General features: G+C 30.7%; 5 protein-coding genes across 8 annotated transcripts; 1 reads left to right on the forward strand and 4 right to left on the reverse strand.

Annotated features, from left to right (window-relative positions):
- Window positions 1–598: 598 nt before the first annotated feature.
- Window positions 599–5,834, forward strand: LOC106779199. 2 transcript variants are annotated; one of them, XM_014667265.2, is made up of 5 exons: window positions 599–769; window positions 1,271–1,303; window positions 2,531–2,607; window positions 4,122–5,332; window positions 5,478–5,834. In XM_014667265.2, exons 4-5 carry the CDS (start codon window positions 4,142–4,144, stop codon window positions 5,613–5,615), a joined length of 1,329 nt encoding a protein of 442 aa, XP_014522751.1. In that variant the 5' UTR covers window positions 599–769; window positions 1,271–1,303; window positions 2,531–2,607; window positions 4,122–4,141; the 3' UTR covers window positions 5,616–5,834. The 2 variants fall into 2 exon arrangements, with proteins under 2 accessions (XP_014522751.1, XP_014522750.1); XM_014667264.2 differs by lacking the exon at window positions 2,531–2,607.
- A 4,692-nt stretch (window positions 5,835–10,526) lies between these two features.
- LOC106779195 (ataxin-2 homolog) lies at window positions 10,527–21,932 on the reverse strand. 2 transcript variants are annotated; one of them, XM_022776477.1, is made up of 11 exons: window positions 21,500–21,932; window positions 20,633–20,754; window positions 20,390–20,541; window positions 18,707–18,788; window positions 18,584–18,620; window positions 13,416–13,660; window positions 12,702–12,944; window positions 12,442–12,543; window positions 12,256–12,306; window positions 11,937–12,021; window positions 10,527–10,998 (listed from the first exon to the last, which is right to left on the reverse strand). In XM_022776477.1, exons 1-11 carry the CDS (start codon window positions 21,678–21,680, stop codon window positions 10,829–10,831), a joined length of 1,470 nt encoding a protein of 489 aa, XP_022632198.1. In that variant the 5' UTR covers window positions 21,681–21,932; the 3' UTR covers window positions 10,527–10,828. The 2 variants fall into 2 exon arrangements, with proteins under 2 accessions (XP_022632198.1, XP_022632197.1); XM_022776476.1 differs by having other exon boundaries at window positions 13,416–13,675.
- Window positions 21,933–27,045: 5,113 nt separating this feature from the next.
- LOC111240775 lies at window positions 27,046–34,373 on the reverse strand. The gene is made up of 7 exons (XM_022776485.1): window positions 34,336–34,373; window positions 32,759–32,822; window positions 32,119–32,403; window positions 30,750–32,030; window positions 29,414–29,514; window positions 29,187–29,274; window positions 27,046–27,123 (listed from the first exon to the last, which is right to left on the reverse strand). The coding sequence occupies exons 1-6, from the start codon at window positions 34,353–34,355 to the stop codon at window positions 29,265–29,267; spliced, it is 1,761 nt and encodes a 586-aa protein (XP_022632206.1). The 5' UTR covers window positions 34,356–34,373; the 3' UTR covers window positions 27,046–27,123; window positions 29,187–29,264.
- Window positions 34,374–39,800: 5,427 nt separating this feature from the next.
- LOC106779186 lies at window positions 39,801–44,347 on the reverse strand. The gene is made up of 6 exons (XM_022776484.1): window positions 44,275–44,347; window positions 42,389–42,473; window positions 41,787–42,074; window positions 41,591–41,700; window positions 40,412–40,464; window positions 39,801–40,222 (listed from the first exon to the last, which is right to left on the reverse strand). Exons 1-6 carry the CDS (start codon window positions 44,328–44,330, stop codon window positions 40,131–40,133), a joined length of 684 nt encoding a protein of 227 aa, XP_022632205.1. The 5' UTR covers window positions 44,331–44,347; the 3' UTR covers window positions 39,801–40,130.
- Window positions 44,348–61,994: 17,647 nt separating this feature from the next.
- LOC106779187 (disease resistance protein RPS2-like) lies at window positions 61,995–67,548 on the reverse strand. Of its 2 annotated transcripts, XM_022776483.1 has the most exons (6): window positions 67,517–67,548; window positions 65,881–65,944; window positions 65,287–65,571; window positions 62,977–63,736; window positions 62,554–62,627; window positions 61,995–62,411 (listed from the first exon to the last, which is right to left on the reverse strand). In XM_022776483.1, the coding sequence occupies exons 1-5, from the start codon at window positions 67,525–67,527 to the stop codon at window positions 62,617–62,619; spliced, it is 1,131 nt and encodes a 376-aa protein (XP_022632204.1). In that variant the 5' UTR covers window positions 67,528–67,548; the 3' UTR covers window positions 61,995–62,411; window positions 62,554–62,616. The 2 variants fall into 2 exon arrangements, with proteins under 2 accessions (XP_022632204.1, XP_022632203.1); XM_022776482.1 differs by lacking the exons at window positions 65,287–65,571; window positions 65,881–65,944; window positions 67,517–67,548 and adding an exon at window positions 63,923–64,734 and having other exon boundaries at window positions 62,561–62,627.
- Window positions 67,549–72,089: the final 4,541 nt, after the last annotated feature.

Here is a 72,089-nt window from a genome sequence, read left to right on the forward strand (position 1 = left end):
CTCAATAAATATTCTTTTCATTAAGTAGTTTAGTTTTTTTTTATCACAACTAATTAAACAAATAATCTGAAATTGAACCTAAATTCAATGTGAACAAATCCATAAATTTGAATAAGTCTTTATGTATATTTTTTGTTACAATTAATTTTCAATATTTTCTTCTTCCTTAGATGCCTCCTCAGCTCGAATTAGTATACTGCTAGTGCTTACTTTTATTTTGAATTTACAATAAGGAAAAAATTATTTTTATTCCTTCTTGAATCGATAATTTTGAAAAATCATTAATGACTTATTTTTTATTTGGTAAAATTTTATTAACTTATATATTTAATAGAATCTCATTTATTATTTAATAGAAATTCAAACTAATTTTGTTTAATAATAGAAAAAAGAAAATATTAAAGCATTGTATTTTGTTTTTTTTGTCTATGTTTTTCAGTTATTATTATAGCATCAAATTCGTCACCCGGCGGTGACACTGGACGAGGAAAGTCTACACGCATAGGATTAAAAAAATACTAGAGACACATATTTTACACGTTTCATACTGTTACTGTACCGTGACGAGACATTCAATAACAGCCAGATATGGTAGCACCCCGTGTGCGTGCGTTCGTGTGTGACTGTGCACTTTCTTACACTGCACCACCTCGCTCTCTCCGTCTAAATAGCTTCCACTTTCACGTTCTTCTTCTTGTGCGCCTTCTGCACAATTGAATCTAAACTCTCTGAATCTGAATCTTAATGCAACCTTGTTGTTCCCAACACGGTAATCTCTTCCTTTCCCTTTCTGTCTCAAAATTTCATCAATTTAGCTATTGCATGTTGGTTTTTCACTTTTTTCTGTGTGTGTTTTGGATCGAACCCATGCCAGGGATTTTTCAGGGGTCTGTTTTTTTACTTCTGATTTTGGAAATTGAAGAAAAATATGAAATGGGGGTATGAAAAAATTGATTTTGTTTCCCTGGGGAGAGGTTAAACCCTTGGATTGTGGTGTAACCGTGTAAGGGTAATGAGATTCATGTTTTTATTTTTTGTTTTTCGATCAAATTCATGTTTTTATTTTTTGTTTTATTTTGTTTTCCTGAGCTGAAGTTTTGATTGGTTTCCGGAAGGAAAAGATGAAGTGGGAAAGGGAAAAAAATGTTATGTTTTTGAAAATCCTATTCTTCGGGTTGTTGCATTGTTTTTGTATATTTTATTTTTTAATCAGTATGTTTTAGAGTTAATGGGCCTATGTTTCATGGTTATAAGGATGTCTTTTTTGCAGGTGCGGTTTTGCTGCCAAGGTTACTGAAAAGAGGTTCGATGCTGGAAACTTTTTCCCTTGTAATTTGATTTATTTTTTCTAATGAATGAGCGTTTATGTGCTTTTTGCGGCTTTGCTGTTGTTGATTCCTGTAATCCATGTTTTCTTTTGCTTGAATTACTTATAATTTAATACCTTAACTTTTCTCTTTTAATGTTTCATGCCATCATATCGTGTTGATTTTCATTTGGGCTATGTTGTATCCCCAATCACTTTTATTGCCAGGCTTCCTCTTGTAAAAATTGCCTGTTTATTGTGTGTACTATTCCATTGGTTGAAGCTTGTCTTTTTGTTATGTTTTGTGGGGAAACGGAGAGGTGCTTCTCTATTTGAGTAACAATTGAATTTAGAATTTTAACATCCCTAGGAATCTTTGATCTCTAGTCTTTTAGTCATATTTTAGCTGTCTCTGCTAAAGCCTTGTTCAGAAACATACAATTGAAATATGAATTCTATCTGCCTTAGATTAAGTATATTATCATGTACGTTTATGAAACTTCTTTTCACTTTGTTTGGATACTCATTGAAATGGAGAGGAAAGAAATAGAATGGAATCAAATAAAGAGGATAGAATTTGAGATTAATTAGAGAGTAATTTTAAAGTTGTTTGGATTGATGGAATTAGGAAGGAATGACAGGAAATGATTTCTTTCTAATTATTTGGTTTGATAGAAAAGTAAATAAAATTAAATATTAAATGTTAGTACATTGTACTTAAACACAGTGAGTTCAAAATTTTCACTGGATCTGTATAGGTATCTAAAATTTGTAGGTAGAATATGGTTTTGCACATTCTGTCACTGGGTTTACTGAGAACAAGGATCAAGAATATTACCATCCTTTTCTGTGGCTCGACCATTATGTATTAGAAATTTCTGCTACAATATTATGATTTAAAAATCAGTTTTAATCATTAAGTTCCTGTTAAGTTTCCTTTAAGTTCTGCTGTCATTGACATCTCATGAGAGAGATAATGAGATAATAAATATCTGAAAATTTTCTCTTTACATGTGTGGCATCATGACTAACTTCGTTTAGCTATGATGTTTGCTTTCAAAATTCATTCCACATTAGTAAAGTTTCATCGGGAATTTTTCTATTATTTTTAACCTTCTAAAGTGGATCTAAAACAATTATTTTACCTATTCTACTTCTATATTGGTGTATAGATTATTTTTAATTCTCCTCCATTCCTGCTTTTTTAACTTGATTTACTTTCAGATCTCCGTGATCCCTTGACATGCATAAGCAACTTCCACTCTCATGTATCTTAATGAATAGTATGCTAATACGCAAAAGTAAGAGCTTTTTCTCAATGCAATGTTTTATTTGCGAAGTAACTGCATAACCTACTACCTTTGAAGGTTTCAGTTTTATGCATTATGGAAGAATTTCTACTATCACCCTTTAGAAACTGTGGGCATAATTCTATGGTCTATTTGGGTGAGGTAATAGAGAGTTAAGAGTATTTGTCAATTTGGGATTGAAGAAATTAAAAATTTTGACATTGCTGAGTTGCATTTTAGGAAGGAATTTTGAGGTATTCAGTTTTGCCATATATATGAAATGAACAGACAAACCCTTTCTGCATTGTACAACCCTATGCCTCCTGTATGTGAACCAGTGGCCAGCATGAGGTGGCTCCCTGTGAGCCTAGTGTCTGTTGTTTACCCCCTCCCTACTTCTCCTCTGTTTCTTTTCTTACTCACTGTCTAGAAACTGCAAAAAATATCTTTAAAAGGAGGAGCTAGTTTGATGCACTGTCATAGTTTTCTTTTTCAAGGGCTTCATTTTCTTTTGTACATGGATTTCTTTTTAAAGTTTATATGAGGGAATTTTCCTAAATTTAGGTATAGCCTGCTGCTAATATCAGGTGATTAGGGTGCATATAAATTATTGACTAGGAATGTGATCACTTCACTTAAATTAATACAAATAAAATGTCCACTTAATTCCATGTAACCAAAGTTCAAAATGAATTTAATGTTATAATCGTCATTGTTGGCAGTATAGGATTTGAGAGGGATAATACGAGAAAGGAGTGGGATTAAAAGAAATAGTACGCCAAGATGAATGAGTTGGTCCACAGGATCGGACAAGAAAAGAAATAATTATTATTGAATAGATATTGGTGTTATATCTACAGAGGAAAAGATTGTTGAAAATTGATTATGATAGTTGGACCAACCAAGGTTATCAAATTGAGATTCAAATCATGAATCGTGTAGCTAATTTTTAAATCGTGAATCATAATGTGTATTGCATAATATTATTTAGAGAGAAGGAAAAGAATAACTTAAATTGGCAGCGTATTAATTTTAAAATAGAAATAGATAAAACAACTTGACCATAATTCTTCAAATAAAATTGTAAGTTATATCTAGTATTATCAGATGGAAGTGCCATGGTAAATAAATAACGAAAATTTAACTGATCACCATTATGGTGTGGTGGATTTCAAATGATGGCCATCATACGTGATCTATTGGTGGCCATGGTGCGCCCATGGAGGAAATTAGAGAAAATTAAAAAATATAATTTGAACAATGCGGCTTGACACAATAAAAATTTGAACACTATTTGAATGGAAATCTCTATTTGATGTCGTGTCCGGTATTCATGTTTGTGTTTGTGCTACATATCATACTAGTTTTATGATGCAAGTGTTTTGGGGAGGCAGGTTAATCACTGTCAAGAAGCAGACATAAAATTATTTTAGTTATTGAGAAAATTAAATTTGTATAATGCTGACTGTTTCTGCTTTTGTTTTGGTAGCTTATACAATTTTTTTTAATCTTTGCATGGACACCAGAGTAACAGAAATTACCAAAGATGGATCAACAAAACCAAAATAACACTCCAGATGGCTCAGGAGATGTGCCTTTGAAGCGCAAGCGTGGTCGTCCAAGGAAATACCCGAAGCCAGATTCAGAGGAGAGTTCCTATATCCTAGTTAGTCAAAATAAAAGGCAGAATCCTGTTCGTGCAGAACAAACGCCTGTGCCTCCTGGCTTTGAAACAGTTAATGGAAGTCAACAATTTCAAAGGGGTCAAGAGAGTCATTTAAATAATGCAATGGTGGGCCAACTAGTTTCTGGTGTAATTGAGGCTGTATTTGATGCTGGATATTTGCTCAGTGTTAGAGTTGGTGATTCTGATACTACTTTGAGGGGGTTGGTCTTCAAGCCTGGACGATACGTTCCTGTCTCGCCTGATAATGATGTTGCTCCGAGTGTTCCAATGATCCAAAGAAATGAGGTTTCTTTCCCTTCAAGAGCAGCACAGTTTCAAACTCCTCTCCCAAAGGAGAGGAATGAACAGCCAGTGAATGTTCATAGAGTTGAAACTCTTGCAATGAATGGCTCACCGTCTGTCCCTCAGATACCTAGAGGAGCTGTTAGTTCTAGTAACTTGGTTGCCTCTTCTGGAAAGAATGTGCCTTCTGTGCCAGGCCAGATCACTCATCAACTACCCAGAGGTAATGTGGTGCCTGTAATGCTCCAACCTAATAATTTTGCAAATGGGGTGCCAGTTTCTAATCAACCATCACAAGTCAACACCCAAGTTTCTCTAGGGAGTGGAGTGATATCTTCCAAAGAAATTCCTGTAGATGGAAACCCTTCTCTTGTATCTCACACTCAAACTATCTCACACTCAACCGGCATGCAAAGTGAAGATGCTCAACCACATAATCAATCTTCATCTCATGTGGTGAATGAAGATGAAGCCAAATCTATCAGAATGCCTAGCATGCCTTTTGAGCATCTGGTTACTGAAGTTGTCAAGAGGATCCAAGATCCATCAGAGGCCATGGATAATGAGACTACTGACAACTGCAAGTCAGGTGATAATATGGTAGAGAAGGATCCAAGTGGTACTCAGGAAGACAAAGTTAATGATGTAGATCAACCCATCTTGATTAAGCCACTGCAAGCTGTACAGTCTTGTCCTCCGGAAATCTCAACATCTGCTCCCAAGCCTTCAGACTACACCGAAACTGGCAGAATGACTGAGCTTTTGCAGGTAAAACAAAAGATTTAACCTATTTGTATTTCTTAGGCTTTTGAGTGTGAACTAGGGGTGATGGAAGAAACCGAGACTTTGTTACCCTTTAGTTGCTATGTACCTAAATTGGGACATATGTATTAATGCGCTCTAATTTATCAAGGTTTTTCAACATAACAATACGGAGAACCAGGCATCCAAAGCAGCAGAGCTAGAATCTGGAAACAAGTTGGATGATATAAGGATTTTAGGAACTGGACTTGAAGATGGTGGAACTATTCAATCAACAAAGCCGTTCTGAGCATTGAATCTGGTTTATATATGTCATCCTTAGTGGCTATTGTGCCACCAGGTTTATCTGTCATAAGTAGGTAACATATCTGTCATAGTGAATATTCAGCTTTTAGTTCTAATCTCAATGATGTTAAACATTTTCAAACGTGCAAGCCTCATTAAATTTGGTGAAGATAGCTTGTTATAGCTATAATTAATTGTTTTATATTAGAGACCATTCCTTCAAGTCGGATGTTAATTACTTTCTTAGCAAATCAAATATTGTCCAAAACTTCAATTAAATGTTTCAAGCCATTTTATGAGGCAGTCAATTGTACCTTGTGCTTGTTATTCACTGTTGTCTTTGTTGCACATCTAGTTTTTGCTTTGAAACAGCATTGGCCTATTCTGTGATAGTTTTGTTCTTTGAGTTCCATGATACAGTGCTGGATAGTTCCAGAAAAAAATAACTCTTGTTTTCACTGTTATGTCCATCTGGTTGATGAATTAAATGGATGTTTAGATTCCAGTTGAGGAAGCTCAAACGTAATTTTACTCCTAAAGCAATAAATTTTTACTCCATTTTTGCTTTGGAATATGAGAATGTGCATTACAATTTCCAGAATCACATTTGCAACTTTTGTCCAAACATAGCCTAAAGGAGATTGTCACTATGTCTTGATTGGGTTAGAGGGAGCCTTTGGTGATGCATACATATATATATTTATGCACTATTGATATTAGAGTCTTCTCTTTTTAAACCATTGAGTTTTACATTGTTTTTATTTTTCACGTATATCCCAATCTAAAATATGGAAAATGGTAATAATTGTTCCAACACATTTGATTAAGGAATAACAAGTAAAAATGTAATATCCTTTCTTCTATGATTTCTAATGCAACTTGAATAATAATTTTATTTATTGATTCAATTCCTTAATAAGTTTTTTAAAGGAAGTGGTAAGTAAGACTTTTTAAATAACTAAATTGAGCTTTTTGATAAGTATTATACGTGCAACCCATTTAAAAAAGACATTTAAGCAAATAAAAAAAGTCTAATAAATCCAAATCAACCAGTCTGTAAAAATGACGAAAGTCAGATTTGGTGAAGTTAATTTCTACTTTATTCCCTAAATCTTAATATATTTTTAAGGAGTAATTTCAATCTAATTGTTTTGGAAAATAAACTACAACTTCACACAAATAATTGTAACCATGATTTCGTTTGATTCCAGCTTACATCAATAAATCACAGGTGTGAAATGGTGAAATCAATCATTTTATTATTTAATTCCACTTTCCAAAATTATTCTTTCAAGTTTCACATAACTTGTTCTCTATTCGTAATCCGATTTTAGTTTTTTAACCTAAAAAAGTTTGTGTTAAAATTTTAATATAATAAAAATTAACTTTTTTGGTTACAGTTATTCTTTAATTAGAATGAATATTATATATGTAGTTTTTATAACCTACACTTTCATTCAAATCAATACAAATATATTCATTTTTTTTATCTGTTGAAATAGTATAATTTTCAACAATTTCTGTTTTTATTTATTTATTTCTAATGCAAAAAAGAAAAATTAAAAAAAAAAATATTTTTGATATGACTTTTTAAATATATTAATAAGCATATTATCTTAAAATATTAATATTAATACTGTATATTAAAATTAGTATTAGGATTAAATATGTTTTTAGTCTATGTACTATTAAGAGATTTTAGTTTTAATCTCTTTTTTAAAATAAGATTCGTTAAGGTTCCTTGGTGGTTGTTGTTAGAAATTTGAGTAACGCCAATGAAGATGCTGGTGTGGACTGCCATGGAGTCGCGATGGCCGACATTGGATGGAAGATAGAAGGAAGAGACGAGGGTAAAAACTGAGAAACACTGGTGTTAGTCTACCGTTAATTATGTTAATTTTGGAAGACTAAAATCAAAATTTCACTAAAACCAAAAGAAACTAAAAACATATTTAACTTTTAATATTATTACATAAACAAGACAATTAAATTTAAACTTTTCAATGTCTCACTAAATATTTTTTTTATTCATTAAGTAGTTTAATCTGAAATATCAACAACTAATTAAATAAATAATCTGAAATCGGACCTAAATTCAATGTGAGTAAATCCATAAATCTGAATAAGTCTTTATATATTTTTTTTGTTACAAATTTTCAATGTTTTATTCTTCCTTAGATCCCTCCTCAACTCGAATTAATAAACTGCTAGGACATATTTTTGTATATTTTATTTTTAATCAGTATGTTTTAGAGTCAATGGCTTGTGATTTATGGTATGGATAATAATATTTAGAAAACATTTTTTTAATAACATTTGAACATTGATTACATGTCATCATGTGATTGGTATGGATAATAATATTTAACCATTTTTTTCACTGTTGCTTCCTTTTGCTGGCAAGGTTACTGAAAGAGTTTCCATGTCAGAAATTTTTTATCTTACCGTTCGAATTTTTTTTTTCTAGTTACCCATGTTCGGTTCAATAAATATTTTAAGGATATATTTGTTGTCACGATAAAATAATATATAATTAAATCTCAATAATTTTATTGTATTTTATATAATTTTTAATATTATATATATTAAATTTGATTGGTTTGATTAATATTATTTTTATATTTTTTTTTATTAATATTAATTACAAAATATATGATAGCTTTTTATTATCTTTTATTTTATAAATTGAATTTTTGAAGGTTTAGAAATGTTATAAATATATATTGTTGTTTTAAGGAATGACATATTTTCCCATACTTATTCATAGATTTATTTAGATCTAACCTCTCTTCTTTTCTCGTGTTCCGGTTTCAATAAGAACATTAATGAATGTAATTTATATTTATTTTTTTTGGTGTCATTGATTTATTTAATTCATATATTTTCTTTTACTTGAATTATCTTAACTTTTTTTATTTAAGTTGTGTTCTCTTACAAGAAAGGATTCGAAGAAGATGAAAAAGATAAATTTGGATAGATTTAAAGGTGAAGTTTGGGTTATTTTTATAAGATATTTGAAGGCTAGAATGAATTTGAGAATAGAGATTATAAAAGTTTGGAAAGAATTTGAGTGAAGTGATAGATTAATTTTTTTAATAAATTAAAAAAAAATAAGATTATCAGATTGTCCTTGATATTAAAAATAATATAAAATGATATTTAGGTAAATTAGAATTATTTTATAATTTTCTTTTAATGAATAAGTTTTTCTATGAAAAAGTATTAATTGAAATATATAAATAATACAATATATTTTTGGTTTTAAAAAAAAAAATTTTGATTTCCAATATTAAAACATAAAATAATTAAAGATTTATTATCACACACAAAATATGAAGCCACAATCATAATTCTCTATATCAAATCAAAAGCAGATATTGAGATGTAGAGGAATGAAACTTCTTTTCAATTTGTTTGGATTTTGATTGACATGTAGAGGAATGAAATGAAGAGGATAGAAATTGAGATGAATTAGAGTGGATTTTTAAAGTTGTTTGGATTGATGCAATTACGAAGGAATGAGAGGAAATGATTTCTTTTATAATTATTTGGTTAAATTGAAAATTAAATGAATATAAAATATTCAGTTATAGCCAGAATATGTTTTTGCACATTATGTATTAGAAAATTCTGCTACACTATTATGATATAAAAATTAGTTTTAATATACATGTTTAGCTAATTTTCATCTCTACCTGTGTTACTGATTTTTATTTCACAGATAAATGGCTAAAGAAATTATTAAAGATAATTTGGTAAGTATGTTGAAAGGTATGGAGAATTTATTGAATATAGCTCATGAAGATACTGCAGTGCCAAAGTCTAAAAATTCAATTGGCAACAATGACACAAGAACATAGCAAAACATGAAATACCAATGATAGATATTATACGTACAACCCATTTTACAAGGCGTTTCTACAAATAAAAAAAATTAATATATTATATTAGGTTAGCACATTTAATCAAAATAATTTATATCTTATATATTTGATCAGCACATTTTAGATGCTTTCTCCGGATTTAATCTTTAGTAAAAAAATATCTAATATTTATATATATTTGAAATCAGTGTCAAATTATTCAAATATTCAAGTGACATTTTGAGTTCTTATAAGAAGATTTTCCAGTTAGGACAATAAAACTCCATACTTTCTTAAACTATGGAACAAGGTTATAAAAAAAGTAGTCTTTTTTTCTTGCATTTCCACAATTTCTTCACACACCCCCTAATTTTGAAAATGATCATTTACTCTTCATGAAAGTGACTTTTAGATAACTTGTTTTAAAAATTTATCGGAACAAGCTTTCCGAAATTTCTGAAATATGATTTTTGAAACAAAACTTTCAAAATAAGATTTTTAGAATAAGATATTCAGAACGTATATAATACTTTTCAGAACAAATTTTTAGAAATATATGAAACATGTTTTGAAAAAAAAAAGAAATTGAGAACAAACTTTTTTTTCACTGGTCCTCTGATTTTTTTCTACAATGTTTCATGTATTTCTACTGTTATTTATTTGAATGTCTTTATATGCTCAATAATTTTTGATCCAGTTCTATTGAGTTGAGGAATAACAAGCTTACATTATATTCCATAATATATTGCATTCAGAAATACAATTGTAATAATGTTTTTATTAAAACTGAAAAACGAAATTCACAAATACTTTCTGAATTAATTTTAAAATAATTTCAGTTTCGTTTCTATTGAACACAATTAATTTAATTAAATGTATATAAAAATAAAAACCAAAGGCTCAGAATGTCCCCAAAAACTCTTGGTTTATTTAATTTTTAAATTTTGTTACATTCAATGTTTAATGTTTGTAACGAACTCTTTCAAGATTAGTTAGTCAGATAAATAAATAAGAAATAGAGATTTGCATTCAATATGCTTAATTTTATAATGAATTCTTCAAGATCAATTGCCAAACATATAAAATCAACCTTTAAAGGATGAAATATTCCCCAATTCCAATGATAGAATTGAACCTTGAGGACTTCCAAAACTTCTCAAACGTATACTGCTTAAATATCAGGTAATTGTCCAGCTGAAAGTCACTGTACACTCAGTTCTTACAAATAAGAGAGGGCAAAATTTTTATAGCATAATAATAATCTATTAGGGAAAAACAAAGAAAAAGAAAAAGGAAAATGAGCCTTGAATCATTGAAAGGGATATTAACAGCAGAAATGTGAATGAAAATTTCATTAAAATTTAGTACCATAGAAGCCATTTGGTCCTGGGACTGAAATAGGTCGTGTGATAGGAAAGCCAGGTTGCAGAAGTGGAATGTGGCTTTGAAGTGCAAAGGGCTGATGTCCACTGGTTAGGACAGGAGGGGGCACACAAACTGGCATTGCTGGACCAATTGTCCCTCCTGCTTTTGCAAAACAGAACCATTATCATCCTTCTGTCTAAATTCTTCAATTTCAATGCCAATATCAAAGGAAACTATTCACTGGTTTGGAAATTTGTTTTCATAAACGCTTACAAGAGAAGAAAATAAATGAATTTTGCTTCTCCTACAAAATATAAATTCAGTTTATGCACTCTAGTTTTTGGAAGAGTTAAATTGATTTTAATTTATCAGAGAAACTCAATTCATTAAATCTTAATCTTACGTTCTTTTCTTATGAGTTTATAATAGGTGTTTATAGAGAGATTTATACAAACATGACTATATACAGTTCTAGCATAAGCTTAGTTTCATTTACTACTATGGTGTGAAAAAGGAAAATGTTAAGGAGTTTCCTAGAACACTTGTTAAAGATTCAAAAAATGGAAAGTACCAACTTTCCAATATATTAAATGTTGTACTATCCTTTCGGGATAATGATATTTATACAACATTTTTTTGACAACATTTAAACATCATCTACGTGTCATTCTGTGATTGGTCCATTATGTTGTTTATGATAATTATTATTGATTGTGGAGTAATTTTGGACCAATCACAGAATGACACGTAGATGATAGTTAAATGTTGTCAAAAAAATATTGTCTAAGTATCATTATCCTTTCATTAAATGTTTTTGTAAGTATACATAATAAGTTCCCTTTTAGAACCTCATTAGTAAAAATCAACAGAAAAGTTAAGATATTATTGAGTTCATGTCAAAATGTGTAGTTATTCATTCACCGTGTAACTAACGAGTTTATTAAGATGACACAAATAACAATGATAAGTTTGGATCTTTGACCGCATATCTCTACAAGCATAGCTATGAAAGTAATCCTTGACAAGGGCTGGTTATGGACATAACAACTAGATAATGCAATAAACAACCTTTTATTTTTATAAAATTAATATTTTACCTTGCTGCTTTGGAAATGGTACATGATGATTCAACAAAGGGCGAGCCGAGACTGGTGCAATGGTCGGTGTTCCATGAATTAAATCCTTCAATCATAAGTAAACGTGTAAAATGACTAAGCTAATGATGGTCAAAACTGCAATAAACATTTCTAAAGGAAAAAAAAAAAAAATCTACAATTTGATCTGATCGACCATGTAAATATTAAATCCTCAGTGTTTTTTAACATCTTCTATGTAATTAATTTATTCCAATTTTGGGTCAACTTTCTTTAACTTGGACAAATTGAATTCCAAAAGTTACAGAGCAAGCTATCTTACGTGGGAAAGTGACTGAACATATACTAACTGGGGGGAACGTCCAATCATTACCTGCATTCAGAAAAAGGTAAACATATGGTTGATTCTTCAGCATATAAATACTGATTATCTTCTAAACCAATTATAAGAATTTACATAAGAAAACTCAAATTAGATACATGGAATATAAGATCTTTTCGTACTTACAGCAGGAGAGCTTGGTTGCATATAAGCAGGTTCAGACAAAACAGGAGTGTAATGTGTAGGATACCGGAGGGGTTGGTTTCTATGCGGCACATGTCCAATAATCTGTTGTTAAAGAAATTGTCAAATTAACTAGAATGTGTACTGAATAATATATAGTTTTAGATTATTACTGCATTTATGACATTTGCAATCGAATAGACATGCCCATTCAGGCACAGTGCAGATGAGATAAAATATCAGAAAATTTTATTTATACATACAGGTTGTGAAAACTGAGAGCCACTTCCAGCATTTCCCACTGGCAAATTACTATATTGTGCAACCTTTACAGGCACTGAAGGCCGAGAAGCAAAAGTGTTGAATCCAGCTTCTGGTTGAATACTACCAACAGGTACCACAGGAGAGCTATTTTGTACGTATAACAAATTTGCCACAGAAGCTGATGATATAGGATTCACAAAAGATGGAGAGAAGGTTTTGGCGGATGGATTGAGCTTAAATTCCTAAATGATTGTCAAGAAAAAAACAAGTTAAAAGCATAGCAACACCGACTGAAAGAAATTACTCATTATCTTAAACTTGGCACTAGCAATCCTATTACGCTGTTTGCAAAAGAAACTATACTGAAAATTTGAATCAATATACTCTAAGGATTTTAAAATGGTGGATGCATTAGCTAAGGATCAAACCATGAAAAAATAATGGATCACTAATCAAAATGTTTAGAAATAATGTAACTAGCAGAGGACTTGAGAGATGAATTATATGATTTGTGGAAAGTCCGATGGATGATCCATGTCAACAGATAAGATTCCAAAATGAAACCCCACTTAAAATAGATTCATCTAATAAGAAAGAAAAATGCATTTGATATGATTTACAGTGATGTATAAATCCCCAACCAACATCTTTTTCTTTTTATCCGGAGCTGTTTGCCCAAAGCTTTTAATGTTAAGTTAAACTGATTTATTTACCTTAGCATTTCTGGTATAATCTGTACTCCTTGGAACAGATATTTCAATAGGCTCAGCTGGATGTGACTCTGTGATGAGATCCGCACCTTGGGTTGAATTTGTAGAGATAGACTCTGGTGAAACAGACCTTTCACCAAACCAATCATTGGCTTTAACAGATGCAGGAGCACTGCAGCAGAATAATCCGCCATTAGAAGGATTTGATGTCCTATCTGCGCCTCCATGCTCAACAGCTACCTGTTGGCCTATACATGTATCAGCTGTAATGTAAGTACAAGAGAATTGAATAAGTAAACTGTTAGGTTCCTAAATAGTGAATCTAACCAAAACTCTCTCAATAGCACACANAACAACCAAAGATGAAAGAAAGAACTGTATTATTGCTGAAGAATGGATAGTCACTGTACAAAGCATGGATAGTCCAAAATTATATTTCTAGAGCCGCATATAAGTATACCCCAACCATTCGCAACTGCAATAAGTTGTTCTCTATTTCTCTTACCATGAGTCGAAATACACAGGAAAAGGTGTCATATGATCAGCTCCTCCTGAATCAAGGATCCAAATACCTTGGGACACATGACCAACAATATTGAGACAAATCTTACCTTTCATGGACAAACTACATGATCCAGAGGGCTTACTCATTTCAAGCGCTCGAGTTCCTCCTTATAAGCTTTCATATCAAGATCAGGTGATGGTGAAGGACTAGATACATTGGTGCTTCCTGTTTTGAGGTAGTATGATTTACCCATCTTTTAGTAGACCCTTTTGTTGGAATCATTATCTATAGGTGTTATCATTTAGGCTAGTCTGCAGAAGTCTAATGGTTTTTTTACCTAGTTCTGTTCCTAGTAGTCTAGGACAGTCTCTTGACCTTCTATCTCCCTATTGTATCATCTCTTTGTTATTATAAATAGCAGAACATGAGAGGGATAATTAAGCCCTCAAGATTATATTTTTATCAGTTTTAATCTCAAGTCCTTTGTTGTTTCCCATGCGCTCAAGAACATTCTTTCTTCCATGGAGTTTGAAGCATGTTTCCTTGGTGTGTCCAAATCTTTTACAGTATGAACAATAGTCCCCACGAGTACCTTTTTCAAACGACTTTCCTCCAGCATTTGTTCCTTTTTAGTTGTCATAGAAGAGCCTGTCTTGGAGGTCCTCCCATCAAGCATGACTGTTCTCCGAATATGTTCTCCGAATATCTTCTCCTTTTACCATAAAAAAACTTCTGATAGGGATGGTAATTTTTCTCTTCCTAAGATTTGTACCCAGATTGTGGGTTGTACTCATGATTCAGACCATGGAGAAATTTAAAGATTCTTCCTTTTTCCATGACTTCAACAAGTGCGACAACATTTGTTTACACATCTTTATTGTTTGGTACTAATCTAATTGAATCCAAAGTCCATTCAGGATTTCGTGATATTCTGATACGGAAAGGGAGCCTTGTTTTATATTAAATATCCTGCTTTGAATGTCATAAAGCATGCAGCAAAATCCTTTTTTAATGAAAAAGTATTTTGTAAATCATCCCATATTTCTTTGGTAGAAGAATGAAACATATAATGTCTACATACCTCAGGAATCATGGATTGCCACATCCAAGTCATAATTAGTGAATCTTCATTGTCCCAAATTGGAAAATGAGTGTCATTTGGCCGAGTCGTCCTCCATCTATGTGACCTAGTCTTGAACGTCCTTTGAGAATCCTTCGAATATATTGGCTCCATTGTAGGAAATTTCAACCATCCAACCAATAGGCACCCACCATATTAGGTAGACCATTAGGACCCAAAAGAATAATTTTTACTTCAAACATCACGTAGAATGCAATCAAGTGTCGCTGGTGACCTTATTCGAGACGATGACTATGTGTGGATTACACCGGAAAAAGGAGAAAAACTTAAGACTCAGATCTACTTAAATCTGGGTCAAACGGGACGTCACCGACTCATGGAATGGACTCAGGAGGCTCCAGCGACCCTATCTATGATGGCAGAGACGAGTGGGTCTCGCCAAACCTAGGCATGTGGGCTACACGCGTCGGCGACAGTGGCGACGTGTGGCGGCTTCTTTCCCGGAGTGATTTCTGGTGTTGTAATCATTGGAGATGGATGCACCTTTTTTACCTATCAACGACCCCAATCGGCTACAGCGACAACCGCGCTGGTCAGACAACGACAGCAGTGGCTACTGTTGCAACGGAAAAGGATCTCCCAAGATCGGGAGTTCTAATACAAACTTGAAAAAAGAGAATGATTTTATTATTTTCATTCATGGTAATTACATTCTCCTTACCTCTATTTGTAGAGGTCTAATCTTCTAGACAGGGAAATAAGGAAACAAAAATAATCAAGAAGATCATACACATGATTTCTCTAATTAGGAAGATTCTATAGATATTTTCTCTAACCGAGAAGATTCTATAGATATTTCCTCTAATTACAACAATAAGGTTGAGGCTCATGCTACCAACATTGCAGCCCAAATAAATAGGGCACCAAGAGGCCTTCACATTTGAGTGACTACATCTAGAATGTTCTCATAGCATCAGACTCGCACTAATTTGTTACAACTGTGATGCAGTTGCAATCATTCCTTTTGTTATATTCCTTTTTAGTTGCTACAAGTGCAAAGAGTCAATGCTTGTATTGTACAGAACCTATATATTTTTAGCCCGTGATAGCACCGTCTATCGTCGCCACCCTTGCCGGAGTTCCAGTTTCGACTGGCGACCACACGGTTTTAATTTTCTCGGTCAGGCGACTACCATGTTATTAACAACACCTTCATCGAAGCTCCTACACACTCTCGACGCCTTTCGAAATTGTGGATCTACTCCCTTTTTGCCATGCATTGTGACATATCCTGTCTCCTCTCAGGCTGTGGTTCAAAGTATCGAGGTCGCCTTTTATTCCTTTTTCAGGTGTCATGATTGGAGAATCTTAGATTTTTAGGGTTTCTCTTTTCTATCATGGCTTCTTCCACTATTGTCTCTCCTGACCTCTCTTCTATCACCAGTGTACCTGACTCGTCCATATATACTTTTTCTCCAATGACAAAGATGGTTTTTGTTAGTTTATTTATAGCCATGGTGGCTCTTCAACAATGAACTCTTTATCGATTGGAGTTCCTTAATGACGATTTGCATGAAGAGATTTATATGAAACAACCTTCCGAATTTGTTGCTTAGGGGAGTCTTTTGAGTTGGTATGTCGTATTCTATGTCATCTTCACAAATCACTAATGATTTGGGACCACTCGAGTGCAGAAGTAGATATTTACATTAAGTTTTTATTGATTATATTTGTAACAAACTTGGTATATATGTTTGTATGTACTAGCTTTAGGGAAAGTATTAGGTATATTAGATTATTAAATAGATATCTGTTGAGATCTTAAAACAGAGAAATATATTTCTTAAGGGCTTAATAGACCCTTCTCATGTTCTGATATATATATATATATATATATATATATATATATATATATATATATATATATATATATATATATATATATATATATATATATATAGATAAAGAGATGATACAATAGGGAGATGGAAGGTGAAGAGATTATCCTAGACTGCTAGGAACAATCATTATAGATAACCCATCACACTACTCCCTACTTTAATCTTACTGACAACCCTAACATAGGTAGACTTAGTAATTATTCTACCATTAAGATACACATAGCTCACACACAACTCACATACACTAACCAATAATTCTAACAATATCTTTATCTTTTATCTTTAGTTATTTTGTTATTATTCCTTATTTTTATTTTGGGCTTTGCCTTGGGATTAATCTCTCTTATGTTGAATATACACATAGGGTGCTCTATATATAATAAAAGAAATATGGACTAACTCCAAAATACAAATAAGAAATAATAACAAACAAATTAAAGATAATGATAAAGATACCTATATAAGATATTTAATAATATAATATATCTAACATTACCCCTCAAGCTAGTACATACAACAATATATATCAAGCTTGTTACAAATATAATCAATAAAGATTTAATGAAAATATCTGCTTTTGCACTCAAGTGATACTAAATTATTAATGATATGCAAAGACGACATAGAAGATGACATACCAACCCAAGAGACTCTACAAACCTCACCTTACAATCCACTTCTTAACATTGTATCAAAAGCATAGGTTAGAGCCTATCCTAATTTGTGTATATTGGGCATATCATTCCAATCGCTATCAAACCACCCATTAATGTCTAGTCTCACGCACGAGATGTATATACCTCGACGTGAGAAAAGTGTGTTGAAAGTCCCACATTGACTAAATATAAGACTAAAATATATATTTGGGTGCAAACCTCACCTAACTAATCAGTTTTGTGGGTTGACTTAGATTTAAAATCCACTTCTTAACATTATGTAATCAGAGCTTTACATATGCAAAGATAGCAAAAGATGCCAATGCACAAAAAAGTTCGAATTAAGAACAAAGGTGGCTTTTTCAGAAGCAGGTATTCATAAGGTTGAGGCCCATGCTATCAACATTGCAGCCCAAAAAAATAGGGCACCAGGAGGCCTTCACATTTGAGTAACTACCTCTAGAATGTTTCACAGGATAACACTAATTTGTTACAACTGTGATGAAGTTGCAATAATTCCTTTTTCTATATTCCTTTTTAGTTGCTACATGTGCAGAGAGTCAATGCTTGTATTGTACTGAACCTATATAGTCTAAAATGACTGAATGAAAAAGGCATGGAAGAATCAATCTATTAGAATTCATTTTGTTGGTTGTAACTCTAAATCCTTCCTCTAAGCCCACAAATAAATCTTTATATCATGGTCAAGGTTTCAATTTGCAATTGCCGTGTGGTTTTGTCACAATTCTTGACACTGAGGAAAATTGTGGGCAAATGCAGCCAGAATTACAGTTGCAATGTGTCTGCACTAAGCCCAAAATTTTGAAGTTGGGTGAAATCCCATAATTGGAATTCCATTTAAAACAATAATCAGGATAACAAATTTGGTTATGTGCACATCATTTTACATGCAAAATTAGCTAAAGTGCACAACACTAATATCCAGAATCATTATACTTATGCCATCTCAGTATACACTGACTAAGGATAATTTTGCATACAGTAGATTTTGGAGAAATCTAACTCACTTTCATGCCTTGAATTGGGACTTTGAATCTTTTCATCCTGCGGAATATCAAAGCTTTAGAAATAAAAAATTAAAACCATCAAAATTTATGGAAATCCTGCTCAATATGCATTTGTCTACATACATTTTTTTCATTAAAAGCCTCAGAATTCTGTATGTGGTCATGGGCTTTCCCTTCTGAGTTTGACCTTTCATCTCCGACTTGTCTGTAAAATAAAAATTGGCAAAAACACAATGAAATAAAATAATTGCATAAATTTGTAATTTTACAATACCTTTTCTAGCAAATCCAAATTCTCTAGTTAAAAAAATCAGAATCCATTAGGGGCAAGAAAATAATTTTACTCCAGAAAGAAAAATCTTAACAGTTACATGATATATTTATATAAAACAAATACAATTGCAAAAATGTATATTAGCCTATCATAGTTTAAGTTTTTATCATTGAAAGTAGAGTTATCCCCACTCTGTCATAATTTAAGTTTTTAGCTCTGAAAAAGTAGAGTTATCCCCATATTTATGTAACTAAAAGTCCATTTTCTTTTCTTTGTTCTCCTTAAAAGGGACTCAGTTGCAGGGGACATTAAAGAGCATGAAAGGATGGACTCTAGAACATTACTGAAATAAGTCAAGCAAAATGATATTCACAAAAATGTATATCTAGGTTTTGCAAATAAGGACTACTTCAATGTCCATTTCCAAATGAAAACAACAAAGCATAATGCTCCAAATAGGTATACAATGTGGACATGCCATTGACCTATGTAAGATTATAAATTTAGTTTCTACTAAGAAGGGTTTCACACGCAGTAAACTATTGATTCAAGCATGAAGTGTTTTTATGTTAGTGTAGTTTCCTTTGATCTTATCATGAAATACATTATTTAGAGATCTTTCTTCGGAAACAAAAATGGATGACCAACTTAATGTCTCTCCTTCTCACGAAAGTGAAATTTGAAACACGACACATTTCCTATTGTGCTCAATAATTTTAACTCACATATCATGATAAAATATATCTCAATACCATTTTGTAGCACCTCAACTACTAGTTAACAAGGTAGCTTTAACATGTCCAAATCAAAGGGCTAGGAAGCGTAAGACCCCACTACAGGTATGCAAATCTTGATCATGTTATGTATGTAAGGCCAAAGTTGATGAACAACACATATAATCCTGTTGGACACAAGTCACGCCACCTGACACCTGTATTCCTTTTGTAGCCTTTTCCTATATTACTGTTTTTCTAAGATAAGTTGTGAATCCTAAGCTTTCATAATAAAAAATTTAACCAGAACTTTAAATGGGAAAAGCTTCATGATCAACATTTTCATAATGAAGAGGTTACTCGAGGAGAACAAATTTACACAAGAGCCAAAGGAGAAAAAGAAAAATTGATGTTGAACAAAAATTATAGTTATACATATTTTGCTCGATAAATAAGAACATGGATCCTTGAGCAACCAGAAAATTGAAGTTGTGAGAGCATTTAAACACATTAACTTCAGTATCAGCCAATGGAAATTAGCAAATGGCAGGAAAGCACCCACTTATTCAAACGGCAACTTTTGTAGAGAAGACTACTCAACAATGGCATGTCAGGATGTGTGTATAGGGTGTTTGAGGGGACATTTTTGGACATAGAAAAAGTGTAAAACAAAAGATAAGAAGGCAATAAGCAAACAAAGAACATAAAATGAATGCTTCCATAGGATGTCGGTTATAAAACAGTAAAAACTAACTCAAGTATGAATAAAACATATCTCTCCATGCATGTGAACAAATTTGATTGGAGATACCATAGTACCTTGATTGATTAACTTGTTTTGCATCCATTAAGGGCTTTGTATGATTCTCTACCTCACACGTTAGACTCTCAGAAGATACATTATGTGCATCTGCGTCTTCATCATCACCGGTTATGTTTTCACCAACACCATCTGCAGGAAGCATTACTTCCTATGCACAAAGCAATACGTACATTAGTCAATTACACTCCAGTTCGATGTGTTTGAATGCATATGTGGATACATTGCAAGTCGTGCCTTACCTTAGCAACAACTTGCACAAGATCACTGGACACAATCACCAATGTATCCACAAAGCCCTCAATTCCAACATTGGTGTTGCCTTTTCCCTTCTTGGTCATCCTTGCTTTCTTTAAAACAATACCTGATTATGGCATAAAGCAAAGGAATACTGAGTTTTAGTACTGTGAAAGATGTTCACTAAAACTCAAATGAGGCTTTATGCCAAAACTTCATAATTAAAACATTAAAAAAACATCTGACTTTGCTGATAACCCATTTTAATCTGTCTATATAATCGTAAACAAGATGATTTAATGCTCTTCTTACCCCCAACAGCTAATTAAACTTCTCATGTAGACGAGTTCACTCAGTAATCCTAGATCCAATACTAAAACAGCAGTTATATTATTCATTTAGTCTCAGCAGTTATCTCATATTACATTTCAGTTCTTATATTGGAAAGGAACAAGTTTTAATTTTGTAAAAACTTTTATTTTGTAGAGAATGATTACAACCAGAAAAGTTTTTATAACGGTTTTATATCAATAGATTTATATCAATTACTATTGATGGCAACAAAATTTAACTTTTATGCATCATAAGGACTGCCGATTTCTCATCAGGGACTGAAACTTAAAGTCTAAAGCAAATAAATGAATAGTTTAACCTTAGAAGAAATAAATTCGATGACAGAATTTATTCCATATCAATTCCTCATATTTTCTAGGCTAAGAACAAAATAATTGAAGCTAAAAACAATCCAGAATTTCAGGATCTATGATTAATGCTTCAGCAGAAAGAAATGAAAGACAAAGAAAGGCAGTCCAGATGAAAAGCCCAGAAATGGAAGTGTGAAGAAAGGAAAGAGATAGGAAGAAGAAGTGAACCATAATCGGAATGAGCAGAAGCAGTGTGGAAGATTCCAGAATACACAGAACCATCCTTGACATGAACATCTACTGGGAGACCTACGATGAACATGGTGGTAAAAAGTAAGGGCTCGCTCAGCGAATCAAAAGAAGGTGAAGAATGATTATCTGCGAAGAAGTCCCTGTTTCTGCAACCCATTTCCGATTTCTTCTCTTCTCTCCCGCACTCTCTAGAATCTTCTGCTCTTCTGTGTTGCAATTGGATGAAGAGATCTGGCAATTGCGAAAAATGAGTTTGGTTACGAACAAGCACGATGCACACACGTTGTTGTTCTTGTTGTGGTTCCTTATATTATTCATATCATGGTCTCCTTGTCACTTTTCTCTAACCTAAAACTAAGTATCAGGATTATGGTACACTTCGACAACATTGTCACTGTTTGTTTTCTACAGTAATTCCACCATTCTTCCATCGATTTATTATATATATATATTTTAAAAAATAAAATATATTTTATATTGGTCTTATATTTTGTGTTTTTATTTGTGCTGTGAAGTTTTCATGATCAATTGTTTTCTTCTTTGAGGTTTCTGTTCACGTGTGTGAGCTTTTATAATGGTTAAAAAATTTAAATATATTACTGGGATATATAAACTTAAATTTATCAACTTGTAATTTGTTATTTAGATAAAGTATTTTAATTTCTATCATAACATTTTTTGCCTCTTTAATTTTTTTTTCTTTTCTTCTTCAACAATTTTTTTTTCTATCTGGGATCTAATTTTTTTCTTTGATATTCATTTCTTTCTAATAATCTGATTATGCTATTTAGTAATTGAAAAGTTGAATATTATTCCTAATTAATTAGATTTTTAAATTTTTTTTCCTCTAAATATTATGTATTTTCTTCTTCTTTTTTATTTTGTCATCAATTTGTATTATTTGAGAAGTAATCCTTTTAATTTGATTAAGCTCGTACCAAAATTTGGTTATATATAGATACTTTATTTTATATTTATGAATCTTGAGTAGTTTTCTTCCTAGAGCCGGAAATTTATTTGGAATAAAAAATTTCATGTAAAGAAAATTTTATAATTTTTTTTTTATCTTAAGTAGGTTCAAATTTTTGAAAATTGAATTTATGTAGTTTTTTTTGTTTATATTTTGTAAAGAAAATTTCTTGTGACAAGTTAACATCATGTCACATTATACTAGTGTGTTGTGATAGAGTTACGTATTATTGTTACGAATGTTATTCTCTTATTATTAATTTGTTTCATGCATTTGTTTGAATTCATTTTATTCATAATTTTCGTAAAAACGAAGTAATTTTGTTTTTTTCAAATTAAAACTAAAGTTAATTTTTATATAAATTTATACTAATATTTTTATTAAAAAAATTAATATATTTATTAAATATCTTTGAAATTATTTTTAAACTAATTCTATTTAAAAGTATTTTTAATAAAGGTGATTGTGTGTAAAATTCCAATTTATCCTAATATTTTAAAAGCATATTGTTTAAGGAAACAAGTTGTTAATCAAAGACCAAATAAAATTTGATTCAAAAACTTTTCAAAATTGACCTTGTCTAATAGTTGAAACACAAGTCTAAAAATATAACATCTAATGGTCTTGTTGTCTAATACACCACAGTATATCATTTATAGGAAAATAAGAACTCTAAACCAAATTAATGAGAGTCAAATATCGTTTAAGAAAATTTAGTAACACTGACATATTCTCAAGAAAAATGTTAAAGATCGAGAATGTTTACATAATTGTTCTTAAAGCAAGGAAAAAAAACATTTGAAAAGTCTCTAAAAATATGATCCAAATTGAAGTATCCATGCATCGTAGCTCAGCAACTCCTCCATCAAAGTTGTACACTATGTGTTCACTTGAGGGTGAGTTATTGTGTACGCATTACCGGGAGCGAGGAATTGAAGACAAAGTTGTGTTCATTTGCAGCGAAATGCACAGAAGGAGTTAAAGTGAATTATGTATTTTTTTTTTAGGTTTAATATCTATTTTGGTCCCTCCTTTTGGAGAGTTTGTTCAAAGTGGTCCTCTCTTTTTTCAAAAGTTCACTTTAGTAATAGTTTTCACAAAAACTGTTCAAGTAGGTCCTTTTTGGTAACGCCGTTAACTTGACTAACGCAGAGCTGTCAGGTGTGTAATGTTTGATGATGTGGCATTGTAACTTGTTTTAAAAAATATATATAATTGTGAGGTGTAAATTAATATAATTAGGGTAAAATAAAAAAAATGAATTTAGGGTAATTAGGGTCAGAAGATTGAATTTGGAGTAATCCAAATCAATTTTGCGATTGGGATTGAAATTGGAGTCAGAAAATTGAAATTGTGTGCATATATTTTGGTGTTTAGTAGTACTTAGTTGTGTTTTTCATAAATTGATATATAGGTAAATAATGAAATGTGTGATATTTAAGCAATGTGTATATTTTGTTAAGTTTATGAACTTTGTTGAAAACCTTTAACTCAGCTTGCCACTTATGTGAAAACTACGTGACATTTGCATATATAGTTCTTTCACAAAGGAAATACGTTTGAGTTAAACATATTTTGGGGCTTATTGATACTGGTTTTTTTTTTTAAATTGATAAATAATTAAATACTTAAATGTGTGATATTTTGAAGGGTATGTATGTGGTTGAGTTTATGAACTTTGTTCAAAATGTTTAAATAAGCTCTCTAGTTAGGTGAAAAGTATCTAACACTTCTTGATAAAGTTGTTTAACAAAATATATTTGAATTAAGCATATTTTGGTTTTTATTAGTACTAGTTGTGGTTTCCTATGAATTCACATATAGATAAATATTGAAATATGTGAAATTTAAGCAAGGCGTGTATTTGTTAAGTTTATTAACTTTGTCCAGAATTTCTAACTCAGATTGACACTTATGTGAAAACTACCTGAAAATTGCTTATATGGTTGGCCAAGCAGTTGAGACCAAGGTATGGATGAATGGCTGAGACCAACTTTGGTTGAGTATCTGTGAGACCATGGTTGGCCGATTAGTTGAGGCCAAGGTATGGTTGAACGGTTGAGACCAACTTTGGCTGAGCGGTTCGAGCAAGTTAATACTGAACATAAATACTAAGGCCAAACGGTTGGGCAATTGAGGTCCTTCAAAGTACCACTTACTGGTTACTTATGGCTACAATGGGGGATTCTCACTCGGTCCCACGGTGGGCGCCAAAATGTTTCGAGTATGGGATTGAGGTCCCTTACTTAAAGCATTCTAAGTTGTCCTAAAGATCATATGGGCTACCTAGTGGTCCTCCATAATCCAAGTTATGTTGTTCGCGCTGCCTCTTTCTTATCGAAGTCCTATGGGTGGGTACTTGTCAAAGACACTCCGATGCTTAAGTCAGTAATATAACCGAACAGTTAGCACAACAAGTGATGCTTATAATGTGCATAATGATCATAAAGTCATACCTGAAACCTTTATTTATAATAGTTGTGATGGACCTTTACCTTTCGCTGGACTAATGACGACCCAATCACTCCTTAATCTACATTAGAGGCTTAATGAGTCATTATCACGGATAATACGACCAAACTGTTAGGTCATACTAGATATGGCCTAGGCCTGGGTGGATATGACTCGAGTGGACGACCTGAGAGGACAGCCTGAAAGAACAACCTGGATGGATAGTCTAGGAGGACGATTGGGAAGGATGACTTGAATGAATAACATGAGTGTTCGACCTAAGTGGTGCTTAGCCCCATGGCGGACCGTACAGTTCACACAAGTGTGGCAGACCGTATGGTACACCATGGCATGCACTTATATTACTGAATTCCATATTTGCATCCCATCATCAATACAATAAGTAATTAAAATAAATACTATACCTATATCAAATGACAAGGAGAGGAAAACATGTGATGTCCCCAGAATATACTTTATAAATAGTTTGTAATTGAAACTTATTGAACTTGGGAATAAGTAATTTGTTGTAGATGATTCTTCAAAAGGTCTGGAATCTTCAATGAAAGATATCATAATAGAAAAATTTTCTATGTTTAATGTTTAAAGGAAGGAAATTTAGATATAGAAGGAAAGATAATATAAAGACTCGGTAGATTTTTAAGAGAAACATCTTTCAATTCATGAAAGGTGATACTTTATGATAATGATTGTAAGGAGACTGTTAGGGGTCTCCTTCTGTGGTTGTCGACCGACCCCAACATTGCAGATGAAGATATGGTGAATTTGGATAATATCATATAACCATAGTTATTCAAGACTGACTACGTAGTGGGGAGGGAATTGTTTCAAAAATTCAACTACGACTGAAAAAAGCTGGTTGAAAAGTTCAACCAGGATCTTTTAGGTAGATGGCAAGGAACTACTCATTGAGTTCAACCAAGACTACCTTGAAATAACTTGAAAAGTTCAACTAGACTCATCTAAGTAAACAGTAGATAACTTCTTGAATTCGACTAAGATAGCATAAATAATTGACAGGAAACTGTTTGAAAAATTATTCCAAAACCGCCTAAATAGAAGATAGAAAAATGCTTTAATTGAGTTCAATTAAGAACGTCTAAATAGACCACAAGTAAAGTAATTTAGTTATGCAAAAGATATATTCATGTATGATCACATCAAATGTTTTGTTGGTATGAAGATTTTGTTCACGGGGTCAGAGGATGTTAAAAAAAAAAAGGGAGTGAAATTGTATAATGGTTAAGAAATTTATATGCATTAGTTTTTAATTTCTTTATATAAAATTATTTAATATTTTAAATGCTTTACTAGGATAAATAACTTAAATTTATTAAATTATAATTTTTTATTTAGATAAAGTAATTCTATTTCTATCATAAAAAAAATACTAAATATAAGTTACCACTAAATAAGATTAATGATTTCAATTAAACAATAATACTGGTAAACATCCACAAAAAAAATTATAAGTTTTAAGAGAAAGAAAATTAAGTGATGTCTATAAAAACAAATAATTCTACCTAAAGATAACTCTAACAAATTTTAATCCAAAAATACCTCCATTCTAAATCGATGAATAAACCATTTATACAACGTTAATATAACAGAAAAACCCTTTCAGTTACAATAAATAGTTACAATAAGGCAAGAAAATCGTAGAAAAACCAATAAGTTTCCCAATTCCTTTATTATTATTCTTTAATATATTTTTTTACCAAACATTTACCTAAATAATACAATAATGTATAAAACATTTTAAATATTTGGTCACCAAAATGGACGCAACCACAAAGAAGACCATCAAAATGGACGCTATCATGAATTTTTCATATCTAAGATTAACATAAAACACTTACACTATAAGAACGTAGCCTATATGTCTAGATTCATTTTCAACTGATTAAGAAATATAAATAAAAATATATGTAATGTATGCATAATAAATCATTGTTAATGAGATTGAAAGATATTAAAATTGATAAAAAATACATCATAATTAACATAAAGTTAGAAGTTGTTTGAGAAATTAGATTTGAGAAGCTTAGGATTAGGTTTACAATAATCACTATCCTACTATATTACAAAGGATGAGATACACTTAATCAATTCCTTGATAATGACATTTCAACTTTTTTTTTCACAGATCATCAACTACCTGCAAATTCAAAAGGCAAAAACTTGAATAAGAAAATATTCATAAGCTTGTAAATATTTCTACAAAGAAAACATGTAACATCCCAATTTAGTAAAATAAAACTACTAAAAGAAACATATCATTGATAATGATATAACAGTAGCTACAAATTTTCGAAGAATAAAATTCTTCACCTGAAGAACAAAAGGACAACTTATATTGCAAGTTTCACTTCTAACTTCTCGCTGAACCAACTGAAAATATTGTATTCCTAAACTCACACCATTAAGGTGATCATTGCAAAAAAGAAAACAATACACAGACAAACAAACACAAAAGCAAGGGTAAACTAGTGTATCAAAAGATTTTACATATCAATTTAAAACGATAACAATATACAAACATATGATAAATCCAACAACACAACCCTTTGTCCAATCCACTTAAAACCCTTTTTACTGTTCGGACAGATGTATTGACATAAGACTCATGGAGAACTTGCACCCGTGTATGGTGGAGCAACCTAGCTCAGAAATAATAACAATAATCACATCCTCAACCACCACCAATAATATCATACACCAAGGTTAATATGTCAAACATCTATGGCCCTAACCAATGACCATAGAGACTAGGACCTCCTACTACTTTCCACGACATAATCACCCATCTCTATATGAGATGGGGTTATTGAAAGTGTTAGGATCATTCCCCAACGCAGGAGTCCCTACATCAATACATAATACCACACCACCAACTTAGGATATTCCTCCTTGGAATTCCTTTATCACATGATACTTGAAATCCATACCTCACATATTATTCCAAATCATCATTATCACATCATTCAAATCAAACAAGAACACATAAGAAAGAGTAGAATTAAACCAGGACCATTCGCTCAACGCATACTCTCGCTGAGCGAATCTAGATGTTTCTCACACAACGACCCATCTCACTGTGCGAATAAACTCCCAATGGTATTGGACCTCAACCCCTCACATAGTGCCCTAACTCGCTATGCGAAAGTCCAGACAGTGGCCCAGACCCCCTAAACACTCGTTGTGCGCCCCCTTTGTTATTCTAATAACTCTGGCAGTGATCCCAGACCACAAACAGTCGCTCAGCACACAAATTCGTTGTGCGAATCATCAGACAGAGAGTAAACTCCCTCAACCATTTGCACAACGCACCTACTCGCTATGCAAATCAACAAACAAAGAGCCAGTCCTCATGACCATTCGTTGAGCGACCCAATTCGCTTAACGAGACTGCATAATTCTCCAACACGAATTCTGCAGAATTATGCAACTAAAACCATATTTACCATTTCTAACTATTTTTCCCAACTTCTAACTCTCTTAATTTGTGTTATATACCTAATTATACTTAACCAATGTTATCTAAACACTTCTAACCTTAGTCTAAACAATTAGACTCAAGATCTCACTCAAAAACTCACAAAAACTCAACTTAGAGGTTCAAATTGAATTCTACCATTTGTGGCACAATTCTAAGCCACTTAGAGACTCTAACAAGTCCCAATTGACTTACCTAAACTCCTCAAATTGACCATTTGCACACAGAATCACTGTCTCACATTTTCACTAGTTCACTTCCTTATAATTGAGTTCCAAATCAAGTTGAACTCTCCCTAGTCACCAACAGACATTCACACTTCATTTTTTATTATTTTGATTGCTAGAACAACTCACAATTCAATTATAACTAACTATAAATACCTCTGCTTAGTTCACAACACTTCTCTCATAATTTCCTTAGCCAAAACCTCATTTTAGACAAAATGACTTACAATCAACATCAACCATTTCTTTCCCCCAATTCAATCATCATACTAACTTCACAAATACTAATATAAAAGTCAATAACACATACAAACAAATTTAACATGTTCTATATCATTCATCATTACACAAAACATCATTTAGATCATTATGATCAAAGTACGGTCAGATTCTCACTTTCTCAACATCTTCATTCTTACACATAAATCACAACACTACAAAACACACTTCTTTCAACAAAAATCAAAAATTTAAAATAAAGATTCTAGCTTCTCTTACCTTACACTGACGATACACAACTTTAACACCTTTAAACGCTTTGTCGATCACTTGCGGTACAAGGAACTTCTAGAAAACCTACAAGTTACTGATTGATGATTGAAGAGAAACCTTAGAATCACCAACAAACTAAGAATTTAAGCAGAGGAGCACTTGATTCATGCAAAACAAAACTGTTTTACATAATCAAAACCCTAAAGGCTAAGAAAAAGAGGTTTACCACTTACTTGCTCGATTCAACAAATTGATTGATTAAAGAGGTTGCCCTTATCACCAGGATCACATAGACACTTCCTGATTGTCGAATAGGTGACTTAAGGTCAAGAACCTTTAGAGAAAAATAAGAGAAAGCAAATAAGATAGTGTTTTAGAGAGATAGAGGAAATTAAGATGATGAACCGAGTGTTAGAAACTTATATTTATATTATAATACTATTTTAATATAAAATACTCGGTGTCATTATTTTAATACACTTGTTTACTCTAATACTCTGTTTTCTAGATTCTTACAAAAACAAACGAAATATATATATATATATATATATTATTATTATTATTATTATTATTATTATTATATTATAATATTTAAATATGTATGCATAATATTAATGGTTAGTACCTGGATTGTGGTTGATATATGATATGGTGTTATTCAAGCTTCCGAACCAGAGTTTTTTAGTATATGTTACATAAATTGATCTTAAAAATGGTGTGAAGAGGATGCCTGTTGAAAATGTTTCCATTTTTGGAATATTCCTTACCCTTATTGTGTTCAACTTAGGCCAATATAAAATTTTACTTTGCCTGTAAAATCTTAGCAACATTGGAAGATCCTTCAATACAAGATATTGTAGTTCAGGAAAAATGACAGAAACATTTCCATCTTCAAATATATCATTAGATATGACCTCTTCCATTTTATCACATTTGCACAATTTGAGTATGTTGAGTTTTCTAAGATTTTTGATCCAAGAAGATGAGAATAAACTTCGAAGGTTGTCACAATTGACAATGGAAAGTGACACCAAATTTAGAAAAAATAATACTTGAGGTTCCTTATTCCAGACATACTTCAATTTGATTAGGTTAATCAATGCTAGCATCCTTAGTTGAGGAAGTATTTCATGAATTTTATGGTCAATATTTCCATCTTCAATATCAAATGCCTCTGTCAATAATTCACATTTGTCTAAAGTTAATTTTCTCAAATTCTTAAATCTCATGATCATGCCAGAGGAGATAGCACTCAACAATTTGTTGTTATTGATCAAACTTAGATCTTCAAGTTCACAAAATGACTCAGATGGATAATTGGAATGCCAAAGCTTCTCTACATCCATATTTATAATATGAAGTTCCTTTAATTTTTCCACTAAAAGCTGCAAGAAACATATGATAATTTAAGGTTATGGACTAAGATAATTTCAAACTAAGGGAATGAACTATATTGTTTAAGTAAACAAAGAAAATTTGATAATTTTGCATAATTCCATGGCATACACTTATATATCAAATGACAAAAAGAGTTAAACATGTGATAAATAGTTTGTAATTGAAACTTACTGAACTTGGGAAGAAATAATTTGTTGTAGATGATTCTGTAAGAGATTTGGGATCTTCAACAAACGATCTCAAAGCAGAACAATTTGCTATTTTTAGTGTTTGTAAGGATGGAAATTCAGATGTAGAAGGAAAGACAACAAAGAGCTTTGATAGATTTTCAAGAGAAATATCCTTCAATACATGAAATGAGAGTTTCTCTCTCCTTTCTTCTTCTTCTTCTTTAATCAAAATAATATTCTCTAATGCCTCACAATCAGATATTTCCAGATTTGTTAGTTTTAATGGCACTTGTAACAAATGAAGAGACTTACATTGCTTCACTCGTAGAATTTTCAGATTTTGATAAATCTTGGAAATTTGTTTGTTGACAATGCAAGTTAATTTTGGAAGATGAATCAAAGCTAGTTCAGATAATTGTTGTAGAAGCTGTGTGGAAGAAGGTATTTCTTGATGAATGTTGAATATGATTTTTAATTCCTTACAATGACTCACAAAGAGTTTCTCCAAGTTCATCAACTCTTGTAATGTCTTAGAGGAGATGACACAAACCATGTTGTCATAACTGTCAAACACAATCTCATTCAATTCAAAAAAGGACTCCCCATCAGTTGTAAACATTTCATGTGAATCTGCAAATCCTGTCGTGAATTTTGTCAATAATGGACATGTTTCTATCACCAAATATTTGAGACTTGGGAATTCTAAATGACCACTGTAGATTTGTGTCAACCTTGGGAGAGACTTAAACTCCAATTTGCTCAGTGATAGAAAGTTAGTTCTTGGACCACCTCTAGTAAAATGATCATCCATAAAAACAGTATATAAGGCTTCACATTTTTCTATAATTAATTCCTTAAGTTGGTGAAGCTTTTCCGTTGGATACCGATAAAATATATGTCTGAGAAAGGAAACATCTATTATGTGTAAAATTTGTAGGTTTCCAAGGTCAAGAAATTCTGGATCATCATTCGACCAAATATGCCTTAATTGGACTTTTATTAATTTTAATTCCTTTAGCTGTGTGAAAATTTTGCCACCTTCAACCCTCTGTCTATTAGAACAAAAACAAAATAGTGAGCAGTCTTGAATGTTGATAACTTGGAGTTTGTGTGACCTGATCCATAACATAATAAGAAAATGGTCCAACATATCTCCTCTATAGTTATTTACCCGAAGAATTTGAAGGTTGGTGAAATGGGAACTTTGAAGATTATTGAGTATCTCATATAACTCTTCATTGTTAGATACAGTGTAATCAGTAATGAGTGAGAGTTTGTCATCCTGCATTAATTTTTTGAGAATTCATCATATCAGACTAAAAAAAATATGTTGCGATATATATTATAATGGTTGAGAGAGAAGAACTCACCAATAATTCAAAAAGATATGGAAGCTTGGTCTGAGGGTCACTTTGCTCTTCATTTTCTGTTATTAGAATCGATTTTAACTCTGATTCTTTTATCATTCCCAAACCAAACTTCTTGACTTTGGGACAGTCCTTCAAAACCACATTGTCTAAGGATGACCATTTAAGAGTTTCTCCTGAGGAAAAGCTTCTTAGATTTGGTAAATCTTGAAGATGCACTTTCTTCATTTCGCATAATTCAACTGTTATTGCAGCTCTTCCTTCAATACAAAGACGAAAAGATTTATCCTGTCCACAAATAAAATATCTATATATGAAGACCAATAGATTTACGCTGTCCATAAATATTAAAACTTTAAATGATTAAAACAATTTCAAATATTAAAACTTTATTCACTTTTGTGTCAGTATATCAAAATTGTTACACTGTCTAAGTAAGTACTACAGTATATTTAAATAAAAAAATAATAATTTGATAACTAATACAATCAAATAATAATTTTGTTATAATAAGAATACGATAATATATAAAAAGATTATTGATAAAAATAAATGAAATTGAAATTGTTAATATATTATTTTGTTTTTAGATGTATTATGTGTAGTAATGTGTGAGCTTGCTTAGCTAATCACAAATTCTCACCCTTATAATAAATGCGGCCTCCCTGTCCCAGCCCATAATTTCCAGTGCAAGATCTTTCCCCCATCTTCAAATCAAAGAATAAAAATTTAATTAGTAATTTAACTTTTATTATTTTTGTAAATATTGAAAGGAAAAATANACCTTTAGAATTCGAATAAACTTAATGAATATTCAACAATAATTAAGAGAAAAAATAAAAATTTATATAATAAAAAGAAATAAATTATTTGAATGAAACGAAACCTAATTAATATCTAGGGATAGATGAAAATAACATTTTTTAAATAACATTAACACTAATTTAATAAAATAATCAAATCAAATATTAAAAAAAACTCAATTAAATAAAAAAATTATAAAAGTATAATAGTATTATTATTAATATATTATGATAAAAGAAAAAAAAAACTGAATTACTAAAGTAAATTATAAAAATATATCATAAGTAAATAATTTTTATGATTTTATTGTTATAATTAACTAAATTTCAAAAGAAAATTATAAAATATAAATGATAAAATTTGTCTAAAAAAAGTAATTAAGAAGATAACTACCTTAATTAATTTGCTGGTAAAACACACTTGTTTCCATATATTATTATTTTTATTACATTAAAATAATATAATTTTAAAAATACATATAACTTTATGAATTTTATACTTTTATTATTTTTATGAATAATTAATTGAAAATAGTACTAAATAATAATTTTAATTTTGTAAAAGTAATATTAAAAATTTATGCAAAAAAATTTTAAAGGGAAAATTTATTTAATTATTTTAAAATAAAGAAAGATTATTCATTTTTTTATTAAGTGAATAAATTATTTTTTATTTGTTAAAAGGTAAACTTGTCTAATTAAAATATAATATCAAAGAAAACTATCAAATAGTGTATGTCTTATTTAGTAATGCATATTAATGATATCAATTTTATATAATAATAATTAAAATAAAAGTATTATTAAATTTATAAAAATATGATCATGAAAATTATTTTTATGATTTTACTGTGGATAGTTTTTCCTTTATCGTGAATAGTTAATTAAGTTTTAAAAATAGTTCCAAAACCTACAAAATAGAGTAAAGGAAAAGAATGGTAGACATTAACAACCCCATTTAGATGACAATAACTTTCATTCTATTCTTTTCCTGTCCTTCAATTAGAAAAGTCATACACATTTTTTTGCCTATTTCAAATAATTTTGAAATTTGCGCTTTATTCCTATTTTTCTTTTCTAAATATTAATTAAATATTTTTTATAGAAAAATAAAAATACGTAAGAAAAACATAATACTATTATTGATTTCAATGTAAAAACTGACACATTTTATTTTTAATAACAAATATTAATAAATTTAAATGTTAAAAAATAAAAAAAATAATAATTACATAAATATCAAAATAATTATAAAAAATCAAAATAATTATGAAAATATTTACTTTCTATAGGGAAAGTGAGCATTGTAAGGAGGAAAGAGGGGATAAAGAAGCTATCTCATGATTATTTGTTATGGAGAAATATAATACAAATCGAAATAAATTATTTATGAAAGATAATCAAATGTTATAATTACCTGATTTCTCTCGTGTCCATCCTGTTGTTTGCTTTTGAACTGCGGAAGAAAGTATAAAGAGAGAGATGTAAGAAGAGAATTGAAAATGTATTTAAGAACAAAAGCTTGTATTCTTATCTTTATCCCTTCGTACTTCTTTCAATGTTAGTGTTCCTCTCATCTAGGTTTCAGTAATTCCTAACTTAAATCCAACGCCAGAATAAGAATCTCACAGACTGTACACAAACCTAATGAGTGTTCCACACAAAATGTAAGGCATTTTTTCTTAATGAGACTCACTTTTTTTCTTAAATAATTATCTAATACAGTTTTACTGAAAACTATATCATAATATATAGATGGCCTATAAGATCCCTGCCAGTATGCACCACTTATTCACCATGAGTTAATCTTTTCCTTATGCATTCACAAAATATATATGTTTTTTTTTAACTTTAAGATATTATGTTTATACCATCTTTAACACTTCATTATTTATGCATCTAAAATGCACCGACATTAGAGAAATAGTATAGAGTAGTCAAAAAGGCAAAGAATAAAAGAAACACAGCCTCATCTCATCTATTTTTAAACAAAATACAAATAAGGATGATATTAATAAACTCAAAAAAACATAAACCATATCAAGTACTTCTCCCATTTCTTATAAACAATAAGTAATTTTTTTAGAATATTGATCTTTCTCCGTTGTCTAATAATAATAGCATTTCTTTCATCCTCGTTATCTTCATTGCACTATTTAAAACAATTGCACCTTTAAAAATCTTCATTTTCACTCTGATGTTTAAAAAGTTCAATCATAACAAACATTTCATTAACACTATATAAATTTACCTCCAATGAAAAAGTAAAACCACACATCAAACCATATAAAGAACAACCTCAAAATTGTTTCCCACCGTTCTTAACAATTTTGGCCACTCTCAAGACTGAAACATCTCCACAATGACATATCTGTGTTCCAACCAATCTTCTGAATGAACCACAACGAAAAGTCCTCATGAGCAAGACGAACAACATTGATTCCATGACATTACAACTTTGTCAACCAACTCACAACGACATAAGAACACTTCGTGAAGCAACTCAAAATGAGAGAAGAACACTTCGTGAACGAACTCGCAACGAAGGAAGAACATTTCGTGAAGCAACTCACAACGAGAGAATAACACTTTGTGAACTAAGTCCCAACTTGCAACGGTAGAAGAATAAGCTTCAAACTTCACCTAGGGCAAGCTTATTTCCTTCCTTCCTTCCTTTCTTACCGTTCAGCATAGCATTGTTTTAACAAGGTAATAAATGGCTATTGTTCAGTTGTCTTCTTCAAATAAGTTGGTGGGCGGGGACAACGGGGACTTGTCTGGCCGTAGTGGGGCCTCTTCTCCCAGTTCGGTGTCATCATCCTATCTGGAGAGGGTGGATCAAGCGAGGGAATCTCCTCCCGGATCACCTGTTTTTAGTGGCGACCGGATGATAAATGGGGAATCGCTCTTCCTTCTTCAGGGCGAGATTGAAGTGGATGCGTCTAAGACGGAGCCCGCAGGCGGCTGACCGGTTATCGGCGGGTATGGATGGGCCTCGCATGATGTAGGTTGCTATAAGTCTGAGTACAAGACTCGAGACAATCTGCTGGAATGGGTCGATCACTCTTTCTTGGCTCGGGACGAGAAGGACGCCCGACTGATCCGTCTAGGTGTTAATTTCCCCAATGAACGAGCTTTTCAAGGCAAGGGGGACAACACGGAGGACTTCTTCTTTGTATATACATATTTATTTAACCAGATGTTCGTCCGTGTACCCTTCACCATCTTCCAATCAGCGGTGCTTCGAAAGCTGAATGCAGCCTCTTCCTAATTACATCCGAACAGGTGGGCCTGTATACAAGCTTTCGTGGCCATGTGTTCGGCCTTGGCGATCAATCCGACGATCTCCATTTTCTTCCACTATTATCAAGTCCAGCCGCTCGCCAAACAGGGTTGAGTGTCCCTAACGCCCGTTCAAGATTGTTGTCTTTTTAAGCCCTACTCAGAGTCCTTCAAAAACTTCAAGAAGAGATACTTCAAAATAATAATAAAGGAGGCCGATCTTTCTCTGTTTCATGACGAGGCGGGTGATCCCTTGTTCCCCTTTTATTGGACGAGGGATCCGGTGAAAATAAATCCCGTGTCAGTTGGCGTTATAACCCCTGTCGAAGTTGAGGCCGTCAAGACTATAAATAATTTGCCCCGCCGCCTTAACGTCTGCCAATTGGTTGGATGCCTTGGCCATGAGGATTTTGATCAAATGACGTTTGGTACAGTATTTGTCACTATCTATATGTTATTTTGATCGATATTAATTTAGCTAAATTTGTGTTTTCTTTGCAAATATCATGTCTCTCCTGCAACCTCGCAAAACCAATCACGTTCCCCTCGCTTCGAAGAGAAGGGACCCTCGTTCGGTCGAATCCAGCTGTGTGACGACCGCAACGTAGTCCCGGACGGTGGTGAAACTGGTTGTGCAAGCGGTTGTGAAGGAGATTGCTCAACCCACTCCCGTGGTGAATCTAGAGTCCTCGGGTGCTGCCGTAGCTGTTGCCGAACGGGTCGAACCTTCCTCCTCAAAAAAGAAAAAGAAGTCTAAAGATGAAGAGAAGTCTTCCTAAAAGAAGAGCTGCCGTGAGGGCAACGTTCTTCGACCGTGAGGGCAATGTTGACGTCAATCATAAATCCTTAAGATTGTTGTAAAATTGTTGACAAAATCTTAAACAGTATTTTCCTCGAACAGTTCATGAGATGTTGTATTTATAAGAAATGTAAAGGACTTTGCAACAACAAAAAATTAGAGTTAGTATCAGAAAGTTGGCCAAAAGCAAATTGCAGCACTTAAACATTGCAATTGGAACGTTGCACAATGTTTCATTCTACTTTTACAATATTATAATAATATTTTATAACAATCTAACGTTACAAAGATAACATTCTAAAAAACTTTTGTAATATAATATTAATATATTACAAAAATAGTAACTTTAAAATTTCTTCATTGCTTTTTTCTTATGGCTTTAAATAAATTTTTGAAATGTATTCTTAGTTGTTCAAACATTTCGTTAGACATCAGACATCTGGTAATGATTGCTTGTACGTGAAGGGAGCATATGAGGTTCTTCCATCGTCAGTGGCCAAGGTTACAGAAGTGCCGAGAGGTCTTTGATAGTGGAAAACGATGAAAAATTTTAAAATTTGACAGTCTTATAAATAAAAGATATACTAATAATAAATAGAATAACTGGAATTCTTTTTTACATTTGGTGAAATCATATAATAATTTCACAACACTCTGAAATAAAGCCGTCAAAATGACTGCAATTGCAATTTCCCTAACCACAACAGCAACTGTAAATTAGAGTTTCAGCTATCATTCCATTTCTTTGTTATTTCAATTCACCCCATAACAGTTCTCTTACTTTCCAGGCGACTTTTGATGATGATAAATCAAAAGCTGCGGATTTAAATATTATCTGGTCCTCATCACCAGATGGTCTAAAGTATAGTTCATACATCAGTAAGTCAGAGTTCATTGAATTCCCAACAGCCGTTCCTGGTCAAAATGCTTATGCATACTGATTTCCAAGCTAGTGAAGAAGAAAAGCCTCCACTGTTATTGAAGAACCACGGTAATTCTGGGTCCTGAATCTGAAATTATTACTTTCTATTTGATATTCTTATTTGTTTGCTGATCAATTAGATGCTGAAAATGTGGTCTTCCCTTTGCATCCAACATGTTTATGTAGCTTAATTTCTAGTGATCTACTTGGTGTTTGATAATGAACTTGCCTTTAAAAATTATAAGTGTATGCTAACGCTACTTGGGTTGTGAGAGCATTGTAATGACAGTGACAATAGTTATTTTGTTTTTACGTTGTTGAATACACATTATCTTTGGTTCAATTCTATCTATCAACAGGACAGTACTCATGATTTTGTCCGTCTCTGCATTATTATGTTTTAAGTTTCTCATTTTAACAATTATGACATTAATATTCTTATTTAAATTCAGTTGTTTCAAAACAACTTTGTCTAAAATTTCTGAACAGACTACAGTTTTACCTGGTCACTGCTTTCATTGCACTTAATTACTTTTGTCAAAGTTGTCGTATGCATGCAACAAAAACTCCTATATGTACCACCTTGGCAGTTCTTGCTTTCAGAAATACTTTTAAGGCTGGTACCGGTGCTTCTTTGTATGGAGTAAGTGCATCTTCTGACACTTCTTTTTCCCATTTGTTGCCCATGAGCAATTCATTGTGCTACTGATTATTACAAAAGTTTTATGGTAATTTGAAATAACAACTTGGATTAGTTTTAAATAGATTTAAGGTAGGAGTTTTAATGCCAGTCTCTTTTATCTAATCTAAAATGGAAAACTTTAAAAACTCAGACTTTTTTTTTAAACCATACAGGGTGTTAGATAATTTGTTTTTATTTAAAAAATGTGCTTCACTGTAAAGAACTTCTTTACATAAGTAACCATTTATTCAAATATTTATAAAAGAAATCTATTAAAGGGCTTTACTTTTCTAAAAGAATAACTAATTGTAGCATATACAATGTACCCATAGAATATTATATCTGATGATTGCATAATTAATATTGAATCAAATGTTTGTTGCATATTATATTACATAGAAAGAACATACATGACAAGAAGAGTTACCTATGTCATTTAGTACATATATTGATCAATGTTGTTTATATGCATACTTAATATATATGTATATCTATATACCAATTTTCCTTTTTCATGTTTATGATAAATTTGACGACATAGCATGCCTCTCAATATAATGTTAGAATTTTTCTAAGGGAATAATTTGAATGTCTCCCTGCCCTTTTAGAAAATGGTGCTCTTGTTTGTACATTGTCTTATCCTGTGTCTGAATTTGTGTGCGAAAAGAAAAATCGAATTGAATCATATTGTTCAAGAAAAAATAACCAAACTGAAACTTTAATGTGGAACAAAATCTGTAAGAAAACAATGATATGCGAAATATATATATATATATATATTTTAAAAATAAACAATATAAAAAACATGTTATATAATTATTATATTATAATATTTAAATGTACAGTAATACTTAGTACCTGGGTTGTCATGCATATGTGATATGGTGTTGTTCAAGCTTCCAAACCAGATTTTGTTAACAAATGTTACATAAATTGATCTTAGAAGTGATGTGATGAGTATGCCTCTTGAAAATGATTTCATTTTTGGAATATTACTCATCCTCACTCTTTTCAACTTAGGCAAAGATAAAGTTGTACTTTGCCTGTAGAAACTAGTGAACATGGGAAGATCCATCATTACAAGACATTTTAGTTTGGGAAAAATGATGGATACATTTTCATCTTCAGATATATCACTAGATATGACTTCTTCTATTTTATCACATTTCCACAATATGAGTATTTTGAGTTGCCCAAGATTTTTTATTGAAGAAAGTGAGAATAAACTTTTGAGGTTGTGACAGTAGAAAATGTAAATTGATACCAAATTTGAGAAAAATGAAACTCTGAGGTTCCTTATTCCATAGATACTTCAATTTGATTAGGTTAATCAATGCTAACACCTCTAGTTGAGGAAGTATTTCATGAATTTTATGATCAAGATTGTCATCTTCAAAATCAAATACCTTTGTCAATAATTCACATTTGTTCAAAGTTAATTTTCTCAAATTCTTGAATCTTGTGACCATGTTTGAGGAGATAGCAGTCAACAATTTGTTGTTGTTGGTCAAACTTAGATTTTCAAGTTCACAAAATGATTTGGAGGGGTAATTCCAGTGCCAAAGCTTCTCTACATTCATATTGATGACATAAAGTATCTTCAATTTTTCCACCAACAACTGTAAAAAACAAGTAGTAATTTAACCTTGTAGGCCTATAGATGAATTAGAAACTAAGTAGAATGAACAATATTATGTTGATAGTTTTTCATAATACCATGGCATGCACTTATATTACTGAAACAAGAAGAGGAAAACATGAGATGTCCATGTAAAATACAGTATAAATAGTTTGTAATTGAAACTTACTGAACTTGGGAATAAGTAATTTGTTGTAGATGATTCTTGAAGAGCTCTGGAATCTTCAATAAAAGAAATCATAGTAGAACAATTTGCTATTTTTAATGTTTGTAAGGAAGGAAATTCAGATATAGAAGGAAAGATAATAGAAAGATTAGGTAGATTTTGAAGAGAAACATCCTTCAATTCATGAAAGGTGAGTTTCTCTATCATTCCTTCCTCTTCTTCTTCTTTAGTGATAATAATTGTATCCAACACTTCACAATCACAAATTTCCAGATTTGTTAGTTTTAGAGGAACTTGTAGCATAGTAAGAGACTTGCATTGCTTCACTTGTAGGATTTTGAGGTTTTGGTAGAACTTGAAAACTTGTTTGTTAACAATGGAAGTTAACTTTGGAAGATGAACCAAAGCTAATTGACACAGTTGTTGTAAAAGGTGTGTGGAATAAGATATTTCTTGATGAATATTAAATATTATTTTCAATTCCCTACACTGACTCAGAACAAGTTTTTTCAAGTTCTTCAACTCTTCTAGTGTCTGAGAATAAATGACACAAACCAAGTTATCATAATTGTCAAACACAATCTCATTCAATTCAAAGAAAGACTTCCCATCCGTCGTAAGGGTTTCATATGGATTTCCAGAGCTAGTATTGAATTTTTTCAATAATGGACATGTTTCTATCATCAAAGATTTTAGACTTGGGAATTCTAAATGACCATTGTAGATTTGTCTCAACATTGGAAGCGACTTAAACTCCACTTTGCTTAGTGATGGAAATTTAGTTCTTGGACTACCAGAACTATGTTCCATAAAAACGGAATATAAGGCTTCACATCTTTCTATAATTAATTCCTTAAGTTGGTGAAGCTCATCCGCTGGATACAGACGAAATATATATTTGAGAGAGGAAACATCTATGATGTGTAAAATCTGTAAGTTTCCAAGGTCAAGAAATTCTGGAGAGTCATATAACCAAATATATCTTAAGTAGTCGACTTTTATTAATTTTAGTTCCTTTAGCTGTGTGAAAATTTTGGCATCTTCAGCCCTCCAAACGCTCCCTCTTTTAGAACAAACACAATCTAGTAAGCACTCTTGAATGTTGATAACTTGGAGTTTGTGTGACCTGCTTGATAATATATTAAAAAAACGGTCCATCCTTGTTCCAGTAAAATTATTTACCTGAAGAATTTGAAGGTTGGTGAAATGGAACTTTGAAGATTATAGAGTATCTCATATAACTCTTGATTGTTAGATATACTGTAATTAGTAATAAGTGAGAGTTTGTCATCCTGCATTAATTTTTTATTGTTACATAATAAAAATATATGTTGTATGTGTTATTGTGATAAATAATGGTTGAGAGAGAAGAACTCACCAATAATTCAAAAAGATATGAAAGCTTGGTCTGAGGGTCAATTTGCTCTTCATTTTCTGTTATTAGAATCGATTTTAACTCTGATTCTTTTATCATTCCCAAACCAAACTTCTTCACTTTGGGACAGTCCTTCAAAACCACATTCTCTAATAATGATGACCATTTAAGAGTGTCTCCTGAGGAAAAGCTTCTTAGATTCGGTAAATCTTGAAGATGCACTTTCTTCATTTCGCATAATTCAACTGTTATTGCAGCTCTTCCTTTCTTACGAAGACCAATAGATTTACGCTGTCCATAAATATTAAAACTTTAAATGATTAAAGCAATTTCAAATATTAAAACTTTATTCACTTTTGTGTTTGTGTGGAACAGTATACCAACATTGTCTAAGTACTACACTAGTTATTTTTAAATTAAAAAAAAAAAAAAACTTTGTTAACTAATACATTCACATAATAATTATGTTATAATAATAATACAATAATATATAAAAAGATTATTGGTAAAATAAATGAAGTTGAAGTTCTTAATATATTATTTTGTTTTTAGATGTATTATGTGTAGTAATGTGTGAGCTTGCTTAGCTAATCACAAATTCTCACATTTATATAATATACGGCCTCGCCCTTCCAGCCCATATTTTCCAGTGCAAGACGTCTCCTCCAAGTATCAATATCTTTCTCCCATCTTCAAATCAAAGAATAAAAATTTAATTAGTAATTTAACTTTTATTAATTTTGTAAATATTGAAAGGAAAAGTAAACCTTTAGAATTCGAATAAACTTAATGAACATTCAAAAATAATTAAGAGTAAAAATAAAAATTTATATATAGTAAAAAGAAATAAATTATTTGAATGAAACGAAACCTAATATCTAGGGATAGATGAAAATAAGTCTTCATCCTCTCTACAAATCAAATAATAAAAATTTAATTAATACTTTTATTTTTATATTTAAGATTTTATTTATTTTATATTTTATATATTTTTTTTAAATTATGTTTTTATTTTCTTTAAAAAAAACTCTTTATGTTCCAACTGATGACATTAATATCAAGAAGCCTCACGTATTAAAATTGAAAATTATTTTCTATCTTAAAAGTTATATCATATCAAAATAAAATAAAAATTTATAAAATAAAAAATATTTAAATTTTAATACATAACATTTTTTAAATAACATTAACACTAATTTAATAAAAAAATCAAATTAAATATTAAAAAAACTCAATTAAATAATTTTTTTAAAAGTAATAGTATTATTATGAATATTATTCAAATAATCTATTTATTTCATCTAAAATATATGATCATACTAGAAGAAATATACTTTCATATATGTGTCTATTTTTATATTATGATAAAAGAAATAAAAACTGACTTATTAAAGTAAATTATAAAAATATTTCATAAGTAAATAATTTTTATGATTTTATTTTTCTAGTTAACTAAATCTGAAAAGACAATTATAAAATCTAAATGATAAAATTTGTCTAAAAAAGGTAATGAAGAAGATAACTACCTTAATTAATTTGCCGGTAAAATATACTTGTTTCCATATATTAATACTTTTATTACATAAAATAATATAATTTTTAAAATACATATAATTTTATGAATTTTATACTTTTATTATTTTTATGAATAATTAATTGAAAATTGTACTGAATAATATATTTAATTTTGTAAAACTAATATTAAAAATTTATGTAAGACATTTTTAAAGGGAATATTTATTTAATTATTTTAAAATAAAGAAAGATTATTCATTTTTTTATTAAGTGAATAAATTATCTTTCAATTTTTAAAAAGTAAACTCGTCTAATTAAAATATAATATCAAAGAAAATTATCAAATAGTTCATCTCCTTATTTAGTAATGCATATTAATGATATCAATTTTATAGAATAATAATTAAAATAAAAAGTATTATTAAATCTATAAAAATATGGTCATGAATAATTTTTATGATTTTACTGAGGATAGTTTTTCCTTTATCGTGAATAGTTAATTAAGTTTTAAAAATAGTTTGAAAACCTACCAAAAATAGAGCTAAAAGAAAAGAATGGTAGACATTAACAACCCCATTTAGATGACAATAGAGCAGCCTCTAACTTTCATTCTATTCTTTCCTGCCCTTCAATTACAAAACTCATATACATTTTTTTGCCTATTTCAAATAAGTATGAAATATGTGCTTTATTCCTATTTTCTATTCTAAATATTAATTAAATATTTTTTATAGAAAATATTTTATTAACCTTCAAGTCTTATTTAAAACATATCTCATATTGATTGAAAATTTTAATTATATTTTATTTTTAGCAGGGAAAATGAACATTGTAATAAATATAATACAAGGGATAAAGAAGTTATCTCATGATTATTTGTTGTGGAGAAATAAAATACAAATTGAAATAAATCATTTATATGAAAGATGATAATTTTAAAATTGCAAAGTTTAGAAATATCAAATGCTATAATTACCCGGATATGCTGAAATCCATTTTGTTTGCTTTTGAACTAAGGAAGAAAGTATACATAGAGAGATGTAAGAAGAAAAATGAAGATGTATTTAAGAACAAAATTGTATTCTTTTCTTTATCTCTTCCTACTTCTTTCAATGTTAATGTTCCTCTCATCTACCTTTTACTAATTCCTAACTTAAATCCAATGCCAGAATAAGAATCTCACGAACTATAACTTGTACACAAACCTAATTAATGAGTGTTCCACACAAAATGTAAGGCATTTTTTCTCAATGAGACTCACTTTTTTCTTAAATAATTATTTAAAGATCATAATATTTTAACAATTAATTTATAACAGATTATGTGTTACTATTTTATTGTTTCGTATTTCGTATATTTGAAACGGACCAATTATAAATTACTACGTAAGCGTCGTACTAAAATTGTCAAAAAAAAAAAAATGGTTAAAAATACATTTTCTATTATCTAACGTAGTTTCACTGAAAACTATATCATAATATAAACAACCTATGAGACCCCTTGCCAGTATGCACCACTTACTTACCATGACTTAATCTTTTCCTTATGCATTCACAAAAACTAATATATATATATATATATATATATATATATATATATATATATATATATATATATATTAACTTTAAGAAAATATGTTTTTACCATCTAAAGATGAACCCACATTAGAGAAATAGTCAAAAGGGAAAAGAATAAAAGAAACACAAGCTCATTTCGTCTTTTACAAACATATAACTTTTACAACATCTTTGGAATTTTAAACAAAATATAAACAAGGATTATGTTAATCTATTCTAGAAAACATAGCATTCATATTAAAAACTTTTCTCATTTCTCATAAAAAAATAAGTAATTTTTTTAGAATATTAATCTTCATCTTTTGTCTAGCAATAATGGCATTTGTTTCATCTCCGTTATCTTCATTGTGTCATTTAAAATTATCTGCATTGTACATTTAAAATAATTGCACTCTTGAAAATCTTTTCACTCAGATGTTCAAAAAGTCCAACCATAACAAACAGTTCATTATCATCAAATAAATTTACCTCCAATGAAAAAGTAAAACCACACATCAAACCTTGTAATTAGGTCAATCCCAAAATTGTTTTCCACTTTTCTTAACAGTGTTGACCACTCTCAAGACTGTAAGATCCTCACAATGACATATTTGTGTTCCAACCAACCCTCTGGATGAACCACCACGAGAGGTCCCCATGAGAAAGACGAACACCATTATTGCAACTTCGTCAACCAACTCACAACGATAGAAGAATACTTCATAAAGCAACTCAAAACTAAAGAAGAACACTTCGTAAAGCAACTCGAAACTAGAGAAGAACACTTCCTGAACAAATTCGCAATGAAAGAAGAACACTTCGTGAAGCAACTCACAGCGAAAGAAGAACACTTCATGAACTAAGTCCCAACTCACAATGATAGAAGCACGAAAACTTCACTTAGGGCAAGCTACACGCTTCTCATGTAAAAGGACACGTTAAGAACAACATTGCACAATACATTTACACATTTTTACTTGTTACAAATGTGTTTTACCACATCACAATACTATTTCGCCATATCACCACACAGTTAACGTTGTTCTTGAAAAATTAACAAAATGAACTTGATTGATACACATTAATCCAATTATGGACGAAATTGACACTTTTTTTTTTAAAAATAGGAACCAAGTAGACACATTAGCCTAAAAGTAGACCACCCAAGCAATTAAACCTTATATATATATATGTTAGTTAAATTTACTTTAATTCATAATCTTACATGCCAAATTAAAATTCATTCATATCCTAAACTTTGATATATTTTAATTTTTAAACTTTAAAAATAAATTAATATAATTATTTTAATCTCACAATGTTAACTTTTTATTAATTGTTAGATAGTGTTTTAGGCTAGTATTTGAATTCTTTTACACTATTTGGCACGTTTTAATTCAAATATCAACATAAAACACTATTTAACATATAAAAATGAAGTTAAGGTGGTTAGATGAAAATGATTATTCGTTTTTACAGTTTGAGAATGAATATGTATCAAAATTTGCAATAAAAACAAATTTTAATTTTATATTTAAAATATGTTTTTAGTCCCTATACTTTGGGGCGATTTTGGTTTTAGTCTATTTTCAAAGTAAGGTACAATTTAGTCCTTCAAGTTTAGAAAACTCTGGTTTATATCTTTTTTACCAAATTTTTTTAACTTTATTTGTTGTTTCAAGCATGTTTCATTATAGCATTTGGATTGTTTACACTGTTTGACACATTTTTGCTTCAATATTAACTGAAAAACGCGTTTGAAATAACAAATAAAGTTAAAAAAAATTGATAAAAAAGACTAAAACCAGAGTTTTTTAAAGTTGAAGGACTAAATTGTACCTTAGTTTAAAAATGATAAAAACATATTTAACTCTATATTTAAATTTAGAAACTAAAAATATATTTAACTTTTTCTTTATCATGTAATATTTTATACTGTTAACTTCGTAAAATCTCATTGAGTCTCAACTAAAAAGTCTCACACTCAACCTTGTAATGCTAACAACCACGAATGATAAATTTAGTTTTAGAATTGAAAATTTACTTCTACAACATAAGTTTAACTTCATTCTTTTAAAGACTTTTCGTCTCTTTATGTAAAAATATAAATTTAAGATAATATGTTTAATTTAAGGAAATAACACATTAACTTACTCTAATTATTAATAAGCATTAACATTGTATCTTATTAAAACAAATTTAAAGGTAAGAAAATTGTGTAATATACTCTTTAAATACTTTTTACAGTTATATATCTAAAAAGTTATGCGATCTTTAGTACGTGGTAATTAAAGGATAATTTTATTTTGTAATAGATAAATAAAAACACCAAAATACAATTTTTTCTACCAATAAATATGTTAGCAATAAATATGTTAGCTAGGTCTCCTGATCATACCATTTTCTATGTATTTTAGTGACAAGTTGATTTTTTTTTTCTTGTGTTTTATATAATATTTTTTTCATTTTAAACTTTTTTTATGTAAGAAGTATAAAATGAATTTAAAAATAATATAAAAAATATAATAATTCTTTATACTCAAAATTCATTGAATCATCTCCGAAAAAAAAAAAAGTCATTTCATAGAGGTTGAACTTACACATGAGGTGTTTAATGTTTTTGAAATAGATATTCTCGGTTGTCTTATATAGGTTTTATATACCTATATATTATAGTTTTTATATTTGATGACTCTTAAGTTGGAATTGTTTTTAATATATAATTATTCATATATAAGATTAATGTTAGGTTAATGATTCAATAATTTTTTAATTAGAATACATTTATAACTATATAATTATATTTTATCATATATCAATTTAGTCTAATCATCATTAATATAGAATCAAAGTAATCATTGGTTCAATTATGGTAGCTAAACTCATTAATAAATATGACATCCCAAATATTATATAGACATACATATAATAGGATTCAGTTATTATAGTACGAGAAAGTAGTTAGGAGTTAATAGTACGAGAAAGTAGTTAGGAGTTATATGGCTAAAATTTTAAATTTAAATATAAGTATAAAAGTTCTCCAAAATACATAATAACTAAAGATCCAAGGACGTCTAAAGAGTGTTTCCAAAAATATAGAATATGTCAAAACAAAAGCTAGAAAAGGTCCTAAGAATTGGAAGCTGTGTCTTCTTTGTTCTCCAATGCTCATTCCAAGGGTACATCATCAGCTACTGCTCACATCCAAAGGATTGGATGATCATCGCAAGGGGGAAAGGCAAACACATACAACAAACAAATGCAAGGGTAAGCTAGGTATATAAAAAAAAACATGTTATCAATCAAGTATTTCAAGTATGTAATGACAATAATACAACACAAACTGGAACTGAATGCATTTTATTAATACCAATGACAAACCACGTGATTTGACCATCCGGACTAGTATGAAATGTCGAGTTCCAGGAGTTTGTGCACTTGTGGTGGTCCTACTGCTTTGCAAAGCCATTGTCGAGGGGTTTCACCCGACCACACACAAGTGTAAGCCCTTTAAAGCGGTATAGGCCTTCCAAGAAGCGCCTATCCTAGAACCTCCTGCTATTCTCACCACATGACTCATCACTCTCTACTTGAGCATGGATGGTCATTAGAATGTCAAGATAAACCCCATCAGGAACTCCGGCCATTCATACGGTCAATCACAACAAACTACAGGGCACCACCATGTAACCTCCCTCGAGGATCATGGAATTACGTCCATCAACCATACTTTGAACATACATGCTTTCAAACTATAATTCACCATTTTAAATCACATGATATTCCTCTTGAATCAATAAAGTACCTCATAAACCACTTTGATTCATCAAACATAAAATTTCATAGTCATTCAAGTGCATTCTTACTATATTGTCTCATACCAAACCCATACACCATCACACAACATCAACCATGTCATAAAACAACTCATACATTACATACTTTCACAAAACCATCACTTTTTAACACAAATTTCTTCATGACTTTTAATTATCAATAGTTAAGTAATTCAAACAGCTTGGAGACCCTCACCAATGGCTCCGGAAGGGTCAAAAACCCCCAGAACGACCAAAAGAACGTCCAAAACGGACATCCGAAACCCCACAAACTATCAAAAACAAAAGCAAAAGCAGAAAAGGGCACCCCACGCCCTTTAGGGGAGCCCGGGCGCCATATTTCTGGCAAACGTCGAATCAAAGGGCGCCCAACGCCCTTTTGGGGCGCCCAGGCATGGATTCTGCAGAATTTTCTGCACATTTTGTAGATTTGGAAGAACTCACACCCCTAAGTTTCGTTTTAGGCCTTTTGATGGATTTCTAATGATCCTAATTCGAAGAATAGGTTGATTCAAACTTGTCTAAGGTTTCTAAACACTCACAAACCTCATAATCTAGTAACTATGCATCGATTTAGTTTCTAAACCTTCAATTTTCCCAACTTAGAGGCCAATTTCTAAATTTAGCAATTAGGAGTTGTTTTGAACCACTTTATCACTTCCTACAAATCATATATGACCTATCTAAGTGTTCTAAATAGACCAAAACCATTACTAACACCAAATTCTAATTTTGACCCCTCTAGTTCCTCTAACATACCCTAATAACCCCTAAATTCATTTAACTTTCTACCTAAGATTCCATATACCAGAATTTACCTTATCTCATCACTCAATTTCAACATTTTAATAACTTACAAACCAATTCATGAACACAATTCACAAGATCAAATTCATAAATCAATATCACAAAATCTCTTACATGCATATCACTAAATTTTCAGTTCAAAACAATATAACTCACCAAGGCACTTCACATAACCATTATTTCACAGTTTTCAAACAGCAACCACAATCCATGCAATTCAATTTCATAAGACAAAACAGAAATTCCTGACTTCCCTAACCTCTCTATGAAGTAGTCCAATTCACAGGAGCCCTAATTGCTCAATTGCACTTCAAGGAAAGATTGAATTTACCTATGGGTCATAATTTGGGAGCAAGAATCAGATTTCAGAACCTAGATGGAAATAGAAATTGGGGAAAAACCCAATGAACTACATGCAACCAGATTTGTTGCATGTTTACAGTTTTAAAAAGGAATGGAGGGATGAGAACTCACTTACGGTTTAGATAGAAGAAATTAATCGGTGGAAATGAAAGCCTACAGCACCAGGATTATCTAGACTTCCTCTGATTGTGAAATGGGTGACTCAGTGAAAGAGTAATCTAGAGAGATGGTGGAGAAAAATTTGAAGAATAGGAAGTTAGAGAGAAAAGTGTTTGTAAGAAATGAAGTAGATACATAGTAAAAGTTTGTAATTATACTTCTGATATACTTTAAGTTTTAAAACATAGCTTCATCAACTTAATACTATTAAAACCTATCAGCCTTATTGCTAGGTTATTACAATAAACAACATGAATCATGATATCAATGTGTGATATGAAAATTTTAAGTCATGTGATCTAATTTAACTAGAAAAGAATAATGTATTGATGATCAATCAATGATAATGATTCCAATACCAATTATTAGAATCCTTGATAAAAAAAATAAAAAATAAAACACTATCAATTATAGAAAGTTGAATATATCATGTTAAATTATTCAAATTAAAAGCGCAAGTATACCTTAATTCTTTAATTCGAAAATGATAATGAAGAAATTTTACTAACACTACTTTCTTGAAAGAACCATTTAACTATTTCTCTGTTTCTTACTTATAATACAATGTCAGAATATAAAAGAAAATAATGTGATTTAAATTTTTTATCTATTTATTAATAAATAAAATTTTCTTATAATTCGTATTTATCATCACAAAATAAAATTATCCTAATGTTTTTAATATCTTTAAAATAATTCATATATATAAGTTGAATGTTATTACATTAATAATATAAGGTGAATGACGTTCTCCACTGCTAGCATTGCCGCTGCTCCTTATGGTTCATGGAAATCCCCCATCACCGGCAACTTGTCTCCGGCGCCTCCAAGGACCTGGGCGGCACCGCCGTGGATGGCCGTGGCCGCCTCATTTTGCTGGAATTCCGTCCATTAAAATCAGGGTAAGTAAGGTCTTTCAATTCTCTGTTATTTATATGTTTATTTATTTTTCTGTATGAAAGAGAGAGTGAGAGTGAAAAAGAAAATTACATATGAGTGGTCTTAAATAAGGTGTAAATATGCCAAAAATGATTTATGAAATTCAAGTAATAGATTTATGTTTTTAAAAAAGTCTGATTTCATCAATTAGTTTGTTATTTCATATTTAAGTTATAAAATAGGATTGACCTTTCTCTACATCAATATATAATTTTACTAATAATTGTTTTTATTACTATTTTAACTAGTACTGTTTATTTCAACTATTACCATTATTATCAATGTCCTTATTTTGGTGATTACTGTTGACCTTTTGTTATTGTGAAGATTATTGCCACCCCAACTAACAATATCACTGTCAATACCATAAATCCATCATATAAATATATACTTCTTTAACCTCCTTTTTATATGATATATATTTTTAAACTCATTTATTTTTAAACTAAAAATTCAAAAGAAAAATAAAACTAAAAAGATCCTAAACTATTTAAAAAAAAAATTAAAAACCAATTGTAATATTTAAAACTTTTTAAACTTATATCTAGAAACCATCACCGAGCCTTAATTGTGTATTCTCTTTTATCCAAACAAATTTCAATAGGGGTCCAAAAGGTGTAGTTCAATTAATCTGTTAGTTGCATCTTGTTTTGTTTTCTCTATAGACAAAGACATATGTTTTGAAAGTGGAATATTTTATTGAGATGTGTAAAAAACGTGTTTTCCTCTTATTTTATAATACAATGTATTATGAATTTCAAAGAAACTTCCTTATTTCAATTCTTAATCAGTAATTTAGTTGGAAGTTTACATCCAATAGTTTATATTAGGTTTATCATTTTCGGGTTCCTGTTTATGGAAAATCATCTCAAATAGATGCTTGTATTATTTTTTGTCTCAATTAGGTTCATGTTTTTGTAAAATTGAATCAATTGGAACCTTGTTGTTAATTGAACTGAACGATTAATTGTATCTCGTGACATGTTGATTAAGCAATTATCTATTATGTGGCACACTGAGGTCCCATTAAGTGGAATATATTTATTTTGACATTTAAATAAGTTAAATTGAATAAAAAAAACGTTTTATTTATTGTGTGAAATTAAAATGAAACATATTAGGGATAAGTTAAGGAGTTTTTGGTTAGATTGTTGAGTGTGCGAAATTAGGAAAAATAGGGTTTGAGTGGATTCGTTGTTCTCGTTTGAAATTGGGATATTTTACAATCAAATTAGTTCCCGATCAAGAGAATTAGTGTTTCGTTGGAGGATTTTAGTGTCATCTATCAGTGGTTTTTCGCTGAAATCGCCAAGTTGTTCGAGGTCAATCACAAGGAAGGTTATCATCAACTTGTTCGAGGTCAATCACGTGGAAGGTTAGTAAATGCGCTTTTGATTTAATTTTTTAATTATTTTGTCCTTTTATGCTTTTTCCATTTTGCAAACGTCGATGTCATGGATATTGAGGTCCTTGTTGATTGCAATGTGGTCCCCCATGTTTAAAATGCTATTCGAGTGTCTTTTTTAGTGGGTTGTGCTTTATATTTGTTTAATTTTTGTTGTCATTGTTATGTTATTATTTTATAGGTTAAATATTTGTATAGTGTATTGTTGTACGTCATGGAGGATCATTTTGAAGTTGTTTTCCACCATGGAGGAAAGTTCTTAAATGATGGGAAACTAAAGTATGAGGGGCAAACTACAACTTTATCTTTTGACCCAGACATGTGGAGCTACTTCCTTGTAGTCAGTGTAGCAAAAGGGCAGGGATATGATGGGTTTAAGGACTTGTGGTACTGTGTAGGAAGGGGTTCTGTGTTATATAATAGGTTGGAAGCCTTTGCGTGATGACAGAGGAACCATGCACATGATTAACTTAGCTAGGCTAAATGGTGAGTGTTGATAGGGGGAGCACTGTGTTAACTGAACCCAATCCCTGTGATGTTGGTTTTTGATTATTACAACACATTGATAATAAAAACAAATGAGTGTGTACTGTGTTATATGTTAAATGTGTACATGCTTACTGTGAAATATGCACATATTGTCTTTGTCACATTTATTGGACATATCATGTTGATTGAAGCATACTATTGTGTTTGTGAAGTGATTATATTTGTGTATGCACAATGTATGCTTTTGTGATATGAAAACCACATGCACAAAAGCATATATGCATGACTTAATCAGTTACAGTGTTGTAGCAATCAATTAAGGTCATCATACAACTTGAGTTTTGAACTGTGACAAAACAACTAGTTTTGAATCAATTACGTTAGTTGGTGAATCAATTAAAACTCGTGTGTTTGCACATATTTTTTTCAATGTGCTGTGATGAGTTTGCACATAAAACCCTTTGATTTTATGAAGAACGATTGAACATACCTACATTTTCATATATGATTGATTTCATCAGATAGGATTTACAGATTAATCAAAAGCTCCAAGAATCAAGAACGAGAAGAGTTTGACAGATCTTGAAGCATTCTTGAGAAGTAATTTGACTGGACTGCATTGACTGATCGTGTCTGCACAACTGAAAGTGCATCTTGTTTGATCAGGAAAGAAGACTTGCAATCTTGGATTTTTTATTTCCCTGTACGTGTGGCGTCAGGAAGAAGAGTGGTGTACTCTTGACTTTGAGAGGGGATATCTCAAAGGGTTTGTTGTGACAAGGACGAGGTAGTTCTGTGTTGGCAGATTTTGTTGTTCTATATTTTATTGAGAGTTTGTGAGGTGTTTACATTTGAGAATTGCTCTGTAAAGCCTTAGTTGTAATACTCTAATCATTGTAGTGAATTACTCTCCAAGCAAAGGTTGATTGGGAGAGTGACTGAATGTAGGCATTGAGACCAAACTAGTATAAAAATCGAGTTTCCTTTTCTTCTCCCTATTTCTTTACATTTGCACTTATATTTTGCATTGTCATATACGCATACTGTTTTACATTGCACACAATTGCTTACAACACAAGAAAGATTTCAAGAACACTATCATTTGCAAAAAATATTTAAAAGTGCAAGCTTTTATAAGACATCAATCCCCCCCCCCTTTTCTTTCTCTCTTGGTGTTGAGAAACAAATTCATCAATTTTAACAGTCAAGTTCATCTCTTTGTTGTTCACACAGTCTCTGAACCTGAGGTGACATAATTGTTAAAATATGTTCCTCATAATACACCTGAAGCAGAAGTTCAAGTTGTGATGCTTGATAGTCGTCAGACTATAGGTATAAATGATGGTGAATGTCAACAGGAGAGTGAAATACAATATGAGATGCTTGCCATTGAAGGTCAGAGAGTTGAATGTGATGATGATGATGAAGGTGAGAGTGAAAGACAGGGTGAGGAGGGTGAGGGTGATCATGTTGTTGAAGGTGAAATTGGAATAGAGGTTGATGTGGCTGAGTGTGAAGGAGATGGTGTTGATGATCGTAGTTGGAGTTCTAGTGGTGAGGATTGCAATGTTGATGTTAATGATGATTGTATGGAAAGCCTGGTTTGTAACACCCCTTCTCAGAGTGTCACAAAAATTTTTTGTTTTTTTTATTCATTTACATTTAAAACCACAATATTTTATATCATAATACAATAATATTGTCAAAGTTTTTAAGAGTGATTATTGGATTACAAATCGAATCTTAAAAGTAGTTTAAAATTACAAACCACAACATTTCATAATTTAAAATACATATTTAAAAGTCCCAAAGAGTATTTTCCAACGCATCCTCACACTAAATGTCTTCGGTTTTACTTGAAACATCATTTACACCCGTATAATAACACGAGTTATACGATCATCGTAGACACACAAGTAAGGTGAGCTAACCGAATACAGAAAAGCTTAAGTTGCATATAAACTTACTTACACACTTTGAACATTTAATAATATTATTATCGTAATAATAGGATCATACTACCTTTACGTGTAGCTTCGCACACTACTCACTTCTCATCTTTCACACGTAACTATTAGATCTATCTCGGTTTTATTCTTCACACACATCTGATAAACATATACCAAAACCAGTCCCTCATATGGATTGCGGATAAGAGTCGTCCTACGCACACCGCTTTGGACATATCTCCCTGGTTCTTCAAGGGCTTACGAGTAAAAACATTGGTGAGTAACACCCACTCACCAAGCATAATACTCAACACAAGTCAGAAACCCTTGGTGAGATATATGTACCCTCTTGAGAGAGAAAAAGTAACAGGTCTCGAATCCACCTATCGCCTTACATAGTCAAAAGGAAATCATCCTTTTTAACTAACGAGATAAATATAAATCACCCCAATGATACACGACAAGACTAGAGAATCAATAAGGGTTTTCCTATTAAACTCAAAGATCTCAACATACGTCAATTAGAATTAAGTCTAAAAATACATTCAAAATACGTGTTGTCTATTTTGACCTTTACTCAATGTTTTATTCGTAATTTTCTCTACAAAACTCCGAATGAAAAATTTTTTGTTTTGTTGGATTCTCGACTCAAAAATCCTTCAAATGAATGCTAACTCGAAATTTTTGCATCACTATACTAGATATAGTAAATTTCTTAATGGTAACGTTTTTTTAAACTATAAAAGGAGATAACCTCGAGGAAATGGTATTTGTGTCACTCCATAAAATAAATTACTAAGATCTCTAACTAAAGAAAATTATTCACGAGTAAAGTGATAAGACATCAAAAACAAGTGTGCCACAGTTTAGTGAAGTGTACATGTGAAAAATTTGGATGAAATAATAAAAAATTATTTGCTAAGGTGCTTTCAGTTGGCATAATTGAATAAGCTGCCCCACATTTTTTTTTATACTAATAGGAAAATTTCTCTAGCCCTTTTTGAAAAGAATGAAAGAGTAAATCTATCTCCTAAATAAAAGAAATAAAACATACGTAAGGTGATTAAATAAAATAAAGACATCAACATTTGTCTCCATATGGTTGATAAGGAATCTTTCACAGTTAACTAGAAACTCAATTAATATAATAAAATGAAACAACAACATCTTCAAAAAGATAAAATAAACTAAGGATAGGTAGGTCCATGAGTCAAAAAGATAAAATAAACTGAGTTTACTATGTCTATTTACTCTGCTTTTTATGAATTATGCACATAGTAGACAAGGAGATAATTCTATGTACACGGTTTTTAAAGAAAAACTCTTACAGAAATGATTTAGTCTCACACCATCTATTCAATATAGTAACCCGAAAACTCTTCCACATAGAACATCAAAGAGTTTAGAGAAAACATACAAGTGTTTGCATCCAATTTTCCCATTATTTCTAAACTCAATTCTATAAGGTATTGGGAGCTATAGGTTTCAGTTAGTCATCACTCTAGTTCACCCATTTACAATTAGGATATGTCGTTCACCAATTTTCATGAAGAAGCACAGAAACACACACCAATCAACTATGCTAACATACTTCAATGATATGATCAGAACACACATTTCATATTCAAACCTTACAAGGTATTCATATAAGGTAGTCAAAGGTTAGCTTCCCTACCTCAAGTATGGTAAGATTTGATAACTCTTGTTGCTCTAAGATCCACTACTACTCCTCTTGAAGGATCTATGCCTCTCCTAGATGTTCACAAAGATTTCAGATTATCCTCACTTCCTTTCCTCTAACTTTCTGATTGTTTTTGTTAATTTCATTAAGCTAGAAGGCTAACATTTTATACTTTTTTCAGTAACCTAATATTTTGGATGGTTCTAATCAAAGAGGAACCAAGTCCTTTAATCTCTATTCCTTGTCTCCGCAACTACTTTCAATTTTTGTGCATGTTTTGTTTCATTTCTTTGCAAGCATATAAGTTTTGTTGTATGAAGCTAAATTATCACATATGCTAGGGTGGAAAGGAAAAGGAGAAGATTATGTGTTGGGAAAAAGAGAAAAATTATACGTCATGGATGGTGAGAATGAGAAAGCTACGACATTCTCAACCACAAAATATGAATTATTAGCATTTACGTGACAAAGGCATCATGCTTTCCTAATCCAATGCTATTAATCAATTATAACAGAGGGTTTTCAATTCTCAGGGTCGTACATGTATAAAGCTTATCAATTCACTAATTTTTAATTCAAAGGATTCAAAAACTAAATAATTCAAAGGCTGATAAGATTTAGCATTTTCTATTCTTGTAATAGAGGTAATAAAAAAAATTTCATTCAATTCTTTCAGTATAAGAAATACCAAAAATTGTAATCATTTCAATTCACTCGTATAAAATATTTTTCATTACAATTTTAAATTTAAAAATATCCATCACTCTTAATCTTTTTAATTGACGTAAAAGAATTTTCTATATTATTCATAAAATTTTAGATTAGGAAATCATTTATCTTTCACTGGTAAAATCATTTAATTTTGTATTTAAATTCGTATTCATTCATAACAATCAGAAAACTTTAAATTAGTGAATAAGATGCAACTATCAATCATAATTTCATCAGAGATAGTAGAAATATTAAATTTCATAAGATTTTCATCTTTATTTGGAAACAACTCACTCGGGAGAAAAATAACTTATCATATTTATTTCGGGTCTTACATGGTTGATATAAATGTTTACTGTGATATAGAAGAGGAGGTAGGAGATGGAGTTGAAGATCATTTGATAATGTGGAAGTTGATATGCAAAGTCTTTCAGATCAATATGATGGACCATCATGGACTGAGATGTCGGGTAGTGATGTTGATGATGGCATAAATAGTGATGATGAGAGGTTTGTCCGATGATGAATGAGAATCCGAAGAATTAGTTAGTGGAGCAGAAAGTGATGAAGAACATGATGAAGAAGAGGGTTATGAGATGTTTGTAACATTTTGTATGCTTAAAACAATGGTGGATTATAAATGGGATTTGGGGACGTATTTTGCTGAGAAGCAAGACTTTTTGGATGCCATAAAAAGCCATGCACTAGAAAATGGGAGAAATATCAAATTTGTTAAAAAATAATAAGAGAATTAGGTTAAAATGTATGAGTGCTAAAGGAAAACGCCCCTGGATGGCATACTGTGCTTATATGGAGAAAATTCATATGTGGCAATTAAGGACTATTGTTGACAACCACAACTGTAGTAGAGAACACAAACTAAGACTACTTAATGCAACACTGTCATAATTTGAAATAATAGAGACTACTTCAAGCTATACAAGAAGTGGTTTCTAGAGTTAATCAACAATTTTAAATTTAACAAATTTAGAATTTCTCCAACATTTGGAATTCATATACACTAATTAATATCAATTATCTTGCGCAGAAATTCAAGACTACTACAACAATTCATGAGAAGCCACTTTCATCCATAAGGAAAGCTACTGCAAAATATTTAGTTAGATTATATAATAGTTCATAGTTATTAGATTTAAAATACATTTGAACATGTTGATTTAAAGTTATTAGACTTTGTACATTATGTGATGTTAAAATATATTTGAACATGTTTGATCTGTTGAAATTGAATTTGTGTACATATTTTGATATGCAGGTCTGATTTTGTGATAATGGTCACAACCACGGTAGAAAGTTACGTTTTTTATTTTTTTTAAAAAAGAAAAGAGTTTTGGTCGTGGTTGTAGCACGAACCGCAATCTATTCCCGGCTTTTAACCGCAGTTCGAACCGCGGCCTATAGTTGAACGATTTTTTTTTTTTTTTAAAAAAAAACAGAGGTTTTGGCCGCGGTTCCTACTACAACCGCGGCCTATTTCCCAACTTTTTACTGCGGTTAGAACCGCGACCTAAAGTCCTAGACTTTTTACCACGTCTAGATATGTCGTTGTTCATAAACCGCGACATATAATAAAAAACAACTGCAGTCGTTTGCCTTCACTGCACTAGTAAATATCAGATAACCATAGTTATTCAAGACTGACTACGTAGTGGGGAGGGAATTGTTTCAAAAATTCAACTACGATTGAAAAAAAAAACTGGTTGAAAAGTTCAACCAGGATCTTGTAGGCAGATGACAAGGAACTACTTGAATTGAGTTCAACCAAGACTACCTGGAAATAACTTGAGAGGTTCAACTAGAATCATCTAAGTAAACAGTAAATAACTTCTTGAATTCGACTAAGATAGCATAAATAATTGACAGGAAAGTGTTTGAAAAATTATTCCAAAACCGCGTAAATGGATGATAGAAAACTGCTTTAATTGAGTTCAATTAAGACCGTCTAAATTGACCACAAGTAAAGTAAAGTAATTTAGTTATGCAAAAGATATAATCATGTATGATCACATCAAATGTTTTGTTGGTATGAAGATTTTGTTCACGGGGTCACAGGATGTAAAAAAAAAGGGGGGAGTGAAATTGTATAATGGTTAAGAAATTTATATGTATTAGTTTTTAATTTCTTTATTTAAAATTATTTAATATTTTAAATGCTTTACTACGATAAATAACTTAAATTTATTAAATTATAATTTTTTATTTAGATAATGTAATTCTATTTCTATCATAAAAAAAAAAACTAAATACAAGTTACCACTAAATAAGATTAATGATTTCAATTAAACAATGGTAAACATCCACAAAAATATTATAAATTTTAAGAGAAAGAAAACTAAGTGATGTCTATAAAAACAAATAATCCTACGTAAAGATAACTCTAACAAATTTTAACCCAAAATACCTCCATTCTAAATCGATGAATAAACCATTTATACAACGTTAATATAACAGAAAACCCCTTTCAGTTACAATAAATAGTTACAATAAGGCAAGAAAATCGTAGAAAAACCAATAATTTTCCCAATTCCTTTATTATTATTCTTTAATATATATTTGTTTACCAAATATTTACCTAAATAATACAATAATGTATAAAACATTTTAAATCTTAGGTCACCAAAATAGACGCAACCACAAAGAAGACCATCAAAATGGACGCTATCATGAATTTTTCATATCTAAGATTAACATAAAACACTTACACTATAAGAACGTAGCCTATATATGTCTAGATTCATTTTCAACTGATTAAGAAATATAAATAAAAAAATATATATAATGTATGCATAATATTTCATTGTTAATGAGATTGAAAGATATTAAAATTGATAAAATTACATCATAATTAACATAAAGTTATAAGTTCTTTGAGAAATTAGATTTGAGAAGCTTAGGATTAGGTTTACCATAATCACTATCCTACTATATTACAAAGGATGAGATACACTTAATCAATTCCTTTATAATGACATTTCAACTTTTTTTTTTTTTTTCAGAGCATCAACTTCCTGCAAATTCAAAAGGCAAAAACTTGAATAAGAAAATATTCATAAGCTTGTAAATGTAGTTTAAGCATATTACCTTTTTGTCTTGATTAAACCCTATAAAATATTTTTACAAAGAAAACCTATAACATCTGAATTTAGTAAAATAAAACTATTAAAAGAAACATATAATTGATAATTATATAACAATAGTTACAAATTTTCGAAGAATAAAATTCTTCACCTGAAGAACAAAAGGACAATCTATACTGTAAGCTTCACTTCTAACCTCTCCCTAAGCCAACTGAAAATATTGTATCCCTAAACTCACACCATTAAGGAGATCATCACAAAAGAGAAAACAGTACACAGACAAACAAACACAGAAGAAGGGTAAGCTAGTGTATCAAAAGATTTTACATATCAATTTAAAACGATAACAATATACAAGCATATGATAAATCCAACAACACAATCCTCTGTCCAATCCACTTAAAACCCTTTTTACTGTCCGGACAGATGTATTGACATCAGACTCATGGGAAACCTACACCCATGTATAGTGGAGCAACCTAGCTCAAAAATAATAACAATAATCACATCCTCAACCACCACCAATAATATCATACACCAAGGTTAATCCGTCAAACATCTATGGCCCTAAACAGTGACCATAGACTAGGACCTCCTGCTACTTTCCATGACATAATCACCTATCTCTATATGAGATGGGGTTATTGAAAGTGTCAGGATCATTCCCCAATCCAGGAGCCCCTACATCAATACATAACACCACACCACCAACTTAGGATATTCCTCCTTGGAATTCCTTTATCACATGATACTTGAAATCCATACCTCACATATTATTCCAAATCATCATCATCACATCATTCAAATCAAACATGAACACATAAGAAAGAGTATACTTAAACCAGGACCATTCGTTAAACGCATACTCTCGCTGAGCGAATCCAGATATTTCTCGCACAACGACCCATCTCGCCGTGCGAATAAACTCCCAATGGTACTGGACCGCAACCCCTCACATAGTGCCCCAACTCGTTATGCGAAAGTCCAGACAGTAGCCCAGACCCCACAAACACTCGTTGTGCGCCCCCTTCACTATTCTAATAACTCTGGTAATGATCCTAGACCACAAATTGTCGCTCAACACACAAATTCGCTGTGTGAATCATCAAACAGAGAGTAAACCCCCCTCAACCATTCGCACAACGTACCTACTCGTTGTGCGAATCAACAAACAGAGAGCTAGTCCTCATGACCATTCGTTGAGCGACCCAATTCGCTCAGCTAGACTGCATAATTCTGCAACACGAATTCTGCAAAATTATGCAATTAAAACCATATTTACCATTTCTAACTATTTTTCCCAACTTCTAACTCTCTTAATTTGTGTTATATACCTAATTATACTTAACCAATGCTATCTAAACACTTCTAACCTTAGTCTAAACAATTAGACTCAAGATCTCACTAAAAAACTTACAAAAACTCAACTTAGAGGTTCAAATTGAATTCTACCATTTGTGGCATAATTCTAAGCCACTTAGGGACTCTAACAAGTCTCAATTGACTTACCTAAACTCCTCAAATTTACCATTTGCACGCAGAATCCCTGTCTCACATTTTCACTAGTTCACTTCCTCATAATTGAGTTCCAAATCAAGTTGAACTCTCCCTAGTCACCACCAGACATTCACACTTCATATTTCTGCTATTTTGATTGCTAGAACAACTCACAATTCAATTATAACTAACTCTGAATACCTCTGCTCAGTTTACAACACTTCTCTCATAATTTCCTTAGCCAAAACCCCATTTTTAGACAAAATGACTTACAATCAACATCAACCATTTCTTTCCCCCAATTCAATCATCATACTAACTTCACAAACACTAATTTACAAGTCATTAACACATACAAACAGATTTAACATGTTCTATATCATTCATCATTACACAAAACATCATTTAGATCATTATCATCAAAGTACGATTAGATTCTCACTTTCTCAACATCTTCATTCTTACACATAAATCACAACACATACAAAACACACTTCTTTCAACAAAAATCAAAATTTTAAAATAAAGATTCTAGCTTCCCTTACCTTACACCGACGATACACAACTTTAACTCCTCTAAACACTCCGTCGATCACTTGTGGTACAAGGAACTTCTAGAAAACCTACAAGTTACCGATTGATGATTGAAGAACAACCTTAGAATCACCAACAAACTAAGAATTTAAACAGAGGAGCACTTGATTCATGCAAAACAAAATTGTTCTACATAATCAAAACCCTAAAGGCTAAGAAAAAGAGGTTTACCACTTACTTGCTCGATTCAACAAATTGATTGATTGAAGAGGTTGCCCTTGATGCCAGGATCACCTAGACACTTCCTGATCGTTGAACAGATGACTTAAGGTCAAGAACCTTTAGAGAGAAGTGAGAGAAAGCAAATAGGATAGTGTTTTAGAGAGATAGAGGAAATTAAGATAATGAACCGAGTGTTAGAAACTTATATTTATATTATAAGACTATTTTAATATAAAATACTCGGTCTCATTATTTTAATACATCTGTCTACTCTAATACTCTATTTTCTAGGTTCTTACAAAAACAATATAATAATATAAACGAAATATATATATATATATATATATATATATATATATATATATATATATATAATAATTATTATTATATTATAATATTTAAATATGTATGCATAATATTAATGGTTAGTACCTGGATTGTTGTTCATATAGGATATGGTGTTATTCAAGCTTCCGAACCAGAGTTTTTTAGTATATGTTACATAAATTGATCTTAAAAATGGTGTGACGAGGATGCCTGTTGAAAATGTTTCCATTTTTGGAATATTCCTTACTCTTACTGTGTTCAACTTAGGCCAATATATAATTTTACTTTGCCTGTAAAATCTTAGCAACATTGGAAGATCCTTCAATACAAGATATTGTAGTTCAGGAAAAATGACAGAAACATTTCCATCTTCAAATATATCATTAGACATGACCTCTTCCATTTTATCACATTTACACAATTTGAGTATCTTGAGTTTTCTAAGATTTTTGATGGAAGAAAGTGAGAATAAACTTTGAAGGCTATGACAATGGACAATGTAAAGTGACACCAAATTTGGAAAAAATGAAACCTGAGGTTCCNTATTCCAGACATACTTCAATTTGATTAAGTTAATCAATGATAAGACCTCTAGTCGAGGAAGTATTTCAGGAGTGTTATGGTCAAGATTGTCATCTTCAAGATCAAATACCTCTGCCAATATTTCACATTTGTCCAAAGTAATTTTTTTCAAATTCTTGAATTTCAAGATCACACCAAAAGATATAGCACTCAACAATTTGTTGTTGTTGGTCAAACTTAGATCTTCAAGTTCACAAAATGACTCAGATAGATAATTGGAATGCCAAAGCTTCTCTACATCCATATTTATAATATGAAGTTCCTTTAATTTTTCCACTAAAAGCTGCAAGAAACATATGATAATTTAAGGTTATGGAGTTAGATAATTTAAAAAACTAAGGGAATGAACTATATTGTTTGAGTAAACAAAGAAAATTTGATAATTTTGCATAATTCCATGGCATACACATATATATCAAATGACAAAAAGAGTTAAACATGTGATAAATAGTTTGTAGTTGAAACTTACTGAACTTGGAAAGAAATAATTTGTCGTAGATGATTCTGTAAGAGATTTGGGATCTTCAACAAACGATCTCAAAGCAGAACAATTTGCTATTTTTAATGTTTGTAAGGATGGAAATTCAGATGTATAGGGAAAGAGAACAAAGAGCTTTGATAGGTTTTCAAGAGATATATCCTTCAATTCATGAAATGTGAGTTTCTCTCTCCTTTTTTCTTCTTCTTCTTTAATCAAAATAATGTTCTTTAATGTCTCACAATCAGAAATTTCCAGATTTGTTAGTTTTAATGGCACTTGTAACGAATGAAGAGACTTACATTGCTTCACTCGTAGAATTTTCAGATTTTGATAAAACTTGGAAATTTGTTTGTTGACAATGCAAGTTAACTTTGGAAGATGAATCAAAGCTAGTTCAGATAGTTGTTGTAGAAGTTGTGTGGAATAAGGTATTTCTTCATGAATGTTGAATATGATTTTTAATTCCTTACAATGACTGACAAAGAGTTTCTTCAAGTTCATCAACTCTTGTAATGTCTTAGAGGAGATGACACAAACCATGTTGTCATAACTGTCAAACACAATCTCATTCAATTCAAAAAAAGACTCCCCATCAGTTGTAAACATTTCATGTGAATCTGCAAATCCGGTCGTGAGTTTTGTCAATAATGGACATGTTTCTATCATCAAAGATTTTAGACTTGGGAATTCTAAATGACCATTGTAGATTTGTGTCAACTTTGGGAGAAACTTAAACTCCAATTTACTCAATGATGGAAAGTTAGTTCTTGGACCACCTGCATAATTATATTGATAATCCCTAAAAATAGTATATAAGGCTTCACATTTTTCTATAATTAATTCCTTAAGTTGGTGAAGCTTCTCCACCGGATACTCTTCAAATATATATTTGAGAGAGGAAACATGTATGATGTGTAAAATTTGTAGGTTTCCAAGGTCAACAAATTCTGGATTGTCATGAAACCAAATATACTTTAAGTTGACTTTTATTAATTTTAGTTCCTTTAGCTGTGTGAAAATTTTGCCATATTCAGTCCCTCTTCCAGAACAAAAATAATATAGTGAGCAGTCTTGAATGTTGATAACTTGGAGTTTGTGTGACCTCCTTGATAATATATTAAGAAAATCCTCCAATCTTTCTTCACAGTTATTTACATGAAGAATTTGAAGGTTGGTGAAATGGGAACTTTGAAGATTATTGAATATCTCATATAACTCTCGATTGTTAGATATACTGTAATTAGTAATGAGTGAGAGTTTGTCATCCTGCATTAATTTTTTATTGTTACATAAAAAAAATATATGTTGTATGTGTTATTGTGATAAATAATGGTTGAGAGAGAAGAACTCACCAATAATTCAAAAAGATATGAAAGCTTGGTCTGAGGGTCAATTTGCTCTTCATTTTCTGTTATTAGAATCGATTTTAACTCTGATTCTTTTATCATTCCCAAACCAAACTTCTTCACTTTGGGACAGTCCTTCAAAACCACATTGTCTAAGGATGACCATTTAAGAGTTTCTCCTGAAGAAAAGCTTCTTAGATTCGGTAAATCTTGAAGATGCACTTTCTTCATTTCGCATAATTCAACTGTTATTGCAGCTCTTCCTTCCTTCGGAAGATCCTCACTTTTCCGCTGTCCATAAATATTAAAACTTTAAATGATTAAAACAATTTCAAATATTAAAACTTTATTCACTTTTGTGTCAGTATATCAAAATTGTTACACTGTCTAAGTAAGTACTACAGTATATTTAAATAAAAAAATAATAATTTGATAACTAATACAATCAAATAATAATTTTGTTATAATAAGAATACGATAATATATAAAAAGATTATTGATAAAAATAAATGAAATTGAAATTGTTAATATATTATTTTGTTTTTAGATGTATTATGTGTAGTAATGTGTGAGCTTGCTTAGCTAATCACAAATTCTCACCCTTATAATAAATGCGGCCTCCCTGTCCCAGCCCATAATTTCCAGTGCAAGATCTTTCCCCCATCTTCAAATCAAAGAATAAAAATTTAATTAGTAATTTAACTTTTATTATTTTTGTAAATATTGAAAGGAAAAATATACCTTTAGAATTCGAATAAACTTAATGAATATTCAACAATAATTAAGAGAAAAAATAAAAATTTATATAATAAAAAGAAATAAATTATTTGAATGAAACGAAACCTAATTAATATCTAGTTATAATTCAAATACTCTATTTATTTTATCAAAAAGATATCGTATATACTAGAAGAAATATATCTATGTGTCTAGTTTTATATTATGATAAAAGAAAAAAAAACTGAATTACTAAAGTAAATTATAAAAATATATCATAAGTAAATAATTTTTATGATTTTATTGTTATAATTAACTAAATTTCAAAAGAAAATTATAAAATATAAATGATAAAATTTGTCTAATTAAAATATAATATGAAAGAAAATTATCAAATAGTGTATCTCCTTATTTAGTAATGCATATTTACGATATCAATTTTATATAATAATAATTAAAATAAAAAGTATTATTAAATTTATAAAAATATGATCATAAATAATTTTTTTTATGATTTTACTGTGGATAGTTTTTCCTTTTATCCTGAATAGTTAATTAAGTTTTAAAAATAATTCCAAAACCTAAGAGTTTACAGAGAATAGAGCTAAAAGAAAAGAATCTTTATGAATAGTAAACATTAACAGCCCCAATAGAACAGCCTATAACTTTCATTCTATTCTGTCGTGTCCTTGAATTAGAAAAGTATGAAATTTGTGCTTTATTCCTATTTTTCTATTCTAAATATTAATTAAATATTTTTTAAAGAAAAATACAAATACATACAAAAAAATAATGCTATTAATGATTCAGTGTAAAAACTGACACATTTTATTTTTAATAAAAAATATTAAGAAAGAAATTTAAATGTTAAAAAAAATAACAAAAATAATAATTACATAAATATCAAAATAATTATAAAAAAATTAAAAAATTAAACATAATTACAATTTTATAAAAACTATAACATATTAATTTTGTAAATGTTTTGAAAGGAAAACAAAACCTTTAGAATCAGAGTAAACTTAATGGATCATGAACAAATCGAATAATTAAGAGAGAAAATAAATTTTTATATAGTAAAAGAAATTATTTTAATGAAAGGAAACTAATATCTAAAAATAACAAGGTGAATAAGTTTTTTATATGACTTAATAAATAAAATAAAATTATTTTAATAATTTAAATTAGAATTGGACATGATATTAAGCAGGCTTATAAATGTATGTCTCGTCTTTATATGAAATTTAAAAAAAAAATAAAATTAAGTAACAATATTTTATTAGCCTCAAGGCTTATGTAAAATATATCTCTTATCGATTGAAAATTTTAATTATATTTTACTTTCTATCATTGTTAGCAGGGAAAATGAGCAGTGTGTAATATAATAACAAGGGGATAAAAAAGTTATCTCGTGATTATTTGTTGTGGAGAAATATAATACAAATTGAAATACATTATTTATATGAAAGATGATAATTTTAAAATTGTAAAGTTTAGAAATATCAAATGTTATAATTACCTGCGCCACATTTTCTTTGCTTTTGAAATGCAGAAGAAGTATAAACAGACAAATGTAGAAGAAAAATGAACATGTATTTATATCTCCACTTAAGAAGAAAAGGTTGTATTCTTTTCTTTCAATGTTAATGTTCCTCTCATATACCTTTTACTAATTCCTAACTTAAATCCAACGCCAGAATAACAATATGTGAGTGTTCCACACAAAACGTAAGGCATTTCTTTTTAGTGAGACTCACTTTTTTCTTAAATAATGATTGAAAGATCATAATATTTTAATAATTTCTTTATAATAGATTATGTGTCATTATTTTATTGATTTGTATTTTATATATTTGAAACAGATTAATCAAAACAATTTTACAAAAGTTGTCAATAAAAAATTGTTAAAGATACAATTTTTTTTATTATCTAACGCAGTTTCACTTAAAACTATATCATACTATATCATAATATAGACGGCCAATAAGACCCCAGCCTGTATGCACCACTTAATCCATGTTAGAGAAATAGTATAGAGTAGTCCAAAAAGGCAAAGAATAAAAGAAAAAGAAGCTCATCTCATATTTTACAAAAATGTCACTTTTACAACATTTTTTATGAAATTTTAAACAAAGTACAAATACAGATGATTTTAATCAATTTCAGAAGACATAATTTATATTAAGAATTTCTCCCATTTCTCATAAACCATAAGTATTTTTTTCAGAGTATTCATCTCTCTTCTTTATCTAGCAATAGAATTATTTTCATCTTCCTTATTTTCATTGCGCCATTTAAAATGATTGTATCCTTGAAAATCTTCATTTCCACTTTGATGTTTGTTAAAATAGAATGTCTCAATTTTTCACACCAAGAGGAGGTGAATTGGTGAAATATAAAAATAAAAGCTTTTAAAATCTTTCACAAAAAGTGATGCCTTTTTACCTTTCTTGAATCGTAAGGTAAAAGATTTTTAATGTAGCGGAAACTTAATCGAATAAGTTTCAATTATAAAAGAGAGTAAGGATCAGAAAATTCAAACACTACATTTTTATACTGGTTCGACCAACCTTTCTACATCCAGTGTCCTTCCAACCACAAGAAGCAAATGCACTATAATGATCAAAATTTTTACAACAAGGTTTTTACAGAAGACCTCACGTCAAAAATGTAAAACACCTCTCTAACACTCTAATCAAAATATAGGCAATACATAACAAGAACAACGACAATAATCTCCTTTCCTGCCGTCTAACCCCTTTGAGGCACCCTCAAAGTCAAGAACACACACGTTCTTCTTCCTGTAATCACAACAGGGAACTCAAACCAATCTTCAAAAGATTGCAGAATCTGATTGCGTAATAACACCCAAATGTGCAGATTGATCAGCCTTTAATACACAACAATCTTGCTCTTCAAGAAATCACTAGTTGTTGATCACCACGGTCAATCTTGTTTCTTGGAGCTTTTCCCCTCTTTTTGTAGGATCACAGCTTTCTGTAAAAGATATGAAAATGTTAGAATAACAAAAGTTCCTACAGAATTCAAATCTACGTCAATTTATAGTTAAACACATATCAGACACAATTTAATCGACTTAGCCACTGATGTAATCGAATACAACAATTTTTTTATAACAATTAGCAGCAAACACAGCAATTAATTGAATACGCAATTAATGCAGTCGACTATCATTTAATGCTTGGTCAATACAGCACACATGCATTAACAGATTTTCAAAAAAATAACTAACTTAATCGAATATAGCACGCATGCAATCGATTAAACAACAATGCTAAGCATACGTTTGAAAAAAATTTCTCTTTTAAAAATCTCACAGGACACTTGAAAAGGGTTTGTGCAAATACATGAGTTTTAATTGATTCATCCCATAATGTAATCGACTTAAAATTGTTGTTTTGCCACACATTTAAAGTTTAACATAAGTGCTTGTGGTTTTCCTTTTCTATAAACATATGTCATGCATTCACATATAAAAACACATATGGAACACAATGATATGCAATGAACAACACAATCATGTTCTCAAATATGCTGTAAATAGATTTAACACATTGATCAAAAGCATATAGCATGTAAACATAGAACATGTAACACAGATGTGTTATTAATTATGTGTTGTCATCATCAAAAATAGATATTACTGAGATTGTGGGTTAAGCTAAACCTGTGCTCCCCCTATCAACAATCTCAACAATGTTCAAATGTCCAACCATAACAACCATTTCATTAACACTAAATAAATTTACCCCCAATAAAAATATAAAACCACACATCAAACCATGTAATTAGGTCAACCCCAAAATTGTTTCCCACCGTTCTTAACAGTGTTGGCCACTCTCAAGATTGTAATCCCCACAATGACATATTTGTGTTTCAACCAATCCTCTGGATGAACCACCACGAGAGGTCCCCCAGAAGCAAGACGAACAACATTGATTCCATGACATTACTATTAGAAAGTGGATTTAAGCCTAACTCAACCCCACAAAACCAGCTTGTAAGGTGAGATTTGCACCCACTTATATATTATAATTTATCCTTATCTCTAGTCGATGTGGACTTCCAACACACCCCCTTCACGCCGAGGTATAGACATCTCGAGCGTAAGAGTAGAATTAATGGGTGGTCCAATAGTGTCTCGACAACGGGTGGAAAGAAATGCCTACATATATCACGCTACAATAGGCTCTAACCTGGCTTTGATACCATATTAAGAAGTAGACTTTAAGCCTAACTCAACCTCACAAAAACGGCTTGTAATGTGAGGTTTGCACCCACTTATATATTATAATTTGACCTTATCTCTAGTCGATGTGGACTTCCAACAATTACAACTTCAACCAACTCACAACGACAGAAGAACACTTTGTGAAGCAACTTGAAATGAGAGAACAACACTTCGTGAACGAACTCACAACGAAAGAAGAACACTTTGTGAAGCAACTCGCAACGAGAGAAGAGCACTTTGTGAACTAAGTCCCAACTCACAACGATAGAAGAACAAGCTTCAAACTTCACTTAGGGCAACCTACACGTTTCTCTTGTAAAAGGACACGTTAAGAACAACATTGCACAGTACATTTAGACATTTTTACTTGTTACAAATGTGTTTTACCACATTGTTAACTCTTTGGCAAGCATACCAAATCGTTCTAAGTAATAAACCAGTAAGACCGAATATTGTATCCCAAGAGACTCGTATAACACTTTACTATCGTATAATTATCTAACTAATTTAGACTAAAGAATGATTCCCTTTAATGTGAATTTAGTGCAACGAAAATAAACATAAAGCATAAGTAATGAATTGAACTTCTTGGGATTAAAACACTAGGAAATGAGATGATTAGAAATGATATGGAATGGAGATGTTGGAGAATTATTAGAAATGATAGGGGGAGCATCATATTCTTCAATGGTCTCTAAGAATTTTTTTTTTTTATGTATCTCTTAAGCACTTTCTTTCCATGTTACTTGTATTGTCATTTTTTGCTAATGCCCAAAGGGGGAGAGTAACTAGAAAATAGTTTCTTGTTGTGCATCATCAAACAAGGGGGAGATTGTTGATAGAGGGAGCTATGTACAGTTGAACCCATATCTCACATATGTGTTTTTTTATTATGACAAAAGAAATGTTTTATAGTTTCTTGCACAAGAAAATGACAAAACAGTTGCTTGATTATATTTGTGTTTGTGCTTGAACTAATTGTTTTATGCATTCATTGATTAAGAATGAATCATTGATTGAAACACTTTGCACATTGCATGTCTGCATGAAATAATCGATTAACTGTTTGATTAATTTGTTAAAATTCATCACATATCAGTATATGTTCATCAAAGGCAAAGCAATCAAGTTTTAACCAATTACATTATGTGTATAATCGGTTAAAACTCGTTGTTATGCCAGTACATGATTATTAGGTGCATTGATGTGTTTTGAATGGAAAAAGTTTTCAAAATTGCATAAGTATGGAACTTAACCGATTATGTTATTTTCCTAATTAGTTAAAATGCGTTTTATGTGAAAACTTTTTTCTTGAAAAGCCATAACTGTCAATAACGGTCATATTTTGAATGTTGTGGTGTGTATGAAATGTTTAATCGATTGCATGCACTTTTAATCTGTTAAATCTTGTGCAAATGTAAAACTAGTAAAGTTAAAGGAAAAGCTTAATCGATTACATTAATTGTTTAATCGATTAAAATGCATCAGAGTTCCAAACTCTATAAATAGATGCATTGCTCTCTGCAGTTCTCCTTTACATTGTTCTCTCTATCACTTCTCCTTTACATTGCTCTCATTCTTGTTTGATTGCATTTCAAGAAAAATTTAAAGATTTCAAAAAGCTTTTTAAAAAACAATTTTTTAAAGGAAAAAACAAATTCACCCCTCTTGGTTGAGAGTATCAATTACAATAATTAGTTTTAAATTGTAATAATTAGTCTTTATTAGCTAATTTTTGTATATTTACTTTCCCTTTATTTAGTTTAATAGTTAGTACTAAATATCAATTATTATAATTGATATTATAATAATTGATACTAAATTGGTGGAGTTTATTGCC

The sequence above is a fragment of the Vigna radiata genome, unplaced genomic scaffold, assembly GCF_000741045.1.
Source record: "Vigna radiata var. radiata cultivar VC1973A unplaced genomic scaffold, Vradiata_ver6 scaffold_351, whole genome shotgun sequence".
Lineage (NCBI taxonomy): Eukaryota > Viridiplantae > Streptophyta > Magnoliopsida > Fabales > Fabaceae > Vigna > Vigna radiata.

Excerpts from the sequence above, each read along its gene's own strand:
- LOC106779199 (XM_014667265.2), top strand. The coding sequence starts at position 4,142 with ATGGATCAACAAAACCAAAATAACACTCCAGATGGCTCAGGAGATGTG. Across the intron at positions 5,333-5,477 it reads GAATGACTGAGCTTTTGCAG|GTTTTTCAACATAACAATAC; the intron begins GTAAAACAAAAG and ends TAATTTATCAAG.
- LOC106779195 (XM_022776476.1), bottom strand. The coding sequence starts at position 21,680 with ATGGGTTGCAGAAACAGGGACTTCTTCGCAGATAATCATTCTTCACCT. Across the intron at positions 12,022-12,255 it reads ATGTTCAGTCACTTTCCCAC|GATTTAATTCATGGAACACC; the intron begins GTAAGATAGCTT and ends TTATGATTGAAG. Across the intron at positions 10,999-11,936 it reads ACCATTTCCAAAGCAGCAAG|GAGGGACAATTGGTCCAGCA; the intron begins GTAAAATATTAA and ends TTGCAAAAGCAG.
- LOC111240775 (XM_022776485.1), bottom strand. The coding sequence starts at position 34,355 with ATGGACACGAGAGAAATCAG. Across the intron at positions 32,823-34,335 it reads ATGGACACGAGAGAAATCAG|ATGGGGGAAAGATCTTGCAC; the intron begins GTAATTATAACA and ends TTTGATTTGAAG. Across the intron at positions 32,404-32,758 it reads AGGCCGCATTTATTATAAGG|GATAAATCTTTTCGTCTTTG; the intron begins GTGAGAATTTGT and ends ATTTGTGGACAG.
- LOC106779186 (XM_022776484.1), bottom strand. The coding sequence starts at position 44,330 with ATGTATACTTTCTTCCTTAGTTCAAAAGCAAACAAAATGGATTTCAGC. Across the intron at positions 42,474-44,274 it reads ATGGATTTCAGCATATCCGG|ATGGGAGAAAGATATTGATA; the intron begins GTAATTATAGCA and ends TTTGATTTGAAG. Across the intron at positions 42,075-42,388 it reads AGGCCGTATATTATATAAAT|CGTAAATCTATTGGTCTTCG; the intron begins GTGAGAATTTGT and ends ATTTATGGACAG.